This window comes from Acomys russatus, chromosome 17 (assembly GCF_903995435.1).
Source record: "Acomys russatus chromosome 17, mAcoRus1.1, whole genome shotgun sequence".
NCBI lineage: Eukaryota > Metazoa > Chordata > Mammalia > Rodentia > Muridae > Acomys > Acomys russatus.
Genome location: NC_067153.1, coordinates 36547712 through 36619800, shown reverse-complemented (window position 1 = coordinate 36619800; position 72089 = coordinate 36547712). Strand labels below are relative to the sequence as shown.

Genomic DNA, 72089 nt, shown 5'->3' with positions numbered 1-72089 from the left:
TACCTGGTCTTCAACTCCATCAGAGACTTGAGAAGGAATAAACTTGATTACTTTAGTATGCCAGGAGTGTAGGTTGGCAGCTTTCCAAATCAGAAGATGACAGAGACAGTTTGCTACCTGAATAGTCATCCAAAACTCTCTATGATGTTGGAACATCTTCTTCAGCCTTCTGGCGCAATATATGTGACAGACATATTTGTGAGGCGGGAACTATTGAGGACTTTCTTACCCTGTCTTGGCAGAGTTTGGCCGTCCACTCTGCTTGCATCCAAGCTTGCCCTTTTATTGGGGTAGAATTCTGTCTGTGGTAGAAATGAGGACATTTTCCCAATGGCTTGTTTGCCACATTTGAAGCCATCTCCATAAGGAGGTTCTCTGATGCTCATCATCCACTTTGAGGTAGGCTAGATGCTGCCAGGAGCTAACCTGTCTCATTGTCAGTGAATCTTTAAAATAATTTTAAAATTATGAATTCTGCATGTCTCTGAGGCTTTTGAAGATCTTATCTTACTCTTGTATATAGATGCAAAATAAGTTTAATTTTAGATACAGTGGTATAGAACTCAAATGTAAGATTATTCTTCATACATATATATATATATATATATATATATATATATATATATATATTTCTACTCTAATATGAGGTATTGTACCCATATAACTCAGTTATAATACAAGGTTTACTTCCATTATTTTATAAGTGCTATTACAAGCTGTTTAGGATAAATAAGTTATACAAGTTAATTGTTAGTTGATCAAATCATGGTCATGTCAATTACTAGTCTACTTTTATCACAAGAATATACACATCTTAGGTGCAGCAGATAGATATGATTCTATAGAAAGATAAAGTAGGATAGTTAGATATTTCTTCTTTAAATCCTTGAGGAAAGCATCTACATACTAGCAATTTTTATTAAATAATATCAGAAAGCTGAGGGCAAGAATGGGTAAAAAAACCTAATTACCTTGAAATTAAGCTTCACAGCAAGAGAATTACATCAGCTAGTGCTAATTGGGGCATTGTTCTTGCTCACCATCCTCAAGAAGTCCCAAGCTCAGCTATTAAGAGTGTGCTTCCCTGGTAACTTCAAATTGTTTCTCAAGATTTTCTACATCAGAGCCAATGACAAAAACATTGCAACCAAACTTGCTAAAAGTATTTACATCAAGTCAGGAGTTCTGTATAATCATTAATTCGTCTAAACAATATTATTTTATGAAATTCATCTTTATATTGATCTGCAGGAAAATGGGCCAACTGAGTATGCTGTCACCCAGGAAGCACTCATGCCCACACCCAATCACACCATGCCAGATATACGAGGAATGTGGCTATGACAAGCATGAGAAGGAACATCAACAGACAGCAGCAAGAAGCAATCCATCGATGAAGCCCATGGGGCCATGCTTCCCCAAGGTAACACATCACACCCTTCAAAGCAGGGAGCCATCTCCAGGAAGCTCACTTTCCCCCAGCAGCTCCTTCGGTATAGCGTCTGTCAATTCATGCACTTTAGAATTTAAATTCATGACCCTACAAGGCTATGTATTTGTTTCATATAACAAACTTGAATTATCTTTTAGCCGTTGACAAAATGTCACATTGTAAAAACTCATTTATTATCCTTGTGACATTTCATATGATTAATACTTTGTGTTGTAATAAACTATTGTAAAAATAGCTATATAGAACACAACAGGTTATGACCCCACAAATTGTCTTCTTTAAATACTAAATAATTATTTTGGATTTGAGAGCATCCGAACAAAAAATAATCACTTAAAATATAATATTCATGTGTAATTATTTCATGTATAAATCTTTGGATATAATTTTTGTTTTTTGGAATAAATATTTTTTCTATTATATTTCTTTACTGACTCCCCACATCTTGATACCTCTCATTCAAATAATAATAATGAATTATCAAAATTTAATCATGTATTTTTGTACAGAGCTATGTGGATAATATTACAAACTGTTAAAACAATTGTACCTGCTCTCTGTTTTTAATTTGTTCTCAAGAACTAAATCACCACATAAAATAATGAGAATAGTTTCATGACTGGGCCTACAGACAAATAACACACTGACCTGTACTTTTTATAACAAAGGGAAAGAAGAGAAATAACAATGATTGATTTTTCTTCCATTTTCCTGTTTCTCTCTCAAGTCCATGGTAGGGTAGGAGCTTTCTGTCTGAAACTTTTTTTTTTTTTTTAATTTCTCTATGTTCAGTTTCTTTTTTTTTTTTTCTTTTTTCAATTTTTTAAATTAATTTATTCTTGTTACATCTCAATGTTTATCCCATCCCTTGTGTCCTCCCATTCCTCCCCCCCCCATTTTCCCATTATTCCCCTCCCCTATGACTGTTCCTGAGGGGGATCACCTCCCCCTATATATTCTCATAGGGTATCCAGTCTCTTCTTGGCTACCTGCTGTCCTTCTTCTGAGTGGTCTTAGAAAACTAAAGGACTCCAAACAAGACAGAGGAGCAGGAAGCATGCTTATTCTTTCTTTGAGTGCCACCAGGCCTCCCCACCAAGGGGAGGAGGTCAAATATGGGGCACCAGAGCCCAGGGTGGTTTGCTCAAACTATTGCACTAACCAAGGACAATACAAGTAGTAAACATCGAACCCCTATTCTGATCTACCTAATGGACAGGACATTCTCCCTAGTCATGTGGAGAGCGGGGACTGACTCTGACAATTTCTCATTTTCATCACAACTTGACTCTTAATTTGCCATGACATAAAGTTACAAGTTATGATAAGGTTACAAGAAAAGCAAGGTGATTATATTAATTCTAATATTAGTTCTCAGACTATAAGATATTTTATATTATTCCCCCTCATAACTTGTGTTTTCCAATAGAATTTTGTTTCTCTCACCTATTATCTCTCCTAAACTTTAACATAAGTGAAAGAATGAGAGAGCTCTGTTAAAAATTCAAACCAAAAGCAGGTGACATAAAACTATTTTAGTTGAGGCCATGTTCAGTACACAAAGTCATAGAGCTATGATTGTTTTCTTCTTCTTTTTTTTTTTTTTTTAAAGATTTATTTATTTGCTATGTATACAGTGTTCTGCCTGCATGTACACCTGCAAGCCAGATCACACTGGAGCCAGTTGTGAGCCACCATATGGTTGCTGGGAATTGAACTCAGGACCTCTGGAAGAGCAGCCAGTGCTCTTAACCTCTGAGCCATCTCTCCAGCCTGATTATTTTCTTCTTTATCTGACCATAATGTCTTTAAAGGTGTGCCTAATATCCTGAGGTCACTTGCCTACCAGCAGCTGAGTTACAATACAGATCTTCACTACCAAGAGCAAGTTGGTCACAAAGGGAATTTGTGACAAACCAGAGAATAATGTGAACATTCTTATGGCAACAATTCTTCAGCTACTTGTTTTATATTCTTTACAAGTATGAATGGTTTCATTCATAGTTTATATAGACCATGACATGAATCTAATGTAATGCTAATCACTGGATGATATATTTTCTTTGAGGCTGGGGTAATGATTTGGTGGGTAATAATTGCTGTGCTACCGTAAGCCCTTGCGTTTTTATCCATAAAGCCATATAAGAATACATTTGTGGCTATGTACATGCCATGCAACTATGGCACCATGAAAAACAGGGACAGGAGGATCTCTGGGCTTGCTGGTTTTTATCCTAGCTCCAGTATCAGTGAGAGATCTGCCTCAAGAGGAAATGAGCGAAGAGAGCTCTGAAGTGAGGGACATGACTTTGTCCTCTGATATCCAAGCACATCTGTAGTGGGCAGGGCTGTATGCCCATATGCACATGTGCCTGCTCACTTACTTTTCTTCTCTTTGGAAGGCATTACCTTTTCAGAACATGAAATGAATATGGATAACGGTTTAAAATAAAAGTTATGAGAATGAACCAACAAATGTGAAAGGGATAATTGAAATCTCACATTCCCTGCAGGGAAAAGTGTGTTTTCCAAGAAAGGATTTCATTTAATCTAAGCACGGTGGCAATCAAATCTCTTTATTCTTAGTTTGTGTAGCTATTCATGGCTCTAAAGTTTATAGAGATGGTTGCTGGAACTTGGTGCAATTACAGCTTTTTCAAGAACTCATAGGTGAACTGTGACTTACATGGAATAAAGAACACAGGAGTATCTGACCCAAAAGCTAATCAAATACACTCCTTTATAAGTTTCTTGTTTTAGTCTAGAAAACAAAGCAGCTTGACTTTATGAATCAGAGATTTAATGCTAAATAGTGTGCCAAATATTTAGCTAAAAATACTAAAACTTTAAGTATTAGTTCCATGTACTAATTATTCAAAATAGAATCTGTAACAGAAATTGTTGGAGAAGTAAAAATGACTATATGACAATGGAATAAACAAACAAACAAATGTAACATAATAAAAAGAAATAAAACATTTATTGAAGAACAAAATGTAAATTTATATATTATGTTTGAATGTTACTTTGAAAAATTACTTTATTTTTATGGTTATATGCAAAGTTACTGTTCACCTTAAGATCATCTTTTTCATTCAATAGTTTATTGAATAAACATTTTAAAAATCTCACAGAGATATGGAAAGGTAAATTTCTTAATTATCTTTATTTTAAAATGTCCAATAAGCAGCATTATTTTGAATGGATTGTTAATAAATAATATTCAAATAAACATTTATTTGGGTGAATGAATACACATATACACATATGTATATGAATATATAAACACATGTATATACATTTTAAACCTTACATTAAAAATGGTATGTGAGCATAATATTGGAGAGTCACAATGGTCAATGAAATGCTTCATGTATCTTATAACTTACTTATTTTCTCTGTGTATTTGTATATGTGTGTTTTGTGTGTGTCTGTGTGTGTGTTTGTGTAAGTATATGTTTATGTCTGTGTCTTTGTGTGTACAATGATGCATATTACCACAGTGTAGATGCAGGTCATTAGACACTTGTGAGAGTAGGTGCTCTCTGTTGTGTTGGTTCCTGACATTGAACTCAGGTCACTGGGCTTGGAGGCAAGTGCTTGTACTCACTGAGTCATCTTTGCAGAACCTCCTGTAATTCTCCAATATGTGTGCATGTTTTAAAAGTGCGGTCTGACTTTCACACGAACTCTGGTGCCCCATATTTGGCCACGTCCCCTGGATGAGGAGGCCTGGTGGCACTCAGAGGAAGGATAGCAGGCTACCAAGAAGAGACTTGATACCCTATGAGCATATACAGGGGGAAGAGGTCCCCCTCAGTCACAGTCATAGGGGAGGGGAGTAAGGGGAAAATGAGAGGGAAGGAAGAATGGGAGGACACAAGGGTTGGGATAACAATTGAGATGTAATATGAATAAATTAATAAAATATATTTTAAAAAGAATATTATGGAATCCACTGTGTATTGTGCATCTAATCTGTGGCTTGCTTTTTATTATTCCTCCTTATAACAAACATAAGCCATTGTGGTTAGAATACAGATTCACTTTGACTCCCCCAACTGGAATTTTTCAGTGTATAAAGTTGCATTTCACTGAAATATTTTTTACTTTGAATAATAGCTGACAACTATCTTGCTCAGCAGAGGTCATCAGGTCACTTCTACTGGAATAAAAATAAACATGAATTTGAAAAAGATTTAATATTTATATACCTTTGCTAATTCAAAGGAAGATAATTTTATATACTAAATTTGGAGGTAGATTGCATATAAATTAGCAGTAACAAAGGGCAAACAGAAATATTAAAGGCAGCCTACATCGTGTTCTTTGTGACTAACACAATATTATTTTAAGCCTTGGTTGCTGTGGTGATGGTCTCATATGTCCATCTTCATCCAGAAACCCAGCAGAATTTTTCCTAACTGTGTAAAATAAATTCCAAATTAAAAGTTCTATTACAAGAAATCATTTAATACTCATGAATAAAGAATACATTCAATTACAAGAAATTCTGTTGTATTATCTCACTCAAGTAGTAGGAAGTATAACTAAAAGATATATTAAAAATGTGTTTTCAATAGCAATAAAATTACTCCTAATCACATACTCCCTGCTGAGCAGTGCATCTTTTAACCCTCATCAGAGAAGCATCTTCTCGCAGTAGATAATAATTAACATAGAGATCTACTACTGGGCAACATGCAGAGTGAAAGAGTTTGAAGCACTCAGCTCTAAAAGGGATGTCTTTATCAAACTTATCCCCTAAAGCAGGCTCAAAGATCTATGCAGAAGAGGTGGCAGAAAGATTGTAAGGTCCAGAGTAAATGGATGACTTCAAGGAAATAGCATCTTCTGGACACAGCAGGGATAATACATAAGAACTCACAGAAACTGTGATAGTATATACAAGGCTGGCACAAGTTTAACAAGACAAAATCCTAGCACTGAAAAGGGGAGGTGGACAGAAAGTCGCACCTCTAACCAAGAAGCAACTTGTGATTGATCTTTGATGGGAAAGAGAGAATCAGTTTTCTCCAGTGAAGTGACAGCCAAGAGAAGCTGGACATCACAAAACTGACTCCATGGTGGTGCTGGTGGTGGTGGTGGTGGTGTGTGTGTGTGGTTTTGGGTTTTGTTTTTTGTTTTGTTTTTGATTGCGTCTCTTTAATAAATAGCTCTGGCTGTCCTGAAACACTTTATATAGATAAAGGTGGCCGCCAACTTAGAGAAGTCCAGTTGCCTCTGCCTCCCAAGTGCTGAGTTTAAAGGTATGTGCCACCATCACCAGCTCTTTTATGTTTTATTGACTTTCCACTTCCTTCCTTCTTCCTTCTTTCCTTTTTCTTTCTTTGTATTTTTTGCTTTTTGTTGTTTTTATTTCTGAGAGAGTGAGAGAGAGAAAGAGAGAGAGGGATAGAGAGAATAAAGTTGGATGGGTAGGTAGTTGGGGAGAACTTGTATGAAGTTGGGTGAGCAGATATAATATTATCAAGAATACTGTATGAAAATATTAATAAATATTTTAATAATTCTACACCAAACTTGTCATTTCCTCTAAAAAAATAGAATAAAATAAAATCAACATTCAGAGATCAGATTTGGGAGAAAGGGTTATTTTTTCCTGATTAACAATTTGCTTTGCATATGCTGAAATGAGATAGCTTTACTCATTTAAGGACTTGAAGCTTTCAAACACAGGAACACAGTTGTAGCCAACACCTTCTCTTGAATCTTTTCAGTAAAAGTTTTTAATATCATAAAAAAAATAATAAAAATATTGGGAAGAAATTCAGTCAATAGATATAAAGAGAGAAAATAATTAAATGAACTGTGGAAAAAATATTATCCTTCTCACTGTCTGAAAAGTGCAGCCATTTGGAGCAAGAGTGTTTTTTTGATGTCATTAGGCTTGATTTTCTGAGGCCTTGCTTCCCGTTATCTTCCACTTTTTGATACTTAAAAATTATATTTAAGAATGTATTCCCTTTATATCCTAATTGTAGGTCTGCTCCTTGTCTCTTCCCATCCCCACCCTCCTTCCCTTTCCCCCTAGTCCATAAAATGATGGAGCCCTCCCCCCTTGCTATCTGAGGCGAGCCTATCAAGTCTCATCAGGACTACATGCATCCTTTTTCTCTATAGCCAGGCAAGGCTGCCCTGCCAGGGGAAAGTGATCAATGAACAGGCAACATAATGTGAAAAGTACTTATGAGAAATGAACCTTTACATACTTTAAAGACCATGGATATTATCAATTAACTTTTTTCTTTGCATTAAAACATTCTTTTATTTTCCATTTACTCTGTTTGCCTTGGGATATAGATCACTTAATTGTGCCATCAAACTCAAAGTGAAGGATTAGCTTACCATTTTTAAAAAAATGTTTCTGTTTAATTGGAGTAATTAATTTATTTTCAAAAAGGTAATTACTTTCTCTGTGTTTTCTTTTCCTTATCAATTATTTGGTTGCCTTTACCTTGTCAGAATGCAAATGTCTTTTGAAATGTCTGTTTTCTTTTTCTTGTCAATTATTTAGTTGCCTTTACCATGTCAGAATGTAAATGTGTTTTGAAATTTCTGTATCTGGAAATTTTAATTGTTTAAGATATACACATACACACACAAACATGCTCACATTCACAGTCTAGCACCTGGTTGTCTGGGAATGTGTTCTAAATGCCCAGGATGAATGACTTACTTACAGAGATTGTGAACACAGCTTTTATTTTCATGTTGTTTCGTTAGATATATTGTTATAATAGTAGTCAATTTAATGTTATATTAAACAATATTCATGAAATAACAGCATCTGTGCTTGACTTTTTAAATAATATATACAAAATAAAAATCTTTTGAAAATTTGAATTTTCATTTTCTACATAAAATGACGTTAGTTTACAACACTGGCAGCTGGACATCCCAACTGTGCATCCTGGATTCTGGGGAGGCAGAGAACTCAGAAACTGCTCTGCTCAAGCTGGAAACCTTAGCACAAGGAGAAATAATGGTACAATTTGGGTAAGAGACGAAAGACCTGGAAGCTCCCTGAAGAGTCAATGGGATGAGTCTGCCTTGAAGGCTGAAGAATCAGGACCCTCAGCAGTGAAATCAGTTTCAAATATTCTTATTGTAGGTAATATCAGAATCAAATACTCTCTATGCCCCTAAACATCTAAGGTTAATTGTAAGACTAAATTATTTGGTCTTCAACCCTCTTCAACCCCATCAGAGACTTGAGAAGGAATGAAGCTCAGTTACTTGAGTGAACAGGAAGTGCAAGTTAGGAGCTTCCAAAACGAGAAAAAGAATTGACAGAGATAGTTTGCTACCTGAATAGTTACTTAAAACTCTCTATGATATCGGAGCATCTTCTTCAGCCTTCTGGCTCAATATATCAGACATACATATCAGTGAGGTAGGAGCTATTGAGAATTTGCTTACCCTGTCTTACCAGAGTTTGGCCATCAACTCTGCCTGCATCCAAGCTTGCCCAGTTTTAGACACAGTTCTGTCTGTGGCACTAAGGAGGATGTTTTGCCCAGTGGCTGTTTTTTTAGGTCTAGATAGATGTTTTAAGTGGACAGAGATGAGATATGATATATATTGATTCTCATTCAGAATTTTAGAATCACCAAGATAGGAAAGATGTTTTCTACAAGGCTGCCAAATACAATTAGCCAAAACACCATGAATGTAGCATTCATATAATCCCTGATTGTTCTGTGGTTCTTCATGCTATATGTAATTTTTATTTACATGTAATAATATAAATGTATATGCCAAAAATACAATGAAATCTTTAGAAAAAATAAATGCCATCTATACATATATATTGTGATTTATTATTATTATTTGAGTAGTTATATGAAACGCAGCAAATTGCATATTGGTTGGAGGACCTAAGCATTCTCAGTTAGGATGTATTTTGTGTATGCAGTATTGAATGCAGCCTAAATGGATAAACAAGAAGGTTCCCTGTGGGTGGTATCCTAAGTAAAAGGCTTCTTCAGTCTGGTAGATTGCACATCATAAGTAGAAGTGCTTATTTAAATAAAACCTGAAAACACAGTAATGATATAATACTCGTGTGCTTCTTCAAACTGATTTTTGGCAAACTGACATTGAGGGAAGTGGCTCAGAGCTGACAGATTCTGAATGAAAATCTTTTTCTATCAGCAAGTACTTCAGAGGGAAAGCAGTGAAGTCTTACTATTATACAAAGGCAGGGAGATCACAAAGCCAAAAATCTTACCCTGAAGTTAGATGAAAAACCTGTTGGTATTAATCAGAGGTTGTGATGGAGCTGAGTGGACAACATAATAGGGGTTTGCTTTTGGAGTTGATCTGCAATTATCCACAGGACTCTTCTTTTTTGAACATTTTTATTAAAGGTAAATTGCTTCTAACACAAGCAAAAATAGCTAGTGTTATTTGTAATTATGCTGAAATAATGATAGACTGATTCATTCTGAAGAATAATTATCCATCAAGAATCAAATAATTAAATGTAATGTGAATATTAAGTTGATTAAAATTTAAGTGAGTGTTTAATTTTTAATAACCAAAATAAAAACTAAAGAAAAAAATGATGATTCTATTCTTTCTTTGAACTCTTATCTTCCCCCTTTTCCATAGAAGTCTTGGTACTAAACTGTGCAGTCATATCTTGGTCACCTTAATGTCAAGTAATTTCTTTAGAGCAGTGATCTGAAATTTGGTGACTCATTAATGTCAATTCTTTGTGTGGTTTAATTCATCATCTCCTTGGAACAGAACATTTAATGTACTTTATCAACACTAATCCTTAGATTAATACATTTCTACTCATGCGAATTATTAAGTAGAACATCTTTTTTTGGCGGGGAGCTTTTTATTTAGAGAAAGATCAAGAAGATAGTACTAAAGGTCTCTAAATTCTGTTAACAATTGACTCCTACTAGTATGTTGTCTGAGAGGAGTTAATTATAACTAAATAAGATTAATTTGCATAATATTACTAACCTAAGATCATACCATTGACTCTCCAGGGAGCTTCCAGGTCTTCAGCCTCTTACCCAAATTGTGTCATCATTTCTCCTTGTGCTAAGGTTTCCAGCTTGAGCAGAGCAGTTCTTGGGTTCTCTGCCTCCCCAGTACCCAGGATGCAAGCTGGGGGTGTCCAGCTGCCAGTGTTGTAAACTAACTTCATTTTATGTCCACCTTCTACTTAGCATTCATCATCCACTCTGGCTCTTCTGTGCTTTCTGCCTTTTCTCCTACAGGGATCCCTAAACCACAAATGAGGCATCTCATTTGGAGCTGAGTGTTTCAAGGTCTTTCATTCTATGCATAAAAGCCTGGTTGTGAGTCTCTGTATTTTTCTCTACTGCTGCAGGAAGAAGCTTTTCTGATGATGACTGAGCAAAGCAATGACCTATGAGTATTGCGGAATGTCATTAGGCGTCTTTTTATTGCCACATTGTTGTTTTAGCTTGTTTCTACAACAGCAGTGTTTGATTTTAGCCTATGTACCTGGGCCATCTAGTTTCATGTTCTTGGTCACCCAAGAACTTTGGGGTGTGTGGTATGGATTCCATTTCATGGAGTGGGCCTTAGGAAAAGTCAGATATGTTTGGTATGTTGGTTACTCCCACAGACTTTATGCCACCATTGTACTATCATATCTTACATGCAGGGCGTCACTGTTCATCCTAGGGTTTGCAGCTAGGTTGGTGTTTATGTTTCTCATTTGGTAACCGTGCAGAGTACCTTCCTGTACCAAAGACACTAGGACTTAGGGGTGAACATTCTATATAGGCACCAGCTTGACTCCTTCATGTTCGATGAGCTGTGTAGGTGTTGTCTTCAGCAATGAGGGCTCACCATAAGTTTGTAGCCTACAGTCTTGGCAACAGTGTGGATTGCTTGGGGATTCCCATTGAACCACTTTGGCCAACAACTCAGTTAGATGTAGCTCAGTCCCAATACTGGAAGAATCATTTGTGACAAGAAATGGCCGATCGGGGCTCTTTCTATTCCATTATTTGGTGATTTTTATTTAGATTTCATTCACATGTGTATGTTTTTTAGGAAGCATCTACTGTATTAGATTTCAATATTTTCTTTCAAATTAGTCTTAATTTAACTCTGTCTCCTTGTGTTCCATTTCTCATCCTTCTCCCCTCCTCTCCCTTTTCGATGCTCCCATTCCAGCAACCCCACCCATCTGTAACTATAGGATATCATGGGGCATTTAGTCATCCTATCTGGTTGGTCTTAGCTGGGATGCGACTTTCTCATAGTTTGCGTGTTGTAAAAGTTTTGAGTTGTACAGATCAAGCTTTTTAAAAAGATTTGTTTGTTCAGTGTAGACACTATGTGGTTTTATGATTATAGATGTGACCTTTTGCTTTGATCAGTGCTTGGCAAAGTCTTTGTCAGGCTTCTGCACTGTAAACTTTTGCTTTTCCAATATCTATGCTAATGTCTTTCTGAGAAAGTCCTGGCATGGCAAACACTCAAGGGGTGGCAGACTCTACTCGCCATTCCCTTAAGATGGAGCATCTACATGCATTATTTAGCTCTTTTCTTTTTCTTGTATGGCAGAGTTGTCTGTTTTACATCTTTAATTAATTTCTTCAATAATTAATATCAAGATGGAATCATTAATATTTAAGTTATAGTTAGGGTTGAAATGCAATACTCTGATTCATTCTGTTGCTTGGAATGCATCACCTTTAGTCACTGGGACGATTTACATTAGTTAAATTCATTGATCCACTGATTCAGGTCCCCAATGTGTGTACTGTTTTTATTTTGGGGGCTTATAATTTATTTTTGAACATTACTTTCTTCTTGTAGTTTTCTAGAACTACAAAATATTATGGACTTACCTTGTATATATTCTGATCAAGTTTTTAATTAACCATTTTTCAAAAAACCTAGTTATTTTCTTTAGAAAAATAATATTAGAAACAAATATTGGTCACTAGGTATACCCAGTTACTGAGTTGGTGTCTCTGTTATGTACTTTTACTTAACAGGACAATGAAATAGATCAGGCCATACATTTCATACAATACATGTGAATAGCATATATTATACTTTTCACAGCATTGTATTAAACATGACTTTATTTTGCATGTTCAACTCTAATCACATAGTTTATTCTATATTCCTTGTCTTGCTTCCTTCTGTCAGTGAAGAACTTGGGTCAAACTAGACACTACCCACTTATTTAATAATTAAATTACAACATAGATGCATATTAAACATATCTATGGAAGCCACCATTCACTATTGATCAGTCTCACAGCAACCAGCTTTATCAATTAAAGTCCAACCATCATATCTGTTTCTTATTTTGTTTTCTCACATGCAGATTCTCTTGTAATAGTCTGGATTCCTACCAGGGATCATCAGATATTCTACATAACTATATATTTAATTATTTATACTTAGATTTTTGTGCAGTGTAACTTTATATTGAGGAAGAATAAATGTTTCATGCATTTACTACTATGTATCATACAAAATAAGTTCACTGTTTGAAAAACCACTGTCATGATTCATGAATCCCTTTGTCCCCTCCTCCTTTTTTTTTTTTTTTTTAGACAGTGTTTCTTTGCGTAACATCCCTGGTTGTCTTGGAACTCTCTTTGTAGACCAGGTTGGCCTTGAACTCACAGAGATCTGTCTGCCTCTGCCTTCCAAGTACTGAGATTAAAGATCTGTGCTACCACACACACAGCTACTCCTTCATATTGAAGTTAAGGCAACTACTGATGTCTTTGTTGGCACCATAGCTTCTCATGTTCCAGGATTTAATTTAATTGCTGTCTGTCAATTAGCCATTTTGATCTCGATTTAAATTCACATTCTTCAACATAGTCTTCTCTTGATAGCTGCTCCTCTTTAAGGTCAAATAAGGTTCCATTTTATAGATAGAACACAGCTTATTTACACAGTAGCCTATTATAAAATATCCTGTATGTTTCTATTTTTTAGTGATTATGAAAACAGCGGATACAGATGTTTGCATTCAGATTTTTTGTATCATACACTTTAAATAAGTTTGGATAAACATTTAGATATGTGGTTGGTGGATCATATGCTAAAGCTACATTGTTACCTTTTTGCTAAGATCACTGCATCTTGGCAGAGAGGCCCTGTGAGAACACAAAGGAAGGGATGCAGGCTATCCAGATGAGACCTGATAGGATGTGGTTGGATGGTGGGAAAGGAGGACCCCATCTGTCAGAGGTCTTGGGGAGGGAAGTCGGACAGAAGAGGGAAGGAGGGTGGGAACAGGAAGCTAAGATTAGATAAGATCGAGGGGATTACAATAGGGGTGTAATGTGAGTAAATTATAATTAAAAAACTAGAAAATAAAAAAAAGACTCAGAAGATCACTCTACAATGTCTACTTGGAAAACAGTATGAGGGGAAGGGATACGGAACTGATTAAAACTAGTGCATACTATTTTTTCAACGTGTCCACCAATAAATAAATAAATAAATAAATAAATAAATAAATAAATAAACCTTCACTTTGTTTTTGCATGTGGCTGTTTTCACAGGGGCTTATTAACTTCACATTTTTAGCATTTGCTATGTTATCCTTGGAGTGTGAGGCAGTATCTCATTAGTGCTTTAAATTTGAATTGCCACATGATCAGTGATATTGAATATTTTTTCTATGCATATGATATTGGATATTTTTTCTATGCATAAATATGTTAATTGATGTTATGTCAACTAGATGGACTCCTTTAGGTTACATACATTGTCAGGTGTTTAGTCAAATACTTAAGACTCGTTAGTAATTTTTATTCTGCAGCTAAAAAATCCACGTCTCACATATGCTAAAATGATTTACATTGTCCTCAATTACTGGATTAAAGATCGTGTGACCATTGACAAATGAAATTGTACTTGGTGTTAAAATGATAATTAAGAGAAATAACTATTATACATGTAAAAATAACAACCTTATTTATTTTTTTTTTTTTTACAAAACTTAATTGAGTCTACCTTGAATATATGTTATTGTTTAATTTTATAACATATTCTTTGGTTTATATTTTTTCCATCTCTAAAATTGGAAGAAAGGCAGAAAAAAATCTATTATTATACCATCCTTGCTAGTTCTGATATGTATTGGACGAATTATGCCACAATTCTTTTCTCTATGCTATATGTTAACGTGCTCATATAGTGCCAGTTAAGGAGCTTATCTTTGCATCTAGAGATTCCTCATGACAGTGTCGTGCACAGTTAAATGACTGCATCTTGCTCTGTGTTTTACAAGATGGTTCCAGAAAATGTGTCAGCCCTATGCAAAAGAGGATTTTGCTAATTAGATTTTCATATATAGCTGTAAGAAAATTCTCAGAAGATATATTTATAATACAGTAAGATGGATGCTGGGTGGAAGAGAGAATGTTGTATGAGTCCTAAAAATTTTTGGATTAAAGAAATTGGTTTCTTTAAATTTGTGGAATTAAAAAATGTTATCAATTAATTATTGTTGTTCAGAAGCCTTGAAATCATTATCATATGTAGCCAACTATTTGAACTTACTGCCTTGCCTCAGCCTTCTGAGCGCTGGGATGGCAGCCATGAGCCTGGCTTGTGTGTACAGACCTTTTGGCTTTTCACTTGTGTGTTGCTGGAGATTGAATTGAGGATATTATTGCTGATGCTAAGCAAGTGCTGTACTCCTGACACATGTATATGCTTAGTTCATTTTTATCGCAAGTACACATGACGTCGGTGTTTGGTGTTCAAAGTGGAGTAGTTAGTATTTCCGTGTCTTCAAACGTTAAGAGAAGTTTTGACTAGTCTGTATTATACATATTTATGGGTGTAGAGTATATTTCTTTTTTTGTCATTTTTAAAGAGTTTTTGAGATTACAATATAATTACATAATCTTTCTCTTCCCTTTCCCTCCTATAAACCGTCCCACATTATCCCTCCTTGCTCTCTTTTGAATGCATATGCATGACTTGTTTTTCATTGTTGTTTATATACATATCATATATTATATATTTAATTATATATTCCTAAATATAACCTGATCAGTCTGTATAATGTTACTCATATGTATGCTTTTCAGGCTTAACCATTTGGTAGTGGACAACAAATTGGTGTGGTTTTCCCAAGGGAAGACACTTTGCCCAACTCTGAGCATCTCTTAGTTGCTTGTAGTTCTTTGTGTAGGGTTGAGGCTTACCGGTCATTCCCTGTTCTCTTCAGCATGTGTATGTTTGTCCTTGTTCAGCCCGTATTTAGGCAGTCATGTTAGTGAGATGTTATAGATGTAGTTTCTGAAGTTGTTAGGAGACAAACTCTTACCACAAGCTCTCTGATCTTCTAGCTCTTCCGATCTTTCTGCCCCCTCTTCCAAAAGAAAAGTTCCCAGAGCCTACCATGTAGGAGTTGTTTTTGTTTTTGTTTTTGTTTGTTTGTTTTGTCACCCCCTGGCTCTTACCTTCCCATTCCCATCGTCCCTCTTCCTCCTTATTCTCCTTCCCTATACCTCTGATGGGGGGGGGGTCTTCTCCCACCTTCTGACCTCAGCCTACATCCTCTTCCTCAATGTGTTCACATGGCCTCAAGGCCAAGGGGCAGTGATCAAATCATGGGCACCAGAGTTTGTATCTCAGGCTGTTCCCACTCTCCTCCCCCTGCCAACATGGAGAATGAGCTGTCCTTTGGCTACATCTGAACAGAGGGGTCTTAGGCTTTCTGCTCGCAATGTCCTTAGTTGATATATCAGTTTGTACAGCACCCCCTGGGCCCAGATCCCCTAGGCTTGATGGTCTCCTTGTGGAGCTCTTGATCCCTCCATTCCCTTCCATCCCTCAACTCTTCCACGCAACTCTCAGTGATTTGCCCAGAGTCTGGCTGTGCGTCTCAGTATCTGTCCCAATAACCTGGTAAAGTATATTTGAGTACATGAGTCTACTCAATGCTGATCAAATCATAGTAGTTAGCATTCCATTATCTTGCCCTTACTCTGTATATAGACACTTTCATTTCCTCTCTTTTTGTTATATGCAACCTAGATAATAAATTCATGGAAACAAAAATTGTTTACTATACTATAGAACTGGAGAGTTTATTCCTTCAACCTCTATGCTTTGGTACCTGTTACTCACCCTCCTACCAATCCACTCCATCCTTTTCCTCATGGTCTGCTATCTACCTTTCTACACCCCCATCAACTTTCTGTAAGATCTACATTTGAAGCAGTACGTTTGGCTTTTTATCTTTCTCTGTGTGACTACCCAATTGAAAATGGATTACATATATACACAGAGAAACTCAAATAGTTGAAAAATACTTAAATAAATATTGAACATCCTTAGTCATTTTGGAAGTGAAAATCAAAACTACTTCACTATTTTATCTTACACCAATCAGAATGGCTAAGATCAATGAAAAAAAAAGTTCGTACTGGCCAGGATGTGGACTAAGGGGAATACTTATCTGTTGATTGAGGGAGTACAAACTTACACAGAGACTACGGTAGTAACTGTGATGTGTAATCAGAAAGACTGGAATAGATCTGTATCAAGGTTCAGCTATAGCACTCTTGGGCAGATACCCAAAGGGCACTTCGTCATACAACAGACATTTGCTCAACCATGCTTATTGCTGTTCTATTCATACAGGGAGATCTCTTTAAGTTCTAGGCCAGCCTAGTCTACAAAGAGAGTTCCAGGACAGCCAGGTCTATTACACAGAGAAACCCTGTCTCAAAAAAAAAAATCATAAAACAAAAAACAAAGTCATGAAATTTGCAGGTAAATGGATGTAGCTAGAAAATTCATCTTGTGTGAGGTAACTCAGACCAAGGAGGGCAGATATGATATGTACTTTCTTATATGTGCATGTTAGCTGTTAAGTCAATGATAACCAATGTACAATCCATGCAACCACAGAGGTTAGGTAAAGACTAAGAGAATTGGGGGAAGATTGAGCTTCCTAGGAAGGGGAAATAGACTAGATAGTTATGCATTGGTGAGTATTGGGTGGGTGGAATGGGAGGATCAAACAGGGAGAAAGAAGGAAGAAGGGAACATGGGGAATATGGGAAGGGACAGCTAAAACTAAGGGCCATTTGAGGAGCTGAGTGGAAACCCAATATAGCATAAACTTCCTAATATACATCTATATTTTTATATATAGTATGTTTCTTATACATTAAATATTCATATTTATATATGAAGATGACCTAAATAAAATTGTGAATAAAAGGTAGGTAAAGCCTCAATTGAACATCTCTCATAACCAAATGAAGCTTCTAGTAGTGGTAATGTGTTACTTCTAATCAAGTTGTTCCTCAAAGGCATCCCACAGGAACTCACAAATAATTCAGACTGTAGCCAGTGCTATTGGTGGCTCTTCCCAAAGAGTAAGGCTCTATTGCTGAAGACAACACCTGTATCTGCAGAATAAATTCAACATGGAGAAGTCAAGCTGGTACCTACTTAGAGCATTCATCACTCTGGAGTACTATTCATGGTTCTGGAAGGTATTCTGCAGGATATCAAAGGAGAGAGTTAAGCACACACCCAGCTAAAAAGTCTTTGATCTAAAGACTGACCTGCCTAGAAGATATGCTGTTTCAATAGTGGCACAATGATGGTGAGAGTAACAAAACAATTTCTTCTTTGAGTTAAGCCTCACTCCATAAGATGGAGCCCATACATAATGCTACTTGCATGGCTAAGCACCTGAGACCAGATAGCCCAGGTACTTATGGTTTTTGTTGTTGTTGTTGCTGTTTTCTACCTTACGTGTGTGTGTGTGTGTGTGTGTGTGTGTGTGTGTGTGTGTGAGTGTGTGTGTGTATTATAATTTCTGGTTTAGAATTTTTCTGGGATTCCTGAGTATGCATGTGAGCATGTACGTCTCTGCATTTATAGTGTTTCTTGGTCTTTTTCTTTTGGGCTCTTTATCTTATCTTGTCATATTTTGATTCATTTATTTCCTATTAATCTAATTTTATTATTTTATTTTCTTATTATTCCTTACATGCCTGTTTGTTTTCTAAGGAGAGACAAAAAGGGTATGTGCAACAGGAGAGGAGAAGTGGGGAGGAATTAAAATGAGTAAGTGGAGAAGAGACCATAACCAGAATATAATGTATGAAAAACTACATTCAATAAATGAAAATGAAAGAATTTTGAAACATTCTTTGATAGTACCTTTATATAATTATTATAAAATTAGCTACTTCATAATTAAAATTTTTTAAAGGATTTTTTTTGGAGACAGGGTTACTTTGTGTGACAACCCTGACTGTCCTGGAACTTGCTCTGTAGACCAGGATGGCCTCAAGCTCACAGAGATCTGCCTGCTTCTGTATTCTGAGCTCTGAGATTTAAGGTCTGATCATTTTACATTGTGTACATGCTTACCTTGCCTCTAATAAAGAGTTACAATTACTGTGTATCAATTGTGATCTTAAGTAGTAAAAAAATAAATTACATTGTTATGCATTGGGAGTATTTTTGGAAAGAGTTTTTATTGGTTGTCATTTAAAGAACAAAATAAATAACAAATTATAAATAATAAGTCTCATGTCAAGGAAGAAGCTGTGAGTTCAGTTTAAAGTGTAAGCAAGGTTTTTGCTTTTACATTTGTGTCATTTCTTTCTTTTTGTTGGCTATTGGTCAAGGTAGTACTATTGTCTGTAAAACTCTTCTTCATTTTTTTTTTTAACTTTAAAAGTAATGCCCGTTGAAATAAATTTTCTACACAGTTTCCATAGCAACTATAACTGTCTTTTATTTTCACATGCACCATTTAGAATGAGTTGACAATGATAATTATAGACCACATAGAAAACACTTGCTGTTCAGCAAAGACAGGAGTAACGATGGGGTTTCAGAAATATTGCCCTAGTTTAGTGAAACTAAAATTACTTTTCTGATTTGTTTTTCCTAGGCTGATAGCTGAAATTCAAACTAAGCATCCTATTTGAATACTGAGCTGTTTAGTGATGGCCATCAAAAAGCTGTCTCTGCTTTGAATTCCAAAATTATATTTGTTAGCCATCAGTTTTCATTTATTATTTAGTTTTTTATTTATATACATTCCTTTACCACACTGTCAAAACTTCTTTAATACAATCATGACTTCATTTAATATAATATTCTTGTAATAGAATAATAAATATTGTATATTCTCATTATCTTCTTTTGCCTGTTAAATCTCTTAGATTTTAAGCCTTTTCAAAAAAGGCAAATAAAATTTCACATAATTGGAAGTATCCAATGAACTGTGGAAGATGAGAAAGTAATTGTAAAGTTAATTACGGCCTCTATTATTTCAGATTTAGCTGCATTGTATTATTCAAAGTTAAATGTATTTATCTGACTTAATGACCTTACAAGAGTTGACAGGCAAACCCAAAAGATGTTTTGAGACATTGGGTTACTAAAAATGCCCATTAATGTAGCATCGTGCCAAGTGTAGTGTTAACAGTTCAAAAAAGAAGAAAATACCATTTAGATATTTTAAAAATTCTTCTGCTGTATCATTTTTATTCATTCTCTTTCTTTAATAACAAATGGAAGTGGTAATACTGTGTGCCATAACTAAACACTGTGTGCTTCAGCACACAATAATGACTTTAAAAAAGTGTTTTCTTGCCGGGGGTGGTGGTGTGGAAAAAGGAATTGTCTGAGTCTACCAGAAGATGATGAGAACTTTCTTATCATTCCTTTAGGATGGCAGGTATGGAGAGGGAAATAATGTTCTGTGACTGGATGCTATAAAATAGGGGGAAAGGGAGAGGTTGATGAAAAGTTGGTAACGGGCCAATAGCATTGAGGGGTTTCAGTTCATTCCACCTGCTTTGTGTGTGTGTGTGTGTGTGTGTGTGTGTGTGTGTGTGTGTGTGTGTGAGTGTGTCCTAAACTTCTCAGAGAGGCTCATTGGCTTCATGAAGAAGCTGAGGTTGAACCTGCCTTCAGTACAGCTGGTGAGCCACATCAATTGACTGACTATGGTACAATGAAGAGGCACTGCTTGGACCGCCTTGCATGGGTGGCATATTATGATTGCTAGCCTAAGTGAGCTGTGAACTTTCTCCAGGCACAAAGCAGTCTGTTTCCAAAAGTCAGTGGCTTCCATTTCAAAGGCCTCTCCATTAACCTGACCGCAATATCTTAGAACTTTAGTCATAACAATCTTTTCCTCCTTTCTCTTATCCTCACCACAGTTGTCAGATCTTCTCTATGATTTGAAGATTCTCCTGAACTTTCTGCCGTCTTGTTGTCCACATGTCTACTTTCACAATAAATAGCTTGAACAGAGCCAATATACTAACAATTATTTGTCTTGATCACTTTCTCAGAAGATTTTAACTCAAATGTTTTGGAGGAAATGTCAATAATTTTACATTTGACATACTAATTGTGAGGTATCTATTAAATATTGGCTGAATAGATACAGTCAGTGACCAGAGAAATCTAGTATCAGAACTATAAGAGTTGACTAAATATCAGTGCTTTTTTGAGGCACAGAACCAGATGACTTTATCAAGTGAAAAAATGTAAATGAAAAGGATTTGACTCTCATGGACCATCTCAGCAAGAAGAGATGGTGAGTTAAATGAAGGAAGTGTTTCAAACAAGTGTCCACAATTAACACTGTAAGTGCTGTTGTTGCAGCAATATAAATCCTGAAAACTGATGACTGAAGTTAGTAGTGATGGGACCATATGAATATATATGCTGTTTTAAAAATGGGAACATTAAAACACATTTTTATGGTGATAGGGATTTCCATGGGGGAAGGGAAAAGTGATGATCTAGTGGGGAACAGGGAGAGAGTTCCCTAGAACTGTAGGGCAAAGTGAGATGGGCAGGCTGCCTCTTGTAATAGAAAGGGAGAAACAAGAAGAACAGATGGAAGTGGGTGAGTAAGTGTGGGTGCTGGTTCTTGTAGAATGTCTCTTTGATGATTCAACTTTATGATTGAAAGAAGAATCTAAGGGAGATGTTAGTGGGTTCCATTTATTTTGAGAGTGAGTGGCCTCAGAAGCTGCAGTTTGGTTGCCTCCCCAAACCTAAGAACCCAATTGATGTGGCCGGCATGCATGTAGAGAAGAGCAGGCAGCAGCATTGCTGCCTCTATAGTTATGACCTCCCCTACAGGAAAAGAGAAAAACTAGGATTTGGATTGGGTTTCCTTGGAATGGGGAAGCCCTGATTGAGTTCCCGAAAGCAGCTCAGTGGAGGCAACGGAGAGAATAAGGAGCTGATTATAATATGTACGAAGCTAGGGCAGGAAAGTGTCAGTGTCCACCCTATTCTATTACTATTAAGGTATTCCATTCAAAATAGCAGGTGAGGCTTATTGATAACGTTCTCCTCACAGCTTTTCTTACACATATCATAGTGGCTTATAGAGAGGATTGGAGGTATTCTGTAAAGGGCTGTCATTAAGGGAGTCATTGAAACACAGCATTTTTCAACCAATTCCTAACCTAAAACTGAAGGACTGATAAGATGAAAATTGAAGCCTGATTTTTCAGAGGAACAGGATTTTCATGTTGATGAAATGAACTTATTCGAAGATAATGTTTTTCTCAGCTAGCTTGGGTTAGCATACATGTTTGCTGTAAGAGCTAGTCTATTAATTGTAGTAAAAATGATACTTTTTCAGAACAAGATTTTGACCTTATTTAACTCCTTAGTGCATTCTACATTCTACATAGTACCATTATACCTTAAAGTCATAAACAGACTATTTCTTGAATATTTATACATTCATGTATGGGAGAAACAACAAAGCAGGGATATGATGTGATACATTTGTTTTTTAAAATATTCAAACATTGTACTACATGCATTCAATTTTTGTTACATTTTAGTGTGTGTGTTTATATGTGTGTGTGTGTGTGTGTGTGTGTGTGTGTGTGTCTGTGTGTGAAGGTCATGGCCATGACATAGGAGTATAGATGGATGTAAGAACACAACCTTTGTGAGTCAGTTGTTTCTTTTTCTCACCATGGTTGCAGAGTGTTCAACACAGGTCACTCACTGGTCTTGGCAGAAGATGTCTTTATCTGCTGAACCGTGCTACTGGTCCTTGACATATTGTTAATTTGTGTTCTCTGGATATCTTAGAGCAAGACCTTAATTTATTTTACATTTCTAAATAAATTCATTATTGCTTTACAGCTATAATTCATAAGTGTTTGAAGAATGCCCAATGCTTCCACAATGATTACTATAAACAGAGTTCTCACTTGGTTTATTTTTAAAGTTAAATTGGGTTTGCTTATATGTATAGCCATTGAACAAATACATTGGTTTTCTATCAAAGGGGGATATGGAGGCTGAACAGGCCATTTCCTGTAACTGGGGAAGACTTCCAATGGAAGGATTGGGACACCAACCCAGCCACAAAACCATAGATGCACAATTTGTCCTGCCTACAAGATGGGCAAGGGTAAAAGATGGAGCAGAATTTGAGGGAAGAGCCAACCAATGACTGGCCCAGCTTGAGAACCATGCCATGAGAGGGAGCACATGCCGATATTATTAATAATATTTTGCTATACTTGCAGACAGGAGCCTAACATAAATGTTATCAGAAAGACTTCACCCAAACAACTGATGGAAACTGATGCAGAGACCTACAGCCAAACACTAAGTGGGTACTATCGAAGAGGAGAGGAAGGATTGAAGGAGAGAGAGGGCTCAAGGAACACCACAAAAAACCAACAGAGTCAACTATGGGCCCATAGGAGCTCATAGAGACTAAACTGCCAACCAGAAAAGATGATTGGGAAGGTCCTAGACGCTCTGCACATATGTAACAGTTGTGTAGCCAGGTCTTCAGGTGGGAGCAGGAGCAGGGGCTTCCTCTGACTACACTGTCTACCTTTGGGGTCCCCATCCACGAAGTGGGCTATCTTGTCTAGCCTCAACGGAAGAACATGCACAAGATGAGCCTAATCTTGCTACAACTCGATATGCCAAGGCTGGCTGATATCCATGAGAGACCTCCCCTTTCCCGAGGAGAAGGGGAGGAGAGGTGGATGGTGGGGATAAGCAAGATGAATGGAGGTACCATGAGGAAGGAAGGGATGCTATGATTGGGATGTAAAATAAACAAATAACTTAATAAAAAAAAAACCCAACAAGTTCACCTAAACAATTGCATTTTAAAGAATTGCAGGCATTTAAATATTTTTAGAAATACCTGTATCTTGACAAAATTTATGTAGTTAAGCTGTATTTACAGAAAATATTTTAGGGTGCTCTGTTTTCATGGAAGTACATGCATGCATGCACATAAACATACAATTTTTATAATAAAATTTCAACTTGATTATCTTAAAGACAATTTATGTTTGTGTCAATAAGGGTGAAAATTCTTTCACAACTGTTCTTGGAAATACAACTCCACATCTGTGAACGCTTCTCTCAACACACAGTGAATGTATGGGGAAGAATCTCCAATGTGACTTTATGGTACTATTCTTCAGGGTCAGGTAAATCAACATTTCCCTGACTTTGCCATCTAATGGCTATTGAGACTTAGGAGAGTTTTGGTCTGTTGTCTCATTTTCATTCTTTGTCTTCTCCACAAGTCATTGGATAGGATATTAAATAAAGAGACAATGGTAAACAGCACTTGACTGTGATTACCAGGTGCTCTCTAGTGCCCAGTGCTCATAGAGTTACAAGTAATTATTTGTTGAATTGATAATTTGGCATAAAGTAAGGGACTAGAGGAGAGGGATGGATCTTTTAAGAAGGATAAATAGAATAGATAGTTATGGATAGATTGTGTGGGGTGGGAATGGAAAGATAAAATGAGAAGAGGAAAGGAGCTCCAATTTGAAGACTCTCATCAACAAGTGAAACCATGAATGAATTATGTCTAATTTAGTTGTTGGCCAAAGAAGTACCATGGGAACCTTCAATAACCCACAAGGTTTTTGCTGTGTTCCATAGACAGCAAGGCCCTATAGCTGAAGTTAACACCTACACACAATTTATTGAACACAGAAAAGTCAAGCTGGTGACTACCTAGTGACTTTAACTTTAGGAGTATGGACTAGTGTGTAAAGTCCAGGAATACAGGAAGGTACTGTGTGCATTACCAAAGGAGAAGTGTAAACACTAACCCAGCTACAAAATCTTCAATCTACGATGATGACCTGCCTGCAACATGTGCTAGTGTAATCTTGGTACAAAGCTTGTGAAAGTAACCAATTGTCTTAGTTAGGGTTTCTATTGCTGTGAAGACAAAACATGACCATGGCAAGTATTATAAAGGAAAATATTTAATTGGGCTGGCTTAAAATTCTGAGATTTAGTCCATTATCATCGTAGAGGGAGGCATAGTGTCAAGCAGGCAGACACAGCACTGGAATAGTAGCTGAGAATTCTCTTGATTTGTAAGCAGCAGAAAAAGACAGTGAGTCACTAGGCTTGGCTTGAGCTTTTGAGACCTCAAAGTGTACCTACTCCCAGTGACACACTTCCTATGACAAGGCCACACTCACTTCAACAAAGCCACACCTCCTAATAATGGAACTAAAAGTGTCACTTTTATTCAGATCACCATACCAAACATATCTGATTTTTCTTAAGGCCCACTCCATGTGATGGAACCCATTCCAACACTAATTCTGTGGCCAAGAACCAGAGACCCAGTAGCCCAGAGATTTAAGGGGAACACTAAATACTACTGTTCTGCCTAAGGAAGATGGAAAAAGTATAATCCTAATGACATTCTACTATATTCGTAGTCATGTGCCTTGTTCAGTCATCAGAGAAGCTTCCTCTTGTTGTAGATTAGAACAAATACAGAGACCAACAGCCAGACAATGTTCTGAGTGCAGGAGACTTTGGAATGCTCAGTCCTAAATGGGATATTTTCATCAAATCCCTCCCCTTTAGGCTTAGAGAATCCTGTGGAAAAAGAGGCAGAAAGATTGTAAGAACCAGAGGAGATGGAAAACCAAGGCCTTCTAAGCACAGCATTCCCAATGCACATATGAACTTACAGATACTGTGGCAGCAGACATAGAGCTTGTCTGGTTCTGAATCAGATGGGGTTCCAGAGCCAACAGGAGAATTTAGCATAAATCCTATCCCTAACCCAGAAGCTATCTCCAATTTATAACCACTCATAAATGAAAAATCAGTTATCCCCATTGTAGTCTCACTAGGGGTATGAACCCAACGCCCAGCAGTAGATGGCCAAGGCAAAACAATCCAGTGACCTTTTCTGAGCTTCTTTGTCTCATAATGTCTTCTTGTCAAGGTGGTTTTTTTGTTTGTTTGTTTAAATTTTTTGTAACCTCATAAGTACTTTGTGCATATATAATGGCTTCCATTTTTGTAGGTTTTTAAAAATGGGATTCCTGTGTGTGTGTGTATGTGTGCACATCTGCTTCTATATGTATTCCCTGTGCTTTTATCTATTTATTTATTTTTGGCTCTTTTCTTCTGTTTTTGTTCGCTTGTTTTTCTAAATATTGTTTTATTTTATTATTATTTGTTATACACCTGTTTGTTTTCTAAGGAGGAGACAGGATGGGTGTGGATTTGGGTGAGAGGGAAGATGGGTAGTATCTCAGAGGAGTCGAGACAGGAGAAACCTTAACCAAAGTATGTTATATTAAAAATCTACTGTCAATAAAAGAAAAGTAGAAAAAATATACTTTGAGAAGAATGCAAAAATAGTAATTGCATACTAGGAATATTTGAGAGTGACTACAAATTATACTCCAGTCACAATTCTCACCGGAGAAATTTCTAGAACAGCAAGAGTACATTTGTTTTCTGTGTCTGACCTCAGATTATGAGTAGGTTTATGTCATGGTTAGTGGTCCCCAGACTTGCTGTAGGGCTCAGGTCTTTTTGTAAGATAAATATTGGAGAACGAAGTGGTGCACAAGGTTTATCCCAGCATCTGGGAAGCAGGGGCAGGCAGATCTGTATGGGTGTGAGGATTGCCTAGGCTACACTGTGAGTTCTAGGCTACCAGGGCTACATAGTAAGAACCTATATTTTAAAAACTACATTTATTTTAATATTATTCATTTTTGTAATGTTCTTATAAAGTTTAGGAGAAGTGCAAAGAAGTCAGGTAAATTAAAGTAACGTAGGATATAATTTAATGCTTAAGCCATGATAATCTGTTCAGAATTTAATCATGAATGCCAGAGAATAGGAAGCATTTCCTTGGTCCTGTGTTAAGTATTAAAAATTTTAAATATCTAAATTAGAAAGGTTCTTAGAACCTTAGAAATAATTGGCACCTGTCTTGATTGCTTGGTAGTAGAATACCTTAATACAGTTGGTGAAATGTTTAGCCACATATCAAACAGTACATCACAAATTATCAAGTCACATATTAAGATAAAGTATTATCTCTTCCTTTTTGGAGACAATGCATTACCTTTCCCTGGGCTTGTTCTGTAGTTGATGTGTCCTTGAACTTGATATTTTGCATAAGCTGACCTTGAATGTGCTATGCAGTCTAAGATGGCCTTGTGTTTACATTTCTTCTGGTTCAGCTTTCCATGTGCTGCGACTTGGGGCTTGCATTACCACCCCAGGATTTAGATCAACATGTTCTTCAATGTTTATTACTATTTGTTTCAGCCAAGATATCTTCTAAGTGTGTTTTTCCTAATTCTGTTTCCCATGAAGTTTTGATATTGTAGTTATTCTGTATGTATGCAAATGCATTTTATGTATATTTGTTTTATAAATAGGAAGAGTAAGATTTCTATCCCAAAACCAATTTTATTGCCTTTAAAAACTTTATTGCATAAATCAAGAAGGCAAGCAATATGGGAATTCTTTGTTGTGCTTTTGGAAATATTACTTTTTATAATATTTAGAACCAGGGTTGCTTCTTAGCTTTAAAACTTTCACTTTAATTATGTGCCACAATGTCTAGGCATTGTAATATTATCGTAAATACACACCCCAAAAATACAGCCTGCAAAGTCTGAACATTTGTTATCCACTTAAACAGTCAGATAGCTGCCTAGAGAAATATTTTTTTAACAAATAAATAGATCTCCAAGTTCATCTATTGATGTCATTCAACATATTTTCACTTATGAAAAGACCATCTAATCTTTTTGATGAGTAAATTTAGGATCTTTACTATTTCACTTTTACATATTCATGACTTTAAAGGCAGAACTTAAATAATTCATCCATAATGAGATAGATGTTTTACAAATCATTTAATTTTCACAGAGAGCTATGCCACTTTCTTGGTCACACATCATGCTCAGCTGGGATAATGAAGCTCTCTAGGCACTTGAAACCTCACTCACTGAATTGACTGTCTGAGTTTTCTTCCTGCAATTGGGCAGATGAAGGGCAGAGCTATGTCCATTTACACCCAGTGATTTGCACTTGATGGAAAATGAGGCATCCTCGATAGCCACTAAGTTTGAGCATTTGCTTGCAAAGCTTATCATTATGATCAACAGCTTTAACACACAGAAAAAGAAATAATTTATTTGAAGAAAATATTTAAATAGCAAAAAGATGTTCACTGTGTTTTTAAATGTTCACTAATTCCCGCCCCTTGACCTGGGCTTTGCAGTTCAAATTTCACACACACACACACACACACACACACACACACACACACACACACACACTTGAAAACCTAAAAATAATGACACATGAACCTTTAAACTTTGATATATGAAATTATATTAATTCATATTTGAAAATTGAGTTATGTTTCTTTTCCCAATTGATTTTGTTTGTATTAACTGGCTATGTTGAAGACATGTGTGTCAAAATAATCAGGAGTTGCTATACAGGAGATGTTAAATATTCCTGGTAATCGATACAGCAGAAAGAAGATGAGAAGTGTTAAGGAAACTCATCATCAATATACAGATATCCATAGTAGCAAGGCTTCATCAATCCAGTCAAATGTACATAGGTTTTGTAAATGAGCTGAAGGTAAACTTAAAACCAGAAATCATCGCCACCACTGCTTCTAGTACTTGCTCTCTCCCTGCCTTTTAAGCGAAGCATCTCCATGATGCTCCGGGCATAGACATCTCTCAAGTTAACACTAATGTATGAGTCAGTGGCTATATTCTTGGTAAGCTTCTTGAGAGCTTCACGCTGTCTCACAGCTGCTTCCTTGAGTTTCAAGGTAAAGTAGCAAGCAGAGAAGCGATCATTAATAATGGCAATAGGCAAGGCTAAGACAAGGATTCCTGATAGGATACACATGAAGGCCACAATTTTGCCTGTGGTGGTGTCTGGTCTAATGTCCCCATATCCTACTGTCGTCATGGATGTTGTGGCCCACCACCATGCACAAGGAACACTTGTGAAGGTTGTGTCGGGAATGCTTTGCTCTGCAAAGTATTCTATTGTTGAAAAGATAGAAATCCCCACAGACAGAAACAGGAGCAGTAGGCCAACTTCTTCATAGCACTGGGTGATTGTCATCCCAAGAGAGCGCAGTCCTGCAAGAGAAGAGGTGCTGTTAGGCATAAGCATCCTTCTCCCATGGTGATTCTCTCCTTCCCCTCTCCCTCTTTGCAATCTTCCCACATGCATGTTCTGCATAACTAATATGCTGGGCAGTGCTCTGGGGATACTATGAAGACTGAATTATGACCTCTTTTCCCAGAAAGCTTACAGCCTTGTTGGTGGGACCAAGTCTAGAAGGATAAAGAGAACTCTAACATTCATTTACTTGTATAGTCATCAAGTTCATGCTATTTCTGCCTTTTTAATGTGAAAAATGAGACTGAAAGACAGGCAGAGGCTGTCTTAGGTTGATGTGATGTCTTATGTGATGAAAGTTCTTTTCAGGGATGCTTTTGGAAGGCTCACTCGATCAAGCCTGGCTTTCAAGGTATCGTTTCTGCACTTCTGTTTAACACCATTTTCATGTTGCTCTCATGTATTGTGTCTTCTTTTCTTTTCTTATTTGCTTTTTTTTTTTTTTTTTATTTGAGACAAGGTTTCTTTGTGTAGTCCTGGCTGTCCTGGAACTCACTCTTTAGGCCAGGCTCGCCTTGAACTCGGAGAACTGCCTGCTTCTGTGTCTTATCTTCTTACTCACACTAAAGCTTAATACAATCAGACATTTCATTGCCTGACAGCCATGGCAATGATGTTATGAGTAAGTTAGGCATCAGTGGCAAAACTGACATAAAATGTGTACCCAGAACCTGTTCTTACCAGGGTCAAATAAGGTTCTGGAATTCCAAGAATAACCATTGAAATTCTAATGCTTATCTTCCTTGGTCCACTAATATTTCTGATTTACTGAAAAAAGATAAAGTCAAGCAACATATTCTTTCATTGCATTACAAAAGGTATAGAAATGGAGTGATGTGAAAAATTTAGCAACTATGAGAAACACATAAGATTCCAGTACCACCTGTAGAAAGCCTACATGTTAAGGAGAGTAATAAAACCTAGTTTGAACTTACTAATGAGATACATTCCCCAGGATTTTAGAAATGTTTCCAAGAGTTTGGGTTTTGAAGTCATTCAACAGGACAGCACAAAGAAGTTGCTGTTGAAAGCCCAAATTAATACTTTTTAAGAATGATTTTTATTGCTATTCACCTTCAGAGATGAATTCAAATGCATTATAATACTACCCTTAGTTTACTTGTTTTGAAGTTTGCTCTTCAAACATTGAGTTAGTTTAGCCTTATTATCGTCTTTTAAGAAATACAATGCATATTGATTTTGTAGTTTAAAGGCAAATGAATGTCTTCCAGAATAACTTTGTACTACTTCATTAGAAAATTGTCTTTGCTGTGTCTATATGGAATGACAGCTCAGAAATAAATGGACACTATGTGATAAGAAATATGCTATTTAGATCAACTGATTCCATTTAAAGATAAAATGCTCTCAGTATATATAAACTTAGACACTCCTCAAAAATAGTATGTGGCAGATATTGTCATTGTATGTTATTTTACAGATGAGGAGTTCAACACTTGCAGGGCTAGTGGATCCAGGACAAAACCACAGAAGGCAGGATGTATACTGTTGGGGATCCTAACCATTATTATGTAATATCTCTCAACAAAAATTCTAAGTATATGGAGATTATATATGTGGCTATTTATGCATTTGCCATACATTTTAAAAGAATTGAAACTTTGTTGACACATTGCAATTGCTTTAGAACTGGGGAAAAATTTGAAGAAGTCGACACTGTGGAAATTACTATTATTTCTCTTTTCCTTTCTTTTGGAAAAAAAAAATGTAGCTCCCAGCGTTTTATAAATTGAATCCTGTGAAGGGTTTATAAATACTCAAAGAAAGCATCCCATTATCTGTGTCAGGAAACAAAGAGTGTTACTTGTAAAAGTTCTTGGAAACCCCATTATCAGATACTTGGCATATCATACTAAAGAGAAAAATACATGACTAGAATTTTGTAGGACAAATTTTAATTACAGAGATGTAGAAAAAGAAATTTCAGGTTAATTTCTCCCTAAGTTGGTAGGGAGACATAGCTACCACCAGTCTTACAGTGCTCATTCAGGTATTTCTTTGTGGACATTCATGAAAGTAGTACTCTGTAAACACATGTGCATGCGTGCATATGTGTTTGTTGTATTATTATGCATGATGCTTCAGTGTTTCTCAAAACATTGATGGCTCCCAAATGACCTAGCTGAAAAATATTTACATACCTATTCAAGTGCATTGTCCAGAAACTAATCTGTATACTAAAATCTGACCTTCTGACATCTGGGGTTGAGAATGTGTATTTTACCCAAATTGTGGGAATATTCACCCTTTCTAGCTTTGATTAGCCTAGATTATTCAATAGTCACCAAATCACCTACTGAGCACCATTACTTTCAGAGTATAACAATTCTTTTTAAATGCTCTACTCAGTCTCCATTAGCATTGGCAATAGTTTTCAAGGGCAAGTTTGTGTGTGTGTGTGTGTGTGTGTGTTGTGTATTAATTTTCTAGAGAATGTTCATTGAGTTTTCAAATTCTTCAAAATTTAAGAAAATCCTCCAATACTAAATAAGACACTCAATTACAGCCATCTCTTTCTTCCAGAGGAAAATTATTCTATTTATTCATAAAAAATTATTGGAAAGCCATCAACACCTGACCCCCTCTCTTCTGCCATGACTAAGAAAGGCTCTTCTCTCTTGTCAAGAATAAAGTACATATATACACACACACACACACACACATATATATATATATATATATACATACATATATATATATATGTTTTATAGGCCACACATCTCAAATATTTCTTGGAAATGGAAAATAAAGTAGCTTATGGCCCTATTATAGTTTATAATTTACATGCCATTTATGTATGTTTTATGTGTGACCTTTGAGAAGAATGTGATATATATGTATACATGTATATATTATATATATGGGAAGAATGTGTGTGTTGTGCATTAATAGTGTAAAATATATATGGCACTGAGATCTAATAAACTGAGTTTAAAAGATCACCCAAATTGTTCAAGTCTTGTGGACAGAAAGTGCATGACAGAGAGCTCTATGCTGGTGATAACGTCCTGAAGATTTTTCTTTCTAGTACTTTCTAAGAGCTACAGATGGGTAAACATGGAATATGGTCCTTTCCTCATCTATCTAAAGCTTATAAACAAAGGGAAACCGAAAGGCACCAATAAAATATGAATACCTGTAGAATGCCTTCCCAGCTTTAGCATGCGCAGAGCCCTGAGGAGCCTCAAGACCTGGACCAGGCGCCCCACGTTTTCCAGCTCCTGTGTGGTGTGGCTGCCACTCAGGCTTTCCACCAGAAGAGTTATGTAGAAGGGTAAGATGGCAAGGAGGTCTATGATATTTGGCACCTTCCTCAGGAAGCCACACCTGTCCTTCACGCAAAGGAAGCGTAGAATGAATTCCCCGGTGAACCAGCTGATGCACACATACTCCAAGATCTCCAGCAGCTGTAGGTTGAGCCAGCTTAACTCAGCTGACATCAAGGCCATGTTGACAATGGACACTGCCACAAAAATGATGGAGATCACTCCGAAGATCCGGGCTGCTGTGGAAGACCCAGGTTTCTCCAGGATGTCCCAGAGCTTTTGACGGATGGTGGGACATGGTCCCTGTGAGAAGTCCTGTTCACTCTCATGTTGGCTTTCCTGGTCGTCTGTGTCCTTCTTAAAGTCAAGTGTTTCACTCAGCTCCTTTCTTCTGAAGTATCTTTCAGGGAAGACAACTTTGTGATTAATTTTAACAAAACACACAGAAGGACAAAATAATTAAAATTGACAGAGAAGTCACATTTATATATGGATAAAATATAGAACTATATATTCAGACTTTGCCCAGAGTGGTCCCTGCCAAATCTCCCACTTGTGGCTTAGTAGAAATTTATGCAGATAGGATTTATACATAAGCAAGCAACTTTGGATCAATGAATTTTTATGACTTATTTTCTGGTGACAAAAACATGTGTTTGCTACCTGAACTAGTTGTGCATATAAAAGAAAAATATTCATGAAGAAATGGTAGTAATGACAGGGCAAGAGTAAGTCATTCTTCCTATCATAATCACTCACGGAATCAACTCTTTTTCAGGACCTGATGAGGTCCTTCAAGCAAGTTTTTCACAGCTAAAGCCCTGATTTGGCGAATGATACTAAACCAAAACCTCTCATTCATATGTATCTTTGGGGACATAGTTAATCTGATTCAGCTGTTTAATTACCAAATGTTTATTGTAAGTCTAACCTGCCTAGACTTTCACAAGAAATCTTGAGTGTTAGTTTCTGGGAGAAATGAATCAAGAAGTTTTTGTTGTGGTTGTTTTAAAGTTCGATGCACAAGTTGTCTTTAGGATTGATTTCTAGCCTCATGCAAACGCTTTACCTTCCAGCCAAGAGGTAGACACACCTATTCGCAGGGCTGGAGTAGGCAAGCTCACACAAAGCCTCAAGCCATTGCCCTGCCTTCTCACCACCCCCTTCTGCCTTCCCGCCCAACTGCCGCTCCCTGTGGGTACCTGTCCCTGCAGCAGGAGTCGATACTGAGTTCATCGATGCCCCAGTACTGGATCTCCTGAAGAAAAGAGAGAGCACATAGCTGCTCCATGACGTGCAGACGGCCAGTGCGGTAGTAGTGCAGGACATAGCGGAATGCCTGAGAGCTGCGATCAAAGAAGTACTCGTTGTCCACCGGATTAGCATCATCACAAAGCTCCAGGGGGCTGGGGGCGGCAGCTAGGGCACCCAGGCGGCGGTAGGAGGCCACCACCACAGCCAGCTTGCCCAGGCGCGTGTGGGGGAAGCAGGACAGAGCCTGCTGCGAAAGCACGAAGCGGCTGCCGCCCACGTTGACCGTGAAGCAGTCCCCCAGAGCCAAGGGTTCCCCTTCACCCTCGCTGCAGAAGACGCTTGAGTCTAGCGAGGTCAGGGATCCGCTGTCCAGCGACGAGGAGTCCAGCAGTGGCCGGTTGCGAGGTGACAGATCCATTCCTACCGCCTTGGTCTGAGGGCACCAAGAAGTTGGGAAGGCGCTGGATCGAAGCTCGGGTCCCCGCGAGGGCGGTGGCACGGCCCCTGCTGGCGGCAGGGATCTCCCAGGCTCCGGAGGGAGAAGCCTCCCACTCGTGCACCCCTACTCTCTCCACCCCCTAGCTTGATGGCTGGTGTCGCTAGGGAGCTGCGAGTGCGCTGTAGAGCGTGGAGGCTGGGAGCACCGGAGTGGTCGCGCCAGGGAGGAGAGAACCAGTCGTGCAGTCATGCATCCTCCATGCAGGGGACAGCCCTGAGACACACATTCTGTCGCTCCGGTCCTTCCTAGATATAGACATCCTCTTCTCTCAACTTTGTAATTCAGAAACATCCCCCTTCGGCTCCCCCTCCCCCCGCCACCCCTACAGGGTGTGTGGATTGAATATCTGGCGGCTCTGGGTGGTGGAGTTGGGCAAGGGAGGGAATAGGAGTGGGTGGATCTGGAAGGCAGACACAAAGAGAGCAGGACTCTGTCAGGTGCAAGGAACGGGGATGGTGACCCTGGCTACTACTGCCCAGTTACAGACTAAAAGTTCTGAAAAAGGCAGGATTTGAGTCCTAAGCCTTCCCTCTTCTACTGTAAGGTCTGTGGTGTTCTCTGAGGCTGTGAACACCTGGGGGAGCATGTCTGGGGCACCTGACTCAAGATTTCTTCCCTCTTTATCTCTGGTTCCCATCTGTCATTCATGGTAGATTCCTCCCCGGCCCCCCTCCCCGCCGCCGCCCCGCCCAACACTCGCCTTAGGTTTCCAGCTTCTCGTTGAAAAACAATCCTTTTAGGTGAAGTTCCAGTGAGTCAGTAAGAACTATGGGACTGCAGCCCACCTGGTGCCCATGGGGACACTGCACACTTCCTAAGTTTCCTCAGAAGAGACATTCTGGGTGCGTTCTCCAGCACAAAAAGGAGCTCCCACTTTAGGAAAAAGAGGAAGGCACAAAGACAGGGAATAGAACAAGCGTGGGCTGAGGCAAGAGTTTAAGTTACAGCGACCTCACGGTTAAAGGAGAAGATAAATTCCGGAGATCAGGTGAGATTAGTAGAGTATACCTAACGACCTCTAAGAGCTTTGTCCCCAGCCAACCTGTTGGACACAGGGCTGGGGGGTGGGGTGGGGTGCGGGAGCAGCGATAGTGACTCACCTGCAACTTCAGGCACACCTGGGAATTGCTCAGCTCATGAAGCTTCTGGTCTACACGTGAGAATTCTGACTTCACCAGTCAGGAAGGAAGACTGCTCACAGCACAGGTCTTTTTTTTTTTTTTTTTTTTTTTTACTTTTTAAAAAATTTTTATTAATTTATTCTTGTTACATCTCAATGGTTATCCCATCCCTTGTATCCTCCCATTCTTCCCTCCCTCCCATTTTCCCCTTATTCCCCTCCCCTATAGCCAGCTTTTTCTTCTGCGCTCTGCCTCTATGCATCTTGACTGGTGTCCTCGGGATTCGGTGGAAAGTTATGCCCCCATCCCTAACCTTTGGTTAGAGCTCCTCCGGAACCAGCGCCCCGCAGTGGCCAGCTACTTAGAGGGTAGAAGGTTAGGAAAGAGGGAGGCTAGAGGCAGGGAGGAAAGGAGTGATTAGTGACACTTAATAGTACAACCATCCTTAGGAGGATGCTTCAGGAATTGTTGCATTTGGTTTCTATTCCCCACCATCTGTGTCCACAAAAATGTTCCAGCATTTCTAAACTGGTAAAATGCTGTGAAGCAGGGGTAGAACAGTTATAGTTTACTTCCCCAACCTGGATAGGGGTGTATCATTATGTCTAGCAACAGTTTATGCCCAGTATTTCCTAGCGTTCGCCAGGGAAAGTGAAGCCGGCTCCCTTTTGTTATTTCTTAGTAAATAGTTTTAGAATGTATCCAGTTTATTGTGGTGAGGAGGGCTTTTCCACTGGTGGGGCACTTGGTTGTTTAGGTCTGACTTTGCCACCTGACTGTGGGACTTCCCATTGTTACTTTTTTTTTTTACGGAGGAGGACCTGGGTACCTCTGAAAAACATCCAGTGTTAATAAAGATGAGCAAACGTTTCTTGCCTGCTAACTTTATACCAAGAAGTTTTGTAGACTCGCTACTGTTATAATATTTTCTTTAGTCTTAACAACACCAGGAGATATGCACGTGTCCACTTAATGGAAGAAGTAGCAGAGGCGGATAAGTTGGGTGAATTAGGCTCATTCAACACGTGTTCAAGTATAGTACTAAATGTCTGAGGATACCCCTGTGGGTTACATGTGGAGATGGTAATTCTTGTTGATTTTCAAATAAATCAAAGTAGGATGATCTTTGTCTTATGTGTCTAATGAAGGGCCAGAGTTAGTGATGTGCTGTACATTATGAAGAAAACAGGCTAGAATCTCTTCTTGTGGAGCTTTCAGATAGGCAGTGAAAACTGCAGAGATATCTCAATAAGTTATTTTAGCTCCGGAGTTTCTAGGTTATGGTTCTATTAGTAGCTATCCATTTGATTAAACTTTTACTTCCCTAAAGAACACTTTCAAGCAGACACTATGCAGACTGAATTATCCCAGTAAGCAGTGCATCATTGTGTTTAGATACTATGTTGTTTTTAAACCCATAGAGTGCTCTTTTGTACTGAGGATGAGATTCAATTATTGAAAGGGTTCTGTTAGGTTTTAGGATTATTAATAAAGGTCTGCACTAGCCTTACTGATCAAAACAGAGAGACAGGTAAATTTTTACAGAATTACTTTAGGTGAAGAAGGTTCCTGGGGCTTGTGGGTCACACTGACAGGTCTCTGGCCTTTGGTTGTGGTGGTGTCCTAAGGAAGTAATTATAGTAATATTCACCATCTCTGGGGGTGCGAGGATATGGCTCAGTGGGTAAGAGCACTTGCCATGCAAGCATGCGGACCTGAGTTCACATTCCTAGAGCCCATATATAAACCTAGCTGTGGTGGCCGGCCTGTCATTCCAGTGCTGTATAGGGGACAAGAAAGAGCGATTCCTTGGGCTCACTTGACACCAGTGTAAGTCTGGGTTCGGGGAGACCCTGTCTCCAAGGGAATAAGCTGGAAGGTGTCAGAACAGAACACCCTTTTGGAAAGTCCTTTCCTAGTCTGTTTGTTTACACAGGCACATGCTAACCACACACCTGCACATAGATCACATGTATGCCACACATACACACACACAAATTATGATTTTTTTTTAAGCACAAAGCCCTTTGCTAAGCATGTGAATTCTCACAGTGGCTCATATAGACTAGCATTGTCATCATGACATGCCTCAAATTGTCTCACTCTGTTGGTGACAGTTATAAAAGTAAATGTTAAAAGTCATTTGAAACACATTGGAAATTCTATTATAAAATATTGAAAATAATATTATTCATCTTTAATTTATATTAATGTTATAGCTGAGGTCAATTTGGGTGACATACTATAACATTTCTGTGAAATTGCTCTTGATATTAGTGTTTCAAAATAATGACAACACACAGATATGATCTTAAATCATGGATGTTTTACTTAAGAAAATAGAAATTGACTATTAAATTATATCCAAAGTTTATTAACTTCACAGTTTTTATAATTGTACAAAGAGATATGATGAGAAAGTAATTTGAGTAATAAGCTTTTAAAAAGTTGGCTTCTGAACATTCTACTCCTTTCATATTTTAACTCCATCAATCTAGGCTCATATGTTTACATGAAATCCTCTTAAGTTTTATTATTCATTAACAAGAGAGATAGCACTTCATGTAATGCATGCCTCACTTTGCCTTGTGTTTGCTTTCTCAGAGGGTGACATCTGGATACATCAATTACGTGGCTATTTAAAAATGCCTCTGTGCACATATAAAATGATTTTGCTCCCCTTTTCCTCACAGCGTTGGGATATGTTCAAAGAAAAGAAAAGATGACTTCTATGTATTCATCTTTCATGTGCCTTCTAGGTGCTTGGAATAAATCCTCCCAACTGTATGACAGCCCACTCTAATGCAGAATTTAGCTTAATGTGGGCTTGTTCTGGATTTCTTCCAAGGGGAGGCAATTATCTTTGGAAGTACCAACAGCTCGTTTTTATAGCCTAGTCTGCTACAGAGATAGCAGCATGCACTGACGATAGTGATGATGACAATAATAGCACGATACTACCTTTATATGTTTAATTCATGTTCTGTTTTCTGGCAGATGTATAACCTTAACAAGTTGCCTCATTTTCCTCATCTGCTAAACAAGAGAAATGATTGTTCTTTATACTATTGTTTTAAAATTAAGTGAGATGTAAAACGTTTCTTGAAATGCCATTCTCCTATTTTTTAAAATGATGCTTTAAAATATATTTTGAAGTCTTGCAATTATAATGTGATTACATCATTTCCTCTTCCCTTTCTTCCCTGTAAACCCTCTCTGGTGTACCCACATATTTATCATTTTGGGATTTTTTTTTTCTGATATCCATTCCCCCACACTTCACCAAATATTTACTATGTGATGGGCACTACACAAAGAATTTAACATTACCTTACATCACTTATATAAGCACAGAACCTTTCAAAACACATATTATTATTATGTTACATGTATAAAAAAAGCAGACAGCATTAAAACAATTTCCCATGCATTACATAGACTGAAGATATAGATTTGATTCTGTGTGTTCAATTTAAAGCATGAATTATATGAAAAGGGAGGCAATAAAAATAGCACTGTAATATGCAGGAATCAGTGGAAATCTTTACATATAATTTTAAATATAATTTCTTATTTTTCTACTTTAAATAATTAAGACATTGGCCATGAGATATAGACAATGGCCCAGATAATGCCTGTTAATTTCCCAGTTTAATAATTGATTTTTTTTTCCTCTAAAGAGGCTAGAAGAAATGTTTGACTGGTCATTTTATGATTTTCATTATGTCACCCTGGCCTTCAAAAGTCATATCAAATTTTTCTGGATTATCCAGAACATGTTGAGTGGACACTCATTTTCTTCATTGATTAACTCTGTAATTACCCTTGATCTCAACTTTTATAAACAAGATTTATAAGTAGTGGCACAGAAGCAGGGCAAGTGCTGTGCCCCTCATACTCATGAACTGTTCGCTGAGCCCAGCATGGAGCTTGAACGTTCCAATTAAAATCTCCTTCTTAGCTTTATTGAAATTCTTTATGTTGAAAGACCAAGAACCATTTAAATACAGCACTTCTCATCGACTGTATGCAGCCTATTAGTCTTTTTCCTTTTTATGTATGATTCTCTTATACAACACATCTTGACCTCAGCCTCCCCTCTTTCCACTCCTCCTGGTTCCCCCTCCACATACCTTCCCTCTCTCCCAGGTCCACTGCGCCTCTGTTTCCCTTCAGAAAAAAGCAGGCCCCCCAGGGATATCACCCCACCACAGCATAAAAAACACTGCAAGACTAGGAACAGACCCTCATATTAATCCTGGAACATTAACAGTAAGATGTCGTGTACATTATCCCTTATTCCATGTAGCATTTTATACCATTATCAAGAAACTTATCAAAGTTAAATTTCACCCAGGAATTATAAGAAAAATCTTTGCACTCTCTTACATTATAAAGCTTTTCTTATACTATATTTCTTTTGTTTCCCTGCAATCTACTCAACGTTGAACAGTTTATCAATTGAAAATTATTTTATAAAATCCATAATCTGAGGTTATGGTTGTTAGTAACATAGGGGTGTATATTTGTACGTATTATATTTTATGCTTCACACATAATATGCTGCATACAATACTATAAACATGTGTGAAACAAACACGAGCCATCAATAATGCAGCGATGTTTACAGTGAATACTGGGTCAATCACATTGTCATTATTATATGTAAGAGGATAGTGCAAAATCAGAAGCCTTGTGGGAACCAAAAGCAGAGCTACAAGGAGACGCAAAAGGAGAAATGAAATCCCTTTTTAACAAAATGGGTACTTGTTGTGGTAAAGAAGCATTCTTAGAAAACATTTTCACAGAATCAGAACATGATATAGTTAAATAAAATTATATATATAATTATAAATATATCCTGGTCATTCTTATTATGTTACTTGTATGTATTTTTTTTTTTCAGGATTGACTCTGTGGTATTAGATAAACAACCGGTGTTCCCTTCCTTGAGAAAGACTTTTTTTCTGTGTGTAGCATTCCTTTGTTGCCTATAGTTCTTTGTGTAAGTTTGAGGCCTCATGGTCTTTCTCCTGTCCACTTTGGCATGTGTATTGCTTTCCTAGTTCATCTCGTGTTCAGACAGTCGTGTTGGTGAGACTTCATGAGTGCAGCCTCTGAAATTGCTAGGAGCACAGCCTCACAACAAACTCCCTGATCTACTAGTTTTTACAATCCTTCTATTCCTTTTCCAAAACATTCCTAGAGCCTTAGATGCCATTTTGTGACAAGACATCCCACTGTAGACCAGACTAATTTCCAACTCAGTAATCCTCCTGCCTCAGCCTGTCAAATACTAGGATGTTAGGTGTGAGCTCATTAAAAAAAATGAGGTGAATTCATTTGCTACAGTGTATATTTTCTCTACACAGTAGAGAAAGTTGTAATGGTAGCAACTGAGTGTTCAATTTGCCATTTTTCCAACATGGGAAATACAGTGAGCCATATGGCTTCCCTCACCATTGCATCTGATTGACATCTCTACTTTAGATATGGCCTCACAGTTCTCCCACAAACAGATTTCCCGGAAATCTAAAAATGCAGGAATCCGTGGGGAAGTCAAAGCACTACAAAATTTTCATATCTGTCCTCATTTTTGTTTGATCAAATGTATCTGCTTTCATAAACAACTGATGTCTTGTTTATATAATGGCAGACAGATTTATTTTTACTTATAATTACAAAAACATGGAAATGAAAATAACAAGACCCCTCTCCTCAAATCCACAAGTGACAAATATCTCAGCAGTGAGGCACAAGGCCTCTTGAACCCTTTCCCTGTGTATGCCTGTCTCTTGACAACCCACCTTGTGTAGACCTAGTGCAGGAATACAAAGTTGTTACTTCATAATTACATAGCTCTCTTACCCAGAAATGACTCCCTTGGATGTTTCCAACCCAAAGGGTTGTCTATGACAAAACAAGTAAATGTTTCATGAAACAAAACCCAAGGTTATTAATCTGGGAAAGCCTCTGGTGGAAGTTTGTGTATTCATCAATGTGTGTATGTGAGTGTGTGTAGGCTTAGATGTCTCAAAACCTACTTTATTTAAGGTTCTTAAACACTTTACCCTCACTTCTAACCCACCAACCAGAGGAAAGGGTGAAAGAATGTTAATAGGGAAAAGGGTTTGTGGGCCTGTTCAGATGTACCTCTTTAAGTTAATTCCACCTTCCCTTTTCAGGATACCAGAACTCCAGTGCAAAAGCCAACACCAATTAGCACAGGAATCTGTACAGGTGCCGAGAAGTTCCCTGGAATGTTTCTCTCTGAAATAAAGGCCAGCGAAGACCAGCTAAGTCTAGCAAAGACCAGCGAAGTGTTGCATGGTGTAGAAATGCCAAAAAGCCTTTTCTGTCCATGGTCCTTTTTATACTCCTTCCTGCCACCATGGACTCTCTCACGTGTCTGCTTCCAGCAAAACAGCACCTGCCCTCTCTTCCAGAAAAACATTGCGTGACCTCTCACAAGACAGCTCTCAGAAAAACACCATGTGACACAACTGAATCTTCAAAGAAACCAGAAACGTCTACTTCAGATGTGTTCGTGTGTGTGTGTGTGTGTGTGTGTGTGTGTGTGTGTGTGTGTGTGTGTGTGTTATGGTTAAAAGGGAGGTTAAAGAGAGTAATGTGAAGAGAATAATTATATAAATGTCATTTTTCAACCTTTTTTCAACTATTGTGAAACTGCCAAAGAACAAACAATAACATGTGATCATCAAATTATTTGTGAAAGAATACAAACAAATAGTAATTTAAAAATGAATTTAGGAAATTTGCTAATTTTATAAGATAGTCAATATTTAAAATGCATCAAAACAGCCATATCAGTACCGTATAGGTATGGGGAAAAATGGTTTCTAGGAATAATTAAGTTGAGGTTTGGGGTTCTCCTTTTTTTTTAGAAGAAGGGGAGAGAGGTAAAGGGGAAAAGTATGGAAGGGAGGGACCTGCAGTCAAAATGTAAAGTGAGTAAATAAATGAACTTAAAAATAACCTTTTAAATATCAAGCATTTCTCATAGTATCTCAGCCAAGGCCGTCAATAACGGGGCACACTTTGAGAAGTGTGCACTAGGAGTACGTGTAGTTTTGCATCTTAAACAATAAGCAGAAACACCCAAGAGGAGTAGATATCTGGAAATAATTGAACTCAGGGCTGAAATTAACAAATTAGAAACTAAGAAAACAGTCCAAAGAATCAAAAAAACCAAGAGCTGGTTCTTTGAGAAAATCAACAAGATAGGCAGACCGTTAGCCAAACTGGTTCTTTGAGAAAATCAACAAGATAGGCAGACCGTTAGCCAAACTAACTAAAAGGCAGAGAGACAGTATTGAAATCAACAAAATCAGAAATGAAAAGAGAGACATAACAACAGACACTGAAGAAATACAAAGAATCATAAGATCCTACTTTGAAGGCATATATGCCACCAAATTTGAAAATCTAAGGGAAATGGATGATTTTCTTGATCAATTTCACTTGCCAAAGTTGAGTGAAGAACAGATAAACAAGCTAAATAGTCCCATTTCCCCTACAGAAATAGAAGCAATCATTGATAGTCTCCCAACCAAAAAAAAAAAAAAAAAAGCCCAGGGCCAGATGGTTTCAGTGCAGAATTCTACCAGACCTTCAAGGGCGAGCTAATACTGATACTCTTCAAGCTACTCCAAAAGATAGAAATGGATGGAACATTACCAAACTCATTCTATGAGGCCATAGTCACATTGATACCTAAACTTCACAAAGACTCAACAAAGAAAGAGAATTTCAGAGCAATTTCTCTTATGAACATCGGTGCAAAAATACTAAATAAAATACTTGCAAAACAAATACAAGAACACATCAAAGATATCATTCATCATGACCAAGTAGGCTTCATTCCAGGTATGCAGGGATGGTTTAATATACGGAAATACATCAATGTAATGCACCATATAAACAAACTGAAAATAAAAACCACATGATCATCTCTTTAGATGCAGAGAAAGCATTTGATAAAATCCAACACCCATTCATGTTTAAAGTTTTAGAGAGATCGGGGATACAAAGCACTTTCCTCAACATAATAAAGGCTATATACAGCAAGCCAATAGCCAAAATCAAAGTAAATGGCGAGATACTCAAGGAAGTCCATCTAAAATCGGGAACAAGGCAAGACTGCCCACTCTCTCCATATCTCTTCAATATAGTACTGGAAGTTTTAGCCAGAGCAACAAGAAAACAAAAGGAGATCAAGGGTATTCAAATGGGAAAGGAGGAAGTCAAATTATCCCTATTTGCAGATGATATGATAGTGTACATAAGTGACCCTCAGAATTCCACCAAAGAACTCCTACAGCTGATAAACACCTTCAGCAAATTAGATGGATACAAAATTAACTCAAAAAAGTCTGTAGCCTTCCTATACACAAATGAGAAGCTTGCAGAGGAAGAAATTAGGAAACCACACCCTTCACATTAGCCACAAGCAATATAAAATATTTAGGAGTTACTCTAACTAAGCAAGTGAAGGACTTGTTTGAAAAAAATTTCAAAACTCTGAAGAAAGAGATTGAAGATGACCTGAGAAGATGGAATGATCTTCCTTGCTCAAGGATTGGGAGAATTAACATAGTAAAAATGGCCATCCTGCCAAAAGCAATCTACAGATTCAATGCAATCCCTATCAAAATACCTACACAATTTTTTAAGGCCATTGAAAGTTCAATTCTGACCTTCATATGGAAAAAAAAAAACCCAGAATAGCTAAAACAATCCTTGTACCATAAAAGGTGCTCTGGAGGAATCTCCATACCCGATCTCAAACTGTACTATAAAGCAATAGTTATTAAAACAGCATAGTACTGGCACAGCAGCAGGCTGATGGATCAGTGGAATCGAATCAAAGTCCCAGATAACAATCCACACACATATGGTCACTTGAGTTCTGACAAAGAAGCCAAATCCATTCAATGGGAAAAGGATAGCATCTTCAACAAATGGTGCTGGTCTAACTGGAGGTCTATGTGTAAAAAAATGCAAGCGGACCCATATTTGTCACCTTGCACAAAACTCAAATCCAAGTGGATTAAAGACCTCAACATAAAACCAGAGACACTAAGTCACTTAGAAGAAAAAGTGGGGAAGAGCCTGGAACATATTGGCACAGGAACAGAACACCAACGGCCTAGGCCTTAATGTCAACCATTAATAAATGGGACCTCATGAGGCTGAGAAGCTTCTGTAAGGCAGGAGACACTGTCAAGAGAACAAAGCGACAGCCTACAGACTGGGAAAAGATCTTCACCAACACTACATCTGACAAAGGTCTAATATGCAAAACATATAAAGAACTCAAGAAATTAAACACCACCAAACCAAATAACCCAATTGAGAAATGGGGCTTGGAACTAAACAGAGAATTCTCAACAGAGGAATATCAAATGGCTGAGAAACACTTAAAGAAATGCTCAACCTCCTTAGTCATCAGGGAAATGCAAATCAAAACAACTCAGAGATTCTTACACCCATCAGAATGGCTAAGATCAAAAATTCAAGTGACACCACATGCTGGCAAGGATGTGGGGAGAGAGGAACACTCCTTCATTGCTGGTGGGAATGCAAACTAGTACAGCCACTTTGGAAATCTATCTGGTGCTATCTCAGAAAAATGGGAATAGGGCTTCCTCAAGACCCAGCTATTCCACTCCTTGGAATATACCCAGCAGATGCTCCAGCACACAACAAGAAAATTTGCTCAACCATGTTCATAGCAGCCTTATTCATAATAGCCAGAACATGGAAACAGCCTAAGTGTCCCTCAGTAGAAGAATGGATAAAGAAACTGTGGTACATATACACTATGGAATACTACTCAGCTATTAAAAACAAGGAATTCCCGAAATTTGTGGATAAATGGATTGAGCTAGAAATGATCATAATGAGTGAGTTAATCCAGAAGCAGAAAGACTCAAATGTTATATACTCACTTATATCTGCATACTAGCCCAAGGAGCATGTCCCACGAAAGCCTTCACTTACCAGGAAACTGGGACAGAGGGGGAGGACATCCTATTGGGGCTCTAAATGAGAGAAGCATGGGAGAATAGCAAAGTAGAAGGATCCAGAGGGTCCTAGAAACCTACAAATAGAACATTATGATAGGCAGATTTGGGCCCAAGGGTCCCGCTCAAACTAAGGCACCAGCCAAGGATAATACAGGAGGTAAACTTTAAACCCCTACCCAGATCTAGTCAATGGTCAGAACATTTTCCACAGTTGAGTGGAGAGTGGGATATGACTTTCTCACGTACTCTGGTGCCTCACATTTGACCATGCCCCCTGGAGGCGGGGATCTGGTGGCACTCAGAGGAAGGACAGCAGGTTGCCAAGAAGAGACTTGATACCCTATGAACATTTACAGGGGGAGGTAATCCCCCTCAGGAACAGTCATAGGGGAGGGGAATAATGGGAAAATGGGAGGGAGGGAAGAATGGGAAAATACAAGGGATTGGATAAACTTCGAGATGTAACAAGAATAAATTAATAAAAAAATATGTTGATTGTTTTGAAATATGTTAATGCATTAGACCTATGAATTTTTTATCTTTGAAAATTATTCTTTTAATAGAGGTGACACATTAGGCACTAAAATGTGTAGTTGTTTGTACATTTAAAATGCATAGATAAATGACAGCGATTTATTGTGGTAGTTTTTTTTTTTTTTTTTTTTGAGATAACAGATCTGATGTTCTTAAAGCCGGGTCATCATGGAGGGTATATTGGACACATCATAAAGAAAGCCCTTAATGTACGTGCCAAGTGTCACTCTCAAGGTTCTTAAAAGACTCACGAGCCACTGAAATAGGTTTTAAATTGCTTTTGATTGGCTTTATCCAATAGAGTGTACCCCAAACACTTTTTCCTTGTACCCCTATGTACAAAAATCCATGGGAGAATTTTTCCTTTCAGCCTTCACTCTGCTTGTCAGGATCGTTCATGAGACTTCCTCAGCTTACCTCTTTTATTAACCAAATGTCTTCAACTCATGCCCTCACGTGTGATAAGATAGTTTTCATGTAAAAGTAAATAGACTAGGGGCTGGAGAGATGGCTCAGCAGTTAAGAGCACTGACTGCTCCTCCAGAGGTCCTGAGTTCAATTCCCAGCAACGACATGGTGGCTCACAGCCATCTATAATGAGATCTGATATGCACTATATACATAATAAATAAATAAATCTTTAAAAAGTAAACAGACTATAAACCGTTAATTAAATGTTAATTAAAAGTTCTTAAAGCTTTATATGAATCTTAGAATTGGAGTTCTCAGTAATTTCTATATACTTGAGTCTTAAAAAAATACAGTATTCAAAGAATCCAGATCATGTATTAACCCTTGCGTGTAACTATCCAAATGTTTACCCATGTCACACAATGCCCACACATGTATTCATTAAGAGAAATATTTAAGTCAGATGAGATGTTCTTAAATTATGTTTTCTGTAAAGTAAATTAAAGAAGTTTCATGATAAGTGTTCACTGAGTCATGAACTAATGGGGATTCAGAATTAGCTTTAGATACATTTTTATTTCAGAATCTGATAATGGTGTGATATTTTTTAATGATGCTTTTTTGGCTCAAATATTAATAATAATATGGAGTTGCTGACTTCTTATGTTCTGAAGTTTTCACCTCTAGGAAGAAATATTCATTTGCAATATAGAAACTGGAGACCATACATTTTGTCACCTGTCATTTGCAGTAAAAGGCAGATAAGACAGATGAGAAAGCCAGAAAACCCTTTAAAAACTGATCAGAAAAATCAGGACACTGGCAATAGTTCTTGTGTGCACACTGGAAAAGAGCAATCAAGCTAAATGTGCAGCTGAAATGCTGGAAAGATAGTCTTAAATGGGGTGGTATGGATGGGTTGCTAAGAAACAACATTCTCAGAGTTCAACTATGTCTCCGTGTATGCATTCAGCAATATGGCTGTGTTTCCCTTGAGCAAAAGAAAAGAAAAGGACACAGTACTGAAGCCTGGACACTGGAGTATCTATTACTTTTATTATGATGCAAAAGGTTTGATATATTTATGAGCCTTGCGGGGAGATAATATGTAGGATATTTTTTTTTTTAAGTTTCAAAGTTTTCTTACTATTTTCATTTCCTGGGCCCAAAAGACAAAATGTAACTACTATTTAACAACTTTCATTTGTGTGTTTGATAAAAATGAAGCTCTCTTTAAATTCCCTGTCACCATCTGTCTCTGGAGCACATTAGGGACACAAAAAGCAATCATTTTCTTTGTGATTTCACTCCCAATCACAGTTGGCCTCTCACTACAATTGATGTGTAGACTTAGAAAGAGCCATTTGGTCTCTGATTGCTGCACACCTGGCTTGCTCAGCCTCCGCTCCTTCTAAACATCCAGAGCATTTTGTTTATTGCTTAAGACTGTGCTGGAGCACACCCTGGAGCACCTGTGCTCTCTCATGCTGGCATTGCTGCTCAGCTGCAGTTTGCCATTGATCTCAGTGTCTGGATAGCTTACCTCACCAGCCTACTTTGGTTTTGTTTTCCTTTTATTGAAAATGGATTTTTTTCTCATATAATGCATCCTGTGTAGTTTTCTCCTCCTCAGTTCCTCCCAATTCCTCCCAACATGCACGCATTCCTATCTAGATCTGACCCTTTTCTGTCTCTTATTAAAAACAAACAGGCTTCCAGCAGCCAATAATAAAATATGATAAAGTAAAAAAAAAAATCATTGAACTGTGGCAACACAAACAGAAAAAAAAAAAAAAAAAAAAGAGAGAGAGCACAAGAAAAAGACATAGATGATGAGATGCACTTATCCACACACTCAAAACACCATAAAAACACAAATCTAGATGCCATTAATATGCATTCAAAGTACCTGTAGGGTAAAAAAATGAGATCTGTAAAGTAAAAACATATATTAATCAAAAATATGTGAATAAAATGAAATAAAAATAAATAACAAAAATTTTTCAAAAAGGTGAGTTGCCCTGCTGAAGACTCAAAAACACCAACATCTGTGTATTCCAGATGAGAGGAGCCCTCCAGGGAGCTAGTGATGCACAGTTCCAGGCCCTGATGGATGGCTGCCATATCCAAGGGACACAGGACCGCACTCCAGTCACTAGGTACCTTCCACCTACTCAAACATCACTCCAGAGTTACAGGCATGTAGGACTCTAGCCTCTGGTAACCAGACTTCTTCCACCTCCCAGAGGACAGCTCCTGGATACCAGGGATGCAGGCCTAGCCTCTGGTCCTCTGCTCTACCTTCCCCTATGGAGATCTGCTGGATGACAGGAGCATGCAGGGTCTTGTTCCAATACGGTAGTGCTCTGTGCATACAGAGTCTGAGTACCAGGAGTCAGTGACTGTGAAATGAGCAAGTGGCCACACTGCTGACTTGGAAAAGCAAGGGTCTGTTCATATTTCCCCAGAGAAAGGATGACATCCTGACTGGCAGACGTGCAGGGTTCTAACCTCAGACCTCTGAACTATTCCTGCCATATAGATGATGACTTTACATTCTAGAGTTGCTCAGATTCAGCCTACAGTTCATGGCTCTACCAGCCATCATGAGGAGACCTGCGGGACCTCAGGATCACACAGGTTAGACACCCACGCTCTAATCCTCTGCCTATATGTCCAACTAGGACACAAGCAACTGCAAAGAGCTGCCGGCTATTCACAAATATCCAGCCCACAGCCCATGAGCCAGGGATCCCCTGCATGCCCCAGAAGCCCAGCAAGCTACAGGAACAACTAGCCAATGCCAAGGATAACCAGATGGCTAAAGGCCAGTGTAAGAACATAATCAACAAAAACCCAAGGCACCAACAGAATCCAACCATCCTAATACAACAAGCCCTGGATATCCTAACACAGCTGAAACACAGGAAAATGACCTTAAATCTATGCTTATGAAGATGATAGAGGATTTTAAAGAGGAAATGAAAAATATCTTAAAGGACTACAGGGAAATACAACCAAACAAATAGAAGCCTTTAAAGAGGAAACAAATAAATCACTTAAGGAAATACAAGAAAATACAAACAAGTAAAGGAAATGAATAAAATGGTTCAAGACCTGAAAGTGAAAATAGAATCAATAAAGAAAACACAAACTGAAGAAATTCAGATTTTCCAAGGTTTTCCAAGCAAACAGATCTAAGAAGCAACCTGGAGTAGTCATTGTAATAACTAATAAAATATACTTACAAAAAATTATTCAAAAGAGATGAGGAAAGACACTTCATTCTCATCAAGGTACAAATCCAACCAAGAGGACATCTCAATTCAGAACATCTATGCTCCAAATACTAGGGCACCTATATTTGTAATAGAAACATTTTAAGCTTAAATCACACATTGATTCCTCATGCATTAATAGTGGGGGATTTCAACTCCCCACTCTCACTAATGCACAGATCTTCAAGACAGAAACTAAAGAGAAAATAATGAAACTAACAGATGCCATGAGTCAAATGACCTTAGTATACAGAAATATTCACCCAAACACAAAAGAATATAACTTCAGCACCACATGGAACCTTCTCCAAAATTGACCATATAATAGGCCACAGAGAAGCCCCAACTGATACAAGGAAATTGAATTAGCTCATTGTATTTTATCAGGTCACCATGGATTAAAGTTGGACTTCAACAACAACAGAAATAAAAAAGCCTACACACTAATGGGAACCCCAAAACTCCCTACTCAATGACCACTGGGCCAGGGAGGAAATACAAGAAGAAATTAAAGACTTACTAAAATTCAATTAAAATTAAGGCACAACATACCCAAACTTATGGGACACAATGGCAGCTGCACTAAGAGGAACGATCTTAGCACTAAATGGCTTTGTAAAGAAATGGGAGAGATCTTAATGGAAGTAACTTAACAGCTCAACTGAAAGGTCACGAAAAAAAAAAAAGCAAACATATCCAAGAAGAGTAGATGGCAGGAAATAACCAAACTCAAGGATGAAATCAGTAAATTAGAAACAGAGATAACAATACAAAGAATCAGCAAAACCAAGCACTGGTTCTTTGAGAAAAATCAACAAGCTAGACAAACACTTAGCCAAACTAATTAAAAGGTAGAGAGACAGGATTTCTGACTTTCTCAGAAAACTGGTAATAGCTGTACCATTTTTGGGCTTATACCCAAAAGATGCTCCAGCATACTATAAGGACATTTGCTCAACTATGTTCAAAGCAGCTTTATTTGTAATAGCCAGAAACTGGAAACAACCCAGATATTCCTCAGCTGATGAATGGATAAAGAATCTGTGGTACATTTACACAATGAAATACTATTCAGCTATTCCAAACAAGGAAATCATGAAATTTGCAGGCAAATGGATGGAACTAGAAATGATCATCGTGAGTGAGATAACCCAGACTCAGAAAGACACAAATGGTATGTACTCACTTATAAACAGAGTTTAGTCATATAATATAGGATAACCATACTACAATTCACAGACCTAAAGAAGATAAGTAACAAGGAGGACCAAAGGGAGGATGCTTAAATCTCACTCAGAAGGCAAAATAAAATAGGCAGTGGAAGCAGTTGAAGAGAAGGAACAGGGTAGGAGAGGGAATGTTGACCTGGGGAGAGTGGGAATGGGAGTACAGAGGGCTTGTAGAGAGAAAAGAAACCTTGAGCAAGACTTTCTGTGGCAAGGTGAATATCTAGGACACGGTAGGCTTCTGGAAGGATATGAGAGTGACTCCATCTGAGACTCCTAGTAGCAGGAGTCACGAAGACTGAAGAAGCCACCCTCTAACCAGACAGGGCTTCTGGTGGATGGAGGGGAATATCAACCTACTCACAAAATTTTGACCCCAAATTTACCCTGCCTACAAGATATGCTGGGATGAAAACAGAGCAGAGATTGAAGGAATGTCCAACCAATGCCTGGCGTAACCTGAGACTCACCCCATCAGAGAGAGCTGACACTATTAATGATATTCTGCTATGCTTGCAGATGGGAGTCTAGCACAACTATTCTCTGAGAGGCTCTAGCCAGCAGAGCTTAGAAACAGACGCTGAGTCTCCCAGCCAAACATTGGATGGAGCACAAGGAATCTTATGGAAGAGTGGGGGCAAGGATAGAAGAACCTGGATGTGACAGAGTCCACAAGAAGACACAACAGAGTGATCTAACCAGGGCACAGAGGGGCTTGTGGAGACTGAAGCACCAACCAAGGACCATGCACAGTCTGGACCTAGGCCCCCTACACAGATGTAGCCAATGGACAACTCAGCTCAGTCTTCCTGTGGTTTTCCCAATAAGAGGACCAATGGCTGTCTCTGACATAGACTCTGTTGCCTGCTTTTTGATCATTTCCCATTTCCTCATATAGGAAGCTTCATTTGTTGACAAGTAATGTCCAGTTTGAGTTTTGTCTCCCTCATTATTCGGCAATTTCGTTTAGATCCCCCTCATCTAAGTATATCTTTTAGGAGGCTTCTACTGTATAAGGTGTCTATACTGTCCTTGAAGATAGCCCTTAAGTTTAGCTATCTTGTCTTCTATTCCCTCTCCAGTCTTTCACCCTGTTCCAGTTCCCCATACCAATCCTCCCATAATTATCTCTTCTAGTATTCTATTTCCATTTCCTAGGGAGATCTGTTTTCCCCCCGGAACCAAAGTCCGTCACTTTATTCCGAACTTCTGTAATCCTATGATTGTAGTTTGGTTATCATTGAATCAATGCCTAATATCCACATGCAAACGAACGCAGACCGTATTTTTCTTTCTGTGCCTGGGTTCCCTCACTCAGGATAATTTCTTTTCTAATCCCACCTACTTACTGATGGATTTTATGATTTCATTTTTAATGTCTGAATAATATTTTGTTCAGTAAACGCACCACATTTTTAAATCCATTCATCTGGTGAGGACACACAGTTTTTTCTTTTTTTCCAGTTTTGAGTATTGTGAAAGGAGCAGCAATAAACATGGTTGAGCAAGTGTCTTTTTGGTAGGTTGGCACATCCTTAGGGTTTATGTTCAATAATGGTACAGCTGGGTTCTGAGGCCTGTATATTTCCATCTTCTGGAGGAACCACTACACTGATTTTCATGGTGGCTGTAAAAGGTTGCACTTCCACCAGCGATATGTGAATGTTTCTCTTGCTCCACATCGTCGATAACATGAGCTGTCACTTATTTTGTTGATCTTCGTCACTCTGACACATGTAAGACAAGATCTCAAAGTTGTTTTGATTTGCATTTCCTTGATGGCTAAGGATATTGAACATTTATTTAAGTGTTTCTTAGGCATTTGAGCTTTCTCTATTGCGAATTCTCTGTGTAGACCAGAATCATATTTTTAAATTGGGTTATCTGTTTTTGATATCAAGCTTCTTCAATTCTTTATATATTTTGGATATTACCCCACTATCAGATGTATAGGTGGTGAAAATGTTTTTCCATTCTGTAGGCTGCCACTTTGTCCAAATGGCATTGTCCTTTGCCTTACAGAACCCTATCAGTCTCATGAAGTAGCATTCAGTAATTGTCAATCTTAGTTGCTGCGGTATTAGTGTTCTCTTCAGAAAGTTGTCTCCTGTGCCAAGGCATGCACCTCAATTCCTCTTCTGTTGGGTTCACTCTATCTGATTTTGTGTTGAGGTCTTTGATCCATTTTTACTTGAGTTTTGTTCAGGGTAAAAAATATGGATCTAATTGGATTCTTCTATGTGGAGCTACCCGGTTTGAATGACACCATTTGGTGAAAACCACTGTATATTTCTGGTCTCTTTATTTAAAAATTGGTGTGTATATTGAAGCCTGGGTCTTTAATTTGATTCCATTGTTAAACATGTGTATTTTTATGCCAATAACATGTAGTTTCTATTACTGTAGCTTTGTAGTATAATTTGAGATCAGGAATGGTGAGATTTCTAGCAATTCATTCATGGTTCTGGGGTGTTTTAGCTATCCTGTATTTATATGTGTGTGTGTGTGTGTGTGTGTGTGTGTGTGTGTGTGTGTGTGTGAGTGTGTGCGTGTGTGTGTGTGTGTGCTTCCATATGAAGATGAAAGTTGTCATTTCAAGATCTTTTAATAATTGTGTTAGAATTTTGATCTTAATTGCATTGAATACGTAGGTTGTTTTCGGTGACACGGTCATTTTCACTATGGTCATTTTAGCCCTACTGATCCTGGAGTGTGGGAGATCTTTCTTCTTTTCATATCTTCATCCATTTCTTTCTTTGGAGTCTAGATTTTTTTTTATCATACAAATCTTTCACTTGCTTGGTTATTGATACACCAAGATATTTTATATTATTTAGGGCTATTGGGAATTGTGTGTTGGTCTCCTGATTTCTTTCTCAGTTCAATTTTTATTTGTATATAAGAGGGCTACTTACTTTTATGAGTTAATTTTATATCCTGTTACTTTGCTCAACGTATTTATCAGATTTTGGAGTTTCTGGCAGGATTTTTCTAATAAATAGTTACTCATATATACTATTGTACCATCTTCAAATAAAAATAGTTTGACTTCTTCCTTTCCAATATTAAGCCCCTTGATCTCATTCGGTTGTCTTATTGCTATGGGAACCACCTGAAATGCTGTATTGAATAGGTAGGGAGAGAGTAGACAACCATGAACTGTTTCTGATTTTAGTGGAACTGCCTTGAGTTTTTCTTCATTTAGGTTGATGTTGGCCTTTGGCTTGCTGTAAACTGCCTTTACTATGTTGAGGTACATGCCTTGTTTCCCTAATCTCTCCAAGACTTTTATCATGAATGGTTGGTTGATTTTTGTCAAAAACATTTTCTGTATCTAATAAGATCATTTAGATTTTGTCTTTCACTTTGTTTATGTGGTGGATTATATTTATCAGTTTACTTGGTAGAATTTTAGCATGGATCATGGCTATTTTCTCATTTTCACTTCTTGTGTGCTTTGTGGATTTGGGCATGCTTGCATATGAATGTCTCTGTGTGTAGAAACCTGAAGTCAACCTCAGATGTGCTTGAGATATAAACTAGGACCTAGAATTCAATGATTGGATAGAATGGATGTACTACTCCCTGTCTTTCAAATGCTGGAATTTCAAGAATGTATCAACATACCGAGTTTTTATTCATAATTTTATTTATAATATTTTTTGAAATTTTAATGGAATTGCACACTTTTCTCCTTCCTTTTCCCTTCAACTCCTCCTATGCACTCTATATTTCCTTTATCAAATTCATACTTCTTTTTTATTGTTGTAAGATAGAACACACACACACACACACACACACACACACACACACACACACACTCCTAATCATCATTTCTCTGTGTAGCATATTAGAGACACACACAAAAAAAATCAAGTTTTCATCATTTCACTCCTAATCACAGTCTGTCTTTCTCTAAAATAGATATGTAGACAGAAACAGTCAGGTTGTATCTGATTACTAGATATCTGGAATGCCGTTATATATTATTAAGTATATAAATACTACCTGCCCCCTGTGTTTCATCTTATCTGTATAAATATGATGCCAGGGATGATAAATTTATATTGATTAGACAGTTTGGGTGATGTGGCTTCTTCCTGGGGATTCTTAGAATTTCTAATTTGTTGGTGCAGTTCTTTGTGTATGATTGAGACGCCCCCCCCCCCCCCCCCCGCCTCCAGCTTTCTCCCATAGCATGTCCATTGGTGTTGTATTTGTTTAGCTTTGGTTTAAGAAGCTATGTTGAGGAGACTTTATGTGTGTAGGCTCTGTGCTATTTCTAGGAGACACAATCTCCTAGCAAATATTCTGTTCCTCTGGTTCTTTTCTTTCTTTCTTTTTTTTTTTTTTTAAAGATTTTTTTATTTGTTTTTTATGTATATGAATGATCTGTTTTTGTATACACCAGGAAAGGGAATCAGATTCCAGTATAGATGGTTGTGAGCCACCATGTGGTTTGCTGGAAATTGAACTCAGGACCTCTGGAAGAGCAGTCAGTGCTCTTAACCGCTGAGCCATCTCTCCAGCCCCATTCCTCTGGTTCTTATGAACCTTTCACCTCTTCTTCTGACTGGAGGCTTGGGTGCAGGAATTTTGTTATAGATATACCAGTTGAGCCTGCACCCCACACAATCTGTTATTTTCTATATTTTGTTTCATTGTGGCTTTCTGAAATCTTCTTGGTAAGAAGTGAGAACTATACATATCTGTGGGTATAAGGATGAATATTTAGAATGTCATTAGGAATTCAGTAAATTGGAAGTAAATGGGAGCTGTAGGTTCTCCAAGATCCATGACTTTACTGCCCCAGATAGTTGGTAAGAGTTCCAGTACCAGAGAAGGTGTCCTTCTTGTTGAGGGGGTCTTAAATACAATTAGAGAGCTGTTACTTTCCATAAAGGTATGTGTGCCACTACTGTACCCTGAAGATTATGCAATGCTGATCATTGGTGGTAGTGCATAAGCATCATAGCTACATAGGACTATTGTTTGCTTAATGATTTTTTTTGAATATTAACCTCCCACCATCCCTCCCTCCCACCATCCCTCCCTCCCTCCCTTCCCATCCCCTATTCATCAGAAAAGGGGATTTCCCCCTTCCCATTCACTGCAGCTCATCAAGTCCTATTAGGACTGAGCATAAGGACTTTTTCCCTTGTGGCCTGGCAAAGCAGTCCTGCCAGAGGGTAGTAATCCAAATGCTGGCAAGAGAAGCTGTGTCAAAGTCCCCACACCCCTTACTAGAGGACTCACATGAAGCCTGAGCTGTTTGTTGGCTACACCTTATAAAGGCATCTAGGTCCAGTCTAGGCAAGATCCTTGGCTGGTGCTTCAGTCCCAACTGACCCCTCTGTGCCATGGTTAGTTGGCTCTGTAGGTCGTATTGTGAAGATCTTGTCACCTCCAGGTTCTTTTCTCCTTCCCCCCACTTTTCCACAAGGCTCCCTACACATTGCCCAATGTATGGCTGTGAGTCACAGCAATCATTTCAAGGCATTTTTCAAGCTTTCTTGGTGCCTTCTGGTATCAGGAAACCATGTCTTCTGGGAGGAGGCTTTCAGGTCAGATCCAGTTTTGATCTTCTGGGTCTTGTGCTTAATGACCATGGTGTCAGCAATAGGATGTCACCTTCTGTCTCTGGCAGACAACCAAAGGCAAAAAAATAGCCAACAACATAGGTTGTCATGGATAACCCTGACCAACCCAAAGAGGGCTTCTAATGCCTGGCATTTTATGTTTTTCTGTTAATTTAAGGCTCTTGTGGTGAACATTGCCAAACCAGATGAGAGAATTTCCTTTAAACTGTATATGAATTGTATATACAGATTTATATGTAATTATAAGTAGATAATAATATGATTCCTTATGATTTTATTAGACACCCTTACTTGTTTTCTTTATCCCTTTCCCTCAAATATTTATCTCCCTCCAAACTCCCTAATTAAAATGACCCCTTTTCCAACATTCCCCTTTCAATCAGTCATCATTTTATTTTTCCCTCCTTTGGGCCCTGCTTTCCTTTCTCAGTCTTGACAGCTACCACAGGTTACCTACTCACATCTGAAGACTTGAAGGTAGGAACAGGAAGTGAGAGAGAATCTGCCACATTTACCTTTCTGGGTCCGTGTTACCTAACTTGACACTGTCATTTCTAGTTCCACCTGTTTCCATGCAACTTTCATTTTTCATTATACCTCAGTAGTAGCCCACTGTGTGTATATATACACCTCATTTCATTATCCAGATGTATTTCATCAGTTGAAATGCATTTGTGTTGTTTCCGATTTCAAGCTGCTGTTAATGGAGCAACTATGGCAGAGCAAGTATCTGTGAGGTGGAATGATGAGCTCGGAGGTATGCTCTGTTTTTCACTTTTATCTCTAGTAGTAGGGTTTTGTTTTTTCTTGGAGACAGTCCCTTCCTATGTAGTCTTGATTGTCCTGAAGTCTAATGCATAGGCCAGGCAGGCTTTGATTCCCAGAGATCCTTCCGCCTTTACCTGCCGAGTGATAGCATTACAGGCGAGTGCCAGCATGTCTGTTCACCCTGTTTCATAATCTGGGTTCTGGTGACCCACTTCCGGTGCTCATGATTGATAAGATCTTTATTGTCTCAATGGTTTCTCCCCTCCCCCCCTCCCCCGACCTTCTCCCTGCCCCAACCCAAGATTTTTAACTTTTTGGTTGGTATTTTGTTCATAGACCCCTGAACTTGTCAATTTCCCCATTCTTGTATCCTAGGATTACAGACATGTGAATAATACCCAACTCAATTCCTCGTCTCAGAATTAAGTCATTTATATCATTTTATCATAGACAGAGCCTGTTCTTAGGATGGCCGGTCTTTCATGCTTGCTTTTGGTGCTTAGGGTATGAAGAAGATACAGAATGAAGATGCTCTTCTCATCAGCACTGTTCTAAACTCTAGAACTTTCCTGGTCTATAAAGAAGTGTCTTTCAAAGGGTCATTTTAAATTAAATGTGTTCTTTTTTTTTTTTTTTTTTTAATCAATGAGCTTTATTTTCCATCAAAACCTTTTAAAATGTATTTCCTCTTCCTTTTCTTCAGTGTTATTCAACACAAGCTCCAGGTTTCTACTTTTGAATTTTCTAGGCTTTGTCATGACATTTAAGCAATTTACATCATGTAACACTCATAAGCAATTTACATCATGTAACACTCATTTCCACTTAAAAGTCTTCAATCCCTCTTTAACTGCGTACAGAATAAAATTTAAATGTCTTTGCCTGGCCGTCAGGGCTCCTGCCCTTCCTACTTCCTTCTCCCACTTCTCATTTGTGAGTACACAGGCATCCCAAGCTGCTGTTGCTTGTCTTCTATGTCATGCTTAACATCAGTTGTGGGGGCGAGGAGTGTGGGTTTGCAGCTCTTTATACTCCTCTGTCTCCAGTATAGCCATGTGCAGCCCGAAGGACAGTAGTCTTTTTTCTTCTTTCTTTCTTTCTTTCTTTCTTTCTTTCTTTCTTTCTTTCTTTCTTTCTTTCTTTCCTGTTTTTGTACACCACTTTAGCCAAAGGTAGTAATTCAGAGCCTAATACATAATTGATATCCAATAAATGCTTACTAATTGTGTAAAAATATGTCTTACCATGAAAATGTAAAATATGGAACTCTTCAAACTCATTTAGAAATGCATCCATAAATAAATAAAATGTTTATGTTATTCAAGGTTCTGTACATATTTTTTAAAAAATTTTCATTCCAATTATTTTATTTAAAAGCAACATGTGCAAGTAGTTATCTATGTATCCTCTATCTATCTATCTACTATCTATCTAAATTTATAATTTATTCACACATTACATTCTGATTGCTAACCTTTCATTCTTATCTTCCTGTTCCTAACATCTCTCCCTGTTCTGCTCTATTTCCCTCAGACTTGTTACAGGGGGGCCCTCCTACCCCACTGTGTGTCCACAGCCTATCAGGTCTCACCAGAATAGCCTGCTTCCTCTGTGTGCCCGCAAGGCCATCCTATGAAGGCACAGTGATCAAACCGAGGGCAACACGGTACACATCAGAGGTTCAGCTGCGTTCCCCACAACCCACGCAACTTGGACAATCTGCTGTCCATTTGCTACATCTGAACAGGGAGTCTAAGTTTTGTGTGTGAATTTTACTTGGTTAGTGCATCAATTTGTTCAGTGCCCTCTGTTTCCAGATCCGCTGGCCTTGATGGTTGCCCTGTGGTGCTCCTGACTCCTCCTGGTACTTCCCTCCCCCCCCAAACTCTTCCCTAAACTCTCAGTGCACTGCCTTGAATGGCAGTATCTGTCCTGATCCCCCACTGAGTGGACTTTCTTAGGAGACATTTATGTTGGGCTAACATCTACTTAGAAGTAAGAATGTATCCTTCTTACACATGAGTGTACTTCTGGGTCTTGGTTACTTCACTCATGATTGTTTCTAGTTCTATCCATTTGCCTGCAAGTTTCAAAATCTGCTTGTTTTTGATAGATGAATAGTATTCCATTGAATAAATATACCACAGATTCTTTATCCATTCTATTTCCTAGATGTTGATGGACATCTAGGTTTTTTCCAGATTCTGGCTATTACAAATAATACTATGAACATAGGTGGTATTCCTCTGTTGAGAATTCTGTTCAGCTCTCCATTTTTTAATTGGATTATTTGGTTTGGTGGTGTTTAATTTCTTGAGTTCTTTTCTATTTTAATTTTACTAATTTATTCAGATTACAACTAAGTTGTTATCCATTCATTTGTATCCCCCCATTCCTCCCTTTCTTGAGTTCTTTATAAACTTGGGAAATTAGCCCTTCGTCAGATGTAGCGTTGGTGAAGATCTTTTCCCAGTCTGTAGGCTGTGCTATTGTTTTGCTGACAGTGCCCTTTACCTTACAGAAGCTTTTCAGTTTCATTAGGTCCCCATTTACTAATTGCTGACCTTAGAGCCTGGGCTATTGGTGTGTTCAGGAAGTTGTCTCCTGTGCCAGTAAGTTTAAGGCTTTTTCCTAATTTATCTTCTAACAAATTTAGTGTGTCTGGTTTCATGTTGAGGTCTTAAACTACTTGGACTTGAATTTTGTGCAGGGTGTTAAATATGGATCTATTTACATTTTCTACATGCAGCTCTCCTGTTAGACCAGCACCATTTGTTGAAGATGCTATCTCTTTTTGATTGTATGGTTTTGGCTTCTTTGTAAAAAATCAAGTGTCCATAGGTGTGTAGGTTTATTTTTGGGTCTTTGATTCAATTCCATTGATCAAGCAGCCTATTTCTATGCCAGTACCATGCTATTTTTATTACTGTTTCTCTATAGTACAGCTGGAGATATGGGATGGAGATTATTTCTGAAGATCTTTTGTACTACAGGATTGTTTTAGCTACTCTGGGATTTTTTTTCCATGTGAAGTTGAAAATTGACCTTTCAAGGTCTTTAAAAAATTCGGGAGGTATTTTGATAGGGATTTCACTGAATCCGTAGACTGATTTTGGTAAGGAGGACATTTTTATTATGTTGATTCTCCTGATCCAAGAGCATTGGAGATTTTCTATTTTCTGATAACTTCTTAAATTTCCTTTTTCAGAGATTTGAAGTTTTTTTTTTTTTTTCATGTAAGTCTTTTACTTGTTTGGTTATAGTTAAACTATTGTGAAGGGTGTAGTTTTCCCAACTTCTTTCTCAGCCTGTTTGTCATTTGTATACAGGATGGCAACTGACTTTTTTGAGTTGATTGTTTATATAGCAGTTTTGCTGAAATTGTTTATCAGCTTTAGGAGTTCCTTGATAGAATTCTTAGGGTCACTTATGTATATTATCATATTATCCACAAATAGTGGTAATTTGATTTCTTCTTTTCCAACTTGTATACTCTTGATCTCCTTTAGTTGTCTTATTACTCTAGCTTGGACTTCAAGTACTATATTAAAGAGCTACAGATAGAGCAGACAGCCTTGTCTTGTCCCACATTTCAGTAGAATTCTTTTAAAAAATATTTTCATTAAATATTATTTTATTTTTTACATATGCACTTACACATACAGACATATATAAACATATATATATATATATATGTATATGTGTACACACACACACAGACACACACACACACACACACACACACACAGAAAACTACCTATAGCAAGAAGAACCATGACACAATCAGGAATTATATAAATGTTATCTCCATTTAGTTTGATGTTGGCTTTAGCCTTCCTATATATTGCCTTTTCTATGTTTCGGTATGTGCCATGTATCCCAGATCTCTCTAAGACTTTTAAAATGAAAAGATGTTGGAATTTTTCAAATGCTTTTTTGGCATGTAAGGAGATGATCATGTGGCTTTTTCTTTCATTTTGTTTATCTGGTTGATTATGCTCATGGATTTCCATATATTGAACAACCCCTGCATGTCTGAGATTAAGCCAACTTGGTCATGGTAGATGAGATATTTTATGCATTCTTGGATTCAGTTTTCAATTATTTTATTGAGTACTTTTGCATCAATGTTCATAAGGGAAATTAGATTGAAATTTGCTTTTGGGGGGAAGGTCTTTGTGTGGCTTAGGTGTTAAGATGACTGTGGTTTTATAGAATGAACTTGGTAGTGATCCTTCTGTTTCTATTTTGTGGAATAGTTTGAGGTGTATTGGTATTAGTTCTTCTTTGAAGGTCTGGTAGAATTCTACACTGAATCCATCTGGCCCTGGGCTTTTTTTTTTTTTTTTTTTTTTTTTTTTTTTTTTGGGTTTGGAGACTTTTGATGACTGTTTCTATTTCCTTAGGGGATATAGGACTATTTAATTTTTTCCTAGTCATGATTCAACTTTGGTAAGTGGAATTCATCAATAAAATTGTTCATTTCATTTAAATTTTCAAATTTTTTGGCACATAGGCTTTTGATTTTTGGATTTCCTTGGTATCTGGAGTTATGTATCACTTTTCATTTCTGATTTTGTTGATTTGGATACTCTCCTTTTGCCTTTTATTTAGTGTGGCAAAGGTTTGACTATCTTGTTGTTTTTCTCAAAGAACCAGCTCTTGGTTTTGTCTATTCTGTTAATTGTTTTCTTTCTTTCCAACTTATTGATTTCAGACCTAACTTTGATTATTTCCAGCCATGTACTCCTCTTGGCTGTGTCTGCTTATGTTTTTCATAGGACTTTCAGGTGTCCCATTATGCTGCTTGTGTGAGACGTCTCTAATTTCATTATGAAGGCACTTAATTCTATGAACCTTCCTATAATCACTGCCTTCAATGTGTCCCATAGTTTTGGGCATGTTGTGCCTTCATTTTTATTGAATTCTATGAAGTCTTTAGTTTCTTTATTTCATCCATGGCCCACTTGTCATTGAGAACATTGTTCAGTTTCTCTCTCTCTCTCTCTCTCTCTCTCTCTCTCTCTCTCTCTCTCTCTCTCTCTCTGTGTGTGTGTGTGTAGGCTTTTTGTTATTTCTATTGTTGCTGAATTTCAGCTTTAGTCCGTGGTGGTCTGATAAGATACAGGGGATTATTTCAATTTTCCTGTATCTATTGAGCCTTGCCTTGTGACTGATTATATGGTCAATTTTGTAGCAGGTTGTATGAGGTGCTGAGAAGAAGATATAGTCTTTTGTGTTTGGGTGAAAAGTTCTGAGGATGTCTGGTAGGTCCATTTGATTCATGAATTCTGTTAGCTTCATCTCTGTTAGCTTCATTATTTTTCTATTTAGTTTCTGCGTTGATGAGCTGTCCATTGGTGAGATTGGTTTTTTTTTTTTTTTGTTGTTGTTGTTGTTGTTTTGTTTTGTTTTGTTTGGTTTTTTGTTTGTTTGATTGTTTGTTTGTTTTTGGTCGGAGCTGAGGGCTGAACCAAGGGCCTTGCACTTGCTACTCAAGTGCAAGTGTTTTACCACTGAGCTAAAGCTTTAAAAATGCTTCTTTTAAGAATGTGGGTGCCCTTGTATATGGGGTATAGATGTTTAGGAATGTGATGTTCTCTTGGTACATATTTCTTTTGATGAGAACAAAGTGTCCTTTCCCATCTTTCTTGATTCATTTTGATTAATTTTAGTTGAAAGTCTATTTTATTAGATATTAGAATAGTTACTCCAGCTTGCTCCTTGTGTCTACTTGCTTGGAAAACCTTTTTTTAGCCCTTTCCTCTCAGGTAATGTCTATCTTTTTTGCTGATGTTTGTTTCTTGAATGCAGCAGAATGTTGGATCCTGTTTCCACATCCATTCTGTTAGTCTGTACCTTTTTATTGGAGAGTTGAGGCTATTGATGTTGTGAGACATTAGTGACCAATGATTGTTAGTTCCTTTCATTGTGGAGTTCATGGTGATAGTGTGTGGCTGAGCTTGCTTTCTTTTGGTGTTGCTATTGCGAAATTATCTGTATTCTGTGTTTTCTTGTGTGTAGTTGACCTCATGGAGTTAAAGTTTTCCTTCTAGTATCTTCTATAGGGATGGGTTGATGCATAAATATTGTTTAAATTTGGTTTTGTCATGAAATGCCTTATTTTTTTCCATCTATGGTGATTGAAAGGTTTGCTAGATATAATAGTCTGGGTTGGCATCTGTGCTCTCTTAGTGCCTGCATGGCATCAGCCCAGACCCTTCTGGCTTTCATGGTCTCTGTTGAGAAATCTGGTGTGATTTTGATTTGTCTGCCTTTAATTGTTATTTGGCCTTTTCCCCTTGCTGCTTTTAATATCTTCTTTGTTCCATAGATTTAATGTTTTGATTATTATGTGGCATGAAGACTTTCTTTTTCTGATCTAGCCTATTTGATGCTCTGTAAGCCTCTTATATATTTTAGGGTATCTCTTTTTTGAGGTTAGGAAAATTCTCTTCTATGGTTTTCTTGAAAATATTTTCTTTTCCTTGGATCCTGGAATCATCTTTTTCATCTATTCCTATTATTCTGAGATTTTATGTCACAGATTTTTCTGTTTTAATATTTTCTTTGAGAGATGTATCAATTTCTTCAATTGTATCTTCAGCACCTGAGATTCTCTATCTCTTATATTCCATTGGTGATACTTATCCCTATGATTCCTGATCTCTAAATTTTGCATTTCTGGGGCTTTCTCAATTTGTGTTTTCTTAATTGATTATAATTCTTTTTTCATGTCTTGAACAGCTTTACTCATTTCCCTTGCCTGTTTGATTGTGGTTTCTCATTTGTCCTGGATGGGCCATATTCAATTGTTTGTAATTTCCTGTAATTTTGGAACAATCTATTCATGTCATCTTTATATTTCTCAAGTAACTGTGCAAACATAGATTTAAGTTTTCCTGAGATTCATCTGTATTAGAGCATCCATTGTTTTTTGAGATTTTTGGTGGAGCCATGCTGTCCTGGTTTTTGTTCATTGTGGTCTTACCCCTCCCTTTAGCCATCTGCTGTATGGGTTCCAGTTTTCTAAGATGGTAGTCAAGGGGGTGAGTCCCTTAGGTAGGCGACTGCTTGGTTTATAGGCCTAGCAGACACTATCTGTCCTTTTGGGACTTAGATTCCTCTGAGGTCTGCCACCTAAGATCCTGGATTCAGCAGGGTTCCACTGACTACTTGGTCTCCTCAGGGGGATCACCAGCTGAGTAGAATACTGGCTTGGAGGCCAGAACACTGTATCTGGGATGCAAATGCTGTTCTTGAGGGTCTCCTATGTGAAGAGTGCAGGGCACTCACAGTTCATGACTACTGGGCCTAGGAACGGCTGAAAACTCCTAGTTTGTCTCCTTTTGCCTGAGAAACAACAGATTGGGTGTTTTTGAATCAGTAGCTTGTTCACTCACCTGTTTTGCTGCACTGATCCTCTGTTCTCCCAGGGGCCTGTGCTGAGCTCGAGAATTCAGAAGAGTACAGGGTGCTCAGAGCTTGTGACTCCCGAACCTAGGCTAGTCTCATGCTCTTGCTGCCATGTGCTTTCCTGTTGTGTTCCCCCTGAAACCGTGAGCCAAAGTAAATATTTTCTTTCCCAACTTGCTTTTTTGGTTAAGTATTTTATCACACCAGCAAAAAGTAACTAATCTAGCCTATGAGTTATTTATTTATTTATTTATTTATTTGTTTGTTTGTTTATAATCACTTAACCGAAAATGAAGAAACTGGAAAAGAAAGTTTAATCAATTGTGGGTTCTACAAGCAGGAAATTTTGGAATCAACTTCTGAACATAGCTTAACATCAGTAGATAACTTAGGTTTCTGCTAACATGTGCTTGTGTCCAAATTTTATTTTTCTTATTTGTTGTATTTTTAACATATTTAAGGAGTCTTATGTGATTTCGGGGGGAAAAAAACCCATGAAGAACAATGAAATGAAAAGGAAGATATAAATATGTTTTTATTAATGATTTATCAGTCAGAGATCTGTGTAGATGAGAAGCCAAGCAGCAAGTATTAGAAATATGTCTGTGTCATAGTAAAAGGTTCAACAACCTTGACTTTCTTTTATACAATGACTTATTTCAGTTTTAATCATTTATCTGTGTTGCGAGGTTATGTGTACATGAATACAAGGGAACACAGAGACCAGAGGCCTTTGGTCCCCTTGAGGCTGGATTTATAAGTGGCCATGAACTGTCTGATGTGGGTGCTGGAAGCAAGACTCAGGTTTTCTGCAACAACAAAACACATTTTATCCATCCAGCCCCCTCTCTTGTCATGTGATCTATTTTAAATGCATGGACTGTTTAAAAAGCTAACTTTTATTTCCCAAACTTTATCCATAATCAAACTAACTTGTTACATTAATGTTGATTAAATGATACCTTAGAGTCTTTATGTTCAGTAAATTATGATACATGGTAGGCTATTTTATAGAATTTATTTAAATTAACAATAAGTAGCAAGGTATTCTAAAATACACAACTAACTTTTTCAATTTATATCAATAATTAAGCCCTATGTCCAATATTTAAATTTCTTGTTTTTACAAGCATCTAATTTATACATTTTAATTATATACATCACATATATGATTTGGTTCTAAGACAGTTTGGAATATGAAAGTAATACATAAAACACACAAATAATTATGGCTCAAATCCTTAAAGCACTACTAGAAAGCTTCTCTAAATTACCAATAAGGCAGCTACTGTTTAAAGTTTAAGAAGTTTCATATACACAAAATTCCAACACAATTCTTACTAGCTATAATATATTTAAAAACTTTTTATATTATTTTAGTAAAAGGAAAACAAATGTTGATTCACAGAGTGATAATATCCAACTAAATCATCCATGAAAATAACAGTATAAAAATTAAGAAAGGAAGGGTCTGGGCCTGCCCTAAGTTACTCTATGCTGTTTGAAACATTGGGTTTGCAGCCATGTCCTGAGAGACCACACATTTAGACTGGAATATGATTTTGTTCCTGGGACACATGAACAGCACCACCTTTGTGGCAATGACACACACAATACAGAGTGATAAAAGATTGATTCCAGGTAACAGAAAGGAATTCATGATATAAATTTATGGGGGTAGATTAAGATACATGTAAAGATACATGGATATATTGAAACCATATCGGCAAAATCAGCCTGAGAACTTATGAGACACACCAGAGCAGGGAAAAGGCACCAATCCCTCATTTGGATGCCATCAAGTGAAGGACACCTGACACTGAAATGACAATGATGAGAGCCCTCCACCAACCTGTCATCTGACTATCCAGGATGTACATGAGAGGACACACAAGAAGAATACTCTAGATGGTCACTGATGCTTCCCCTTGGCTCAGTGCCCACTGCGGTTACTGCCTACTCAAACTGCTTTCTGTTTGTCCTGTTCAGCCACCTGGACCCATTCACTCTCTTGGACCTGGTCCTACGTGTTGGCTGCATCTGACTCCTGAAGCTAATGTCTGACCCAAGCCTGACTTCCAAAGAACAGTCAAGGCCTCTCCAGCAAGACACTGTATTTTATCAGTTCAGAATCTATTTTCAATCAGCTTTCCAGTTTCTATGGACTTTGGAAACCTCTTAAATTTTTTTTTATGGCCCTTTAAGACTTCAGAGCTATTTTGTAACATCTCTAAGCCCCACCATAGATACATATACCTGTACTATGTAGTGTATACTATATAATCTGTGAATTAATATTAGTAATTAAGAGCGTAATAAAAAAATCTGTGTCTACCCTGTCCAGGGCTACTAAGGAGAGTCAGAATATCTGACAAAATACTTTCGTTGATGTTGCCACGTCTTGTGTAGTCACTTTTATTCAATTAATTCTGACAACTCTGAAAAGAAATGCACCTATTCATTTCTGTTTCTGACAGTTTAAATTGTCACTCATTTTTAAATTCTAATCATCAGAGTTTTCTGTTGGGGTCTTATATATTCTAATTATGTTCTTTAAAACGCTCCAAGAAGCCTCCATTTTTTATTGTGACGGGACATCAACAATTTGAAACACAACGCGAGCATCCTAGAGACAGAGGTGGGTGAGGTATAAGGGTTTAATTTCGGAATGTGTGGACATTTCAAGTGAAGAAGCACCTACCTGATGATGCTTCTGAAAGTATAGTTAAGAGCTGAGTAGGAAATGCACTAAAGCTAATCAGTAGAGTCACAAGGGTAAATTTAACCTAGTTCTTAATTGTAGTCACGGTTGACCTTGGGCTTAGCTGTAGTGCTAATAAAAGAAAACAGAAAGCAACAGAAAAGAAAACAAAACCCCAAAACATTAATTATTTAATTAAGCTAACTTTATTTCAATTCCCAAGAAAAAGATAGTTTGGTAAATGGGCCAGTAGCTTTCATTTTATTTATTTATTTATTTATTTATTTATTTATTTATTTATTTATTTATTTCTAGGATTTGAGGTCTATCTGAATAGACCAGAGGCCCAGGGGAATATCCATTAATTAGAAAGCTTCTAGTGTTAAATTGCTGCTAATTTGGGTCTTGTAATTGAAAGGAACTAGCAGACAGAATGGTGCTGACAGCGCTCTGGGAGAGGAGGAAATTTAAAACAGCTTTTCTGTAACTCATCTTCCTGTGATAAGAGACAGTCTATTTCACTTGACTGAACTAATTCTGTGACTTGAACCTTCTGTCTCCCCTTAAAAATGACAATTCTGTGTGAGATGAAAGGGAATGAGAGCCCTTTCCAAAGCTCCATTTTTGATGTACCTTACACGCAAGTGGCTTGTAAGAAGGCGAAAAACATTTTCAAATATTACGGAAAGGTAAGAACTGATGCCTTTATTTATTGAAAGTTACCCGATTCCAAAATTAAGATATTTTTTTGAAGTTAATGCTGAAAGTCCCTGCCAGAATCTAACCAATAGCCATTAGTTTAGAAGTCAAGTCAAGTCAAGTAAGTCTGTCCCTTCCTTGGCTGATGGTTGGTATGTCTGGTCTGTGTAGGTCAAGAGCAAGTAAATTCAGTTGATGTGAGTTAATAATTATAAATATTTTTATCTGTCTGTACATTGAAATTTTGTAGACTTTACCCAGTTTTCTAGCTCTTAATAACACCATTCCTCCTCTTTCATGAGGTTCCCCAAGCCTTATAGAAAATGGTGTAAGTTACTTGTTTAGAGTTAGAGCTTAATTTCTGCATCTTCAGCAACCAGGAGTCTCTGCATATGTAAGAAAAGATTTCTTTGATTAGGGCTGGAAGTTGCTTTTGTCTATGGGTATAAGAATAGTTATTTAGAAGCAGTGTGTGGCTATGTTAGATTAATTAACCATCATAAATACACTACACAAATGTGCCTACTATACCCTCAAGCCAGATTTATATTAGCAAGATTACAGTACCAGCCACTGGTCCCAGAACCTCATGGAATTGTCTTTGAATCTACTCAGATGAGAACTGGCTCCCCACACTCTACACCAACAGCTTAGCCACCATTACAAAGGGGGATTCATCTTGTTTCCCAAGTCGTTTCTTTATTTCTTCTTTATCCTAGTTAATATTCACCCACCTCACAGCATTACCTTCCCACTTCTGCCACTCCCGTAAACATTTCCAGCAAGAGCATTCTCCCTGACTACTCTTTTTAAAATCCTCTCTTCTTCTGTTTCCCTTTCCCTAAAGTGACGTCCTCCTACCTCTTCCTGTCTTTTCCTTGTTTCCTGGATTCTACAAATACTCTGTGCTAGACAATGTACCAGTAAGTCCAAGGTTTGATCTTCATATGGGAAAGAGCATTCACGGTTTGTCCTTTCAGGTTTGAATCACTTCGCTCAGAACTCTTCCTCGGTGGCCCTGCCCCCCCCCCCAATTCCACCATTTTCCTCACATTGTATAGTTTCATTTTTCAATGAAGTTGAGCGGAATTTCACTGTGAATATGTACCACATACACTTCATCTATTCATCAGTTGGTGTGCATTTTGGCTTCCCTCATTTCCAAGCTACTCTGAATAAGAAGCTATAAACACGGATATGCAGCCATATTTGTGATAGGGTACAGAGTCCTTTGTGTGTAAACCCAAGAGTGGTATGGATACGTTACACAGAAATTTTGTTTTGTTTTGGTTTGGTTTTTTTTTTGTGACGCATATAGACGCATTTCTAGACGGCTGCACTGGTTTCTTTCTCATTAACAGTGCGTAGGGATCCCCTTTGCCCACATGTTTTGCTGCCATTTGTTATTGGTATTTTTTATGATGGCCATTCTGACAGGGATGAGATAGTATCTTAAAGAGACTTTAATCTGAATCTCTTCAAAGACTAACAATAGTGAGTACTTTTCAAAAGTGTTTCCTAACTATTGTAATTCTCTTTTCCCTGTAGCTCTGTAGCCCATTTTTTTCCCTTAAAAATCCTGAAGAATTTTTTCTTTTTTAATTTAAATGTATTTAAAATGCTTTCACTTTATATCCCAATTGTAGCCCTCCTCATCTCCTCCCTATCCACCGTCCCTCCCTCTTCTCCCCTATGCTCCTCCTTTAGTCCTCAGAGGTGGGAGCCCTTTTCCCCCATTAACTGACCCCAGCCTACCAAGTCTACCTGCATCCTCTTCTTCAGTGGCCTGGTGAGACAACTAGTCAGGAGGAAGTGGCCAAAAAGCAGGCAACAGAATCCATAGCAGGACAGCCCATGCTTGCCTTATTAAGAGACCCCTATGGAGATTGAGCTGCTTATTGGCTACATCTGAGCAGAATGGCTAGCTTCTCTCCTCCTTGTTTGGTACATCTGTCTCTGCAGGCCCTCCAGGGACCAAATTTGATGGTTCTGTTGGTCTTGACCCCTCAGGGTCCTTCTGTGTTGTTTTCTTTCTTTTTCTTTTTCTTTTTTTGTTCAAGTAATTTATTCAGATCACATCTCATTGTTATCCCCTCACTTCTATCTTCCCATCCCCCCTCCCTTCATCTTTCATTCCATTCCCCTCCCCTAGGTCTGAGACAGAAGGGGACCTCCTTCCCCACCATAAGATCACAGACTATCAGGTCTCATCCAGGTAGTCTTCTTACTCCTCTGCTGAGTGCCAACAGGTCTACCAGGTCTGAGACAGAAGGGGACCTCCTTCCCCACCTTAAGATCACAGACTATCAGGTCACATCCTGGTAGTCTTCTTACTCTTCTGCTGAGTGCCACCAGGTCTCCCCACCAAGGGGAAGTGGTCAAATAGTGGCCACCAGAGTTCATGTCAGAGTCAGTCCCTGCTCTTCACTCAGTTGTGGAGAATGTGCTGTTCATTGCCTGGATCTGAATAGGTGTTCTACGTTTACTGCATGTATTGTCCTTGGTTGGTACAGTAGTTTGAGCAGACCCTGTTGGGTCCAGATTCTCCAGCTTTAATGGTCTTCTTGTAGGCTTCTAGGAGCCTCTGGACCTTTCAGTTCCCCAGTCTCCCTTACCTCTCTTACCTGGAGTCCCAACAGGAAGTTCCTGCATCTACCCCAATCTCCTGCTAAGTGAAGACTTTCAGGGGACATCTCTGTTGGGCTAGTGTCCAATTATAAGTGATTGGGTCTGGCTTAACTCACTCAGTATGATCATTCCTAGTTCCATCCATTTGCCTGCAAATTTCAAGATTTCCTTGTTTTTAATAGCTGAGTAGTATTCCATAGTGTAAATGTACCACAGTTTCTTTATCCATTCTTGGACTTAGGGACATCTAGGTTGTTTCCATGTCCTGGCTGTTATGAATAAGGCTGCTATGAACATGGTTGAGCATATGTCCTTGTTGTGTGCTGGAGCATCTTTTGGGTATATTCCAAGGAGTGGAATAGCTGGGTCTTGAGATAGCCCTCTTCCCAGTTTTCTGAGAAAGTGCCAGATTGATTTCCAAAGTGGTTGTACAAGTTTTCACTCCTACCAGCAATGAAGGAGTATTCCCCTTTCTCCACATCCTTGCCAGCATATGCTGTCACTTGAGTTTTTGATCTTAGCCATTCTGATGGGTGTAAGAGGGAATCTCAGTGTCATTTTGATTTGCATTTCTCTGATGATTAAAGACGTTGAGCATTTCTTGAAGTGTTTATCAGCCACTCGATATTCCTCTATTGAGAATTTTCTGCTTGTTTTCTTAACACTTAGTTTTAAAAATTCTTTGTATGGTTTCACTGATAATCCTCTGTATGTTTTATAGCTATAAAATATTTTTTTCTTCCTGTGTGATCCCTGTTCACTGTATTGATAGTTTCCTTTTTCTGTAAGTTCATGCAATCTCATTTATCAATTGTTGGCTTTATTCCTGTGCTAGTGGAGTTATCTTGGAAAACCATTACATGTGCTTGTATTCCTTACGTTTTCCTCCAGAAGTTTCAGAGTATCAGGGTTTATGCTGAGGTCTTTGACCCATTTGGAGTTGAGTGTTATATAAGGTGAGAGATATAGATCTAGGTTTATTCTTCTGTGTGCTGATATACAGAACTCCCAGCAGTGTTTGTTGAAAACTGTCTTTTGAACCTCATATATATATTTCTGTGCCCTTTGCTTAAATCAGGTAACTGTATTTGTATGGATTTATACCAGAGTGTTTTTATCCTAGTCCATTGATTTATGCATCCATTTTTGTGCCTTACCAAGTGCAGTATTTCCTGACATATTCATTCGATTTAGGATTGTTTTGAATATCTTTAGTCTTATGTGCTTTCATGTAAAACTTATACATTTTCTTATAATTTGAACAGGTTGATTTTAATCTGTATTATTTTTGGTAAAATGGCCATTTTTATAAGATTGATACTTGCAACACTTTGTGTCTTCTGATGTATTTTTTAAAAAAATTATTTCTTCAGTATCTTAAAGTTTCACTATGGTGGTCTTCTGTTTCAATGGTTAGGTTTATTCCTAGGTGTGTGTGTGTGTGTGTGTGTGTGTGTGTGTGTGTGTGTGTGTGTGTGTTATTAATAGGATCAATTCCCTGATCTCTTTTTCAATATACTTCTCATTGGCATATATGAGGGGAATTAAATTTGTATTCTGCCACTTACAGAAAGTGTTAATCAACCCTGAGAGTTGTTTAGTGCCATCTATTATATATAGAATTATGTAATTTG

General features: G+C 37.8%; 1 protein-coding gene across 1 annotated transcript; it reads right to left on the bottom strand.

The window, feature by feature from the left end:
* Positions 1-28159: 28159 nt before the first annotated feature.
* Positions 28160-34277, bottom strand: Kcnv1 (potassium voltage-gated channel modifier subfamily V member 1). Its single transcript, XM_051159710.1, has 3 exons — positions 33474-34277; positions 32142-32671; positions 28160-28941 (listed from the first exon to the last, which is right to left on the bottom strand). Exons 1-3 carry the CDS (start codon positions 33941-33943, stop codon positions 28430-28432), a joined length of 1512 nt encoding a protein of 503 aa, XP_051015667.1. The 5' UTR covers positions 33944-34277; the 3' UTR covers positions 28160-28429.
* Between the last annotated feature and the right edge of the window lie 37812 nt (positions 34278-72089).

Bases quoted from the DNA above. Each gene is read 5' to 3' on its own strand.
- Kcnv1 (XM_051159710.1), bottom strand. From the start codon at position 33,943: ATGGATCTGTCACCTCGCAACCGGCCACTGCTGGACTCCTCGTCGCTG. The intron at 32,672-33,473 runs GTACCCACAGGG...CTTCCCTGAAAG, and splicing joins GACTCCTGCTGCAGGGACAG to ATACTTCAGAAGAAAGGAGC. The intron at 28,942-32,141 runs GTATTCATATTT...CTTCTCTTGCAG, and splicing joins GCTGGGAAGGCATTCTACAG to GACTGCGCTCTCTTGGGATG.